At 46.8% G+C, this 59,937-nt stretch overlaps 1 protein-coding gene across 4 annotated transcripts; it reads left to right on the top strand.

Annotated features, from left to right (window-relative positions):
* The first annotated feature begins 14,025 nt into the window (after positions 1–14,025).
* On the top strand, positions 14,026–50,837 carry CELF6 (CUGBP Elav-like family member 6). Of its 4 annotated transcripts, XM_021940677.2 has the most exons (13): positions 14,026–15,733; positions 19,418–19,500; positions 30,898–30,946; positions 45,031–45,159; positions 45,268–45,347; positions 45,516–45,659; positions 45,779–45,911; positions 45,999–46,148; positions 46,360–46,422; positions 46,672–46,752; positions 46,839–46,982; positions 48,182–48,337; positions 49,222–50,837. In XM_021940677.2, the coding sequence occupies exons 1-12, from the start codon at positions 15,472–15,474 to the stop codon at positions 48,307–48,309; spliced, it is 1,446 nt and encodes a 481-aa protein (XP_021796369.1). In that variant the 5' UTR covers positions 14,026–15,471; the 3' UTR covers positions 48,310–48,337; positions 49,222–50,837. The 4 variants fall into 4 exon arrangements, with proteins under 4 accessions (XP_021796369.1, XP_003901198.1, XP_009208811.1 ...); XM_003901149.3 differs by lacking the exon at positions 46,672–46,752 and having other exon boundaries at positions 15,405–15,733; XM_009210547.2 differs by lacking the exon at positions 46,360–46,422 and having other exon boundaries at positions 15,405–15,733.
* The last annotated feature ends 9,100 nt before the right edge of the window (positions 50,838–59,937 follow it).

Below are 59,937 nucleotides of genomic sequence, written 5' to 3' on the forward strand. Positions count from 1 at the left end.
TATGAGTAAAAATACTACAGATATACATACAAGAAAAAGATAAAAATCATTTCAAAAATTAAGGCTGGCCGGGTGCAGTGGCTCACGCCTGTAAACCCAGCACTTTGGGAGGCCAAGGTGGGTGGATCACCTGAGGTCAGGAGTTTGAGACTAGCCTGGCCAACATAGTGAAACCCCAGCTCTACTAAATATACAAAAATTAGGTGGGCATGGTGATGCATGCCTATAATCCCAGCTACTCAGGAGGCTGAGGCAAGAGAATCACTTGAATTCGGGAGGCGGAGGTTGCAGTGAGCCAAGATGCACCACTGCACTCCAGCCTGGGCAACAGAGTGAGACTCTGTCTCAGAAAATAAAATAAAAAGTATAGGCCGGACACGGTGGCTCACGCCTGTAATCCCAGCACTTTGGGAGGCCAAGGCAGGCGGATCACGAGGTCAGGAGATCGAGACCATCCTGGCTAACAAGGTGAAAACCTGTCTCCACTAAAAATACAAAAATTAGCCGGGCATGGTGGCGGGCGCCAGTAGTTCCAGCTACTCGGGAAGCTGAAGCAGGAGAATGGCGTGAACCCAGGAGGTGAAGCTTGCAGTGAGCTGAGATTGCACCACTGCACTCCAGCCTGGGCAACAGAGCTAGACTCTGTCTCAAAAAAAAAAGAAAAAAAAATATACATACACACACATACATATATATATGAAGGCTACTTTCTCATAGTGGTAGACTAGATAATTTGGAACAATCTTACCACTGGAGACAATTAGAAAAGCTTGAAGGCATTGGAATGGTAAAATATTATGAAACATTACTTGGATGAGATGTAAGAAAGACTAAAACCCTGAACAGTAAACCTAGCATTTGGGGGCATGTCTCTTCTGGGTCCAACTGCCAATTCCAAATAAGGCTGATAAAATGCTCTGAAGCACTTTTGACAACCTCACAGGGTTGGGGATTAAAAGTTGTAGTCCATTCCTTGTAATTCCAGGATGTAGGAAAAAATAATTAAATAAAATGAAAAAGTTTTAATCCAGGGCCCACAAAAAGGACCCTGGAAAACTCTCCACTTTTTTGATTGAGACCTCAAAAGACCAAACTCTACAAGATAAACTGAAAACAGACCATTCATTGCAGAAACTGCTTAGATTTGAATCATCTCAATCACTAAAATTAGTTTATCTCAGATTGCTAGAGCCCCTAGATGCCTTCCAGAAACAAATGTATATCCGTTCTGTAGAAGGCAAATGTACCCCTAGACCTCCAATTATTTCTAAAAATATTTTTCAAACACAATGCCTATCATATAATCAGAAATAACCAGGCACATGAAGAGAATATTAAGGGAGTAATAACAATCAAGAATTTTACAAAATTAATGACAGGCAACAAACCACAGATCCAAGAGTCTCAGATAGCACCAAGCAGGATAAATGCCAAGTAATAATCTACATCTATACATTATTATATTCAAACTGCAGAAAATCAAAGACAAAATATTGAGAGGAGTCAGAGAAAAATAACCCCTGCCTCTAGGGGAACAAGGATAAGGATTACATTGGCCTTCTCTTCAGAAAACATGCAAGCAAGAAGAGAGTGAAGTGAAATATGTAAGAAAGAAAAAAAGGGGGGATAAACCCAGCAGCCTAGAATTCTGTATCTGGCAAAATTATCCATCTGAAGTGAAGAAGAAATAGATTTTCTCAAAGAAGACTTGAGAAAATTTATCACCAGTAAATCTGCCTTGCAAAAAAATTAAAGAAGTTATTTAAAGAGAGAGAAAATGATCTAGGGGCTATATGAAAAAACTTGGGGCTATAGGAAGAAAGGAGGAGCATTAGAGAAGGAGTAAATGAAGATAAAACATTTTATTTTTCTTAATCTGAAGTGATCTAACAAATAGCAGTTTGTTTGAAATAATAATACCAGCAATGTATTCAGTGATTACCTTACGAATAAGTGAAATACATGATAGCAATGTTATAAGGAATGAGGCTGGGCACGGTGGCTTATGCCTATAATCCCAGCACTTTGGGAGGCTGAGGTGGGCGGATCACAAGGTCAGGAATTTGAAACCAGCCTGGCCAACATGGTGAAACCCTATCTCTACTAAAAATACAAAAATTAGCTGGGCATGGGGGCATGCACCTGTAATCCCAGCTACTCGGGAGGCTGAGGCAGGAGAATCACTTGAACCCAGAAGGCAGAGGTTGCAGTGAGCTGAGATCACACCATTGCACTCCAGCCTGGGTGACCTTGTCAAAAAAAAAAAAAAAAAGAAAAAAGAAAAAAAAAAAAAAAAAGAATGGGAGAGAGGAATTCGTAATCTCAATGCTTTGGAAGAACAAGATGGGGAGGATTGCTTGAGGCCAAGAGTTCAAGACCAGCCTGGACAACATAGCAAGACCCATATTCTCTATAGAAAATAAAAATTAGCCCAGCTACTCAGGAGGCTGAGGCAGGAGGATTGTTTGAGCCTGGGATGTAAGGCTGCAGTGAGCTATGATTGCACCAGTGCACTTTAGCTTGGGTGACAGAGAAAGACCCTGTCTCAAAAGAAAGAAAGAGAGAGAGGGATGAGAGAGAGAGAGAGAAGAAAAGTAAGAAAGAAGAATGAAAGAGAGAAAGAAGAATGAAAGAGAGAAAGAAAAAAGAAAAGAGGACTTGGATTACTTATAAATGTATATTGTGAAATTTAGGGCAGCAACTAAAAATTTTTTTTAAGGAGAAGGATTGAGTGCAGTGGCTCACACCCGTAATCCCAGCACTTTGGGAAGCCAAGACAGGAGAATCACTTGAATCCAGGAGTTTGAGAGCAACCAGGGGAACATAGTGAGACCCCGTCTCTACAAAAAAAAGAAATTTAAAAATTAGCCAGGCATGGTGGTGCAGACTTGTAGTCCCAACTACTTAAGAGACAAACTGGGGAGAATCAATTGAGCCTGGGAGGTTGAGGCTATGGTGAGCCATGATTATGCCAGTGTACTCCAGCCTGAGGGACAGAGTGAGACCCTGTGCCCCCAAAAAAGTATAACTGCTATATTAAGAGAAAAGAGAAAATGGAATTATATTAAATGATCAGTTAAAACCAAAGAAGACAAAAAAAGAAAGAGAAATGAAAGAAATAGCAAGGGCAACTTTATCAATGGTCTAAACACATGAACTTTTTAAAAGGGCCAGGCACAGTGGCTTGTGCCTGTAATTCCAGCACTTTGGGAGGCTGAGGTGGGCAGACTGCTTGAGCCCAGGAGTTCAAGACCAGCCTGGGCAACATGGCAAAACCCCATCTCTATAAAAAGTACAAAAAGCCAGTGTGGTGGCACGTGCTTGTAGTCCCAGCTACTCCAGAGGCTGAGGCAGAGGCTGAGGCAGAGGCAGGAAGATCACCAGACCCCAGGAGGTCAAGGCTGCAGTGAGTTGTGATTGCGCCACTGAGCTGCAGCCTGGGCGACAGAGAGACCCTGACTCTAATAATAATAATAATAATAGTAATTTAAAAGCAAGACCCAACTTCTGTTGTCTATAAGAAATCAACTTTAAATATGGACACAGATGGGTTAAAAGTAAAGGAATGGAGAAAGACGCATCATGCTAACACTAATCAAAAGAAGGCTGCAGGCTGAGCATGGTAGCCCATCTCTTTGGGAGGTCAAGGCAGGAGGATCACTTAAGGCCAGGAGTTTGAGACTAGCCTGGGCAATATAGTGAGACCCCCATCTCTATGAAAGAAAACAGAAAGCTGTATTAGTTTCAGATGGAGTCAGCTTCAGAGCAAGGAAAATTATCAAGGATAAAGAGGGCCAGGTGCGATGGTTCATGCCTGTAACCCCTGCACTTTAGGAGGCCGAGGCAGGAGGATCACTTGAGACCAGCCTGGGCAACATGGTAAAATGCCATCTCTACAAAAAATACAAAAGTTAGCCAGGCGTGGTGGTATGTGCCTATAGTCCCAGCTACTCAGAAGGGTGAGGCGAGAGGATCACTTGAACCTGAGAGTTAAAGGCTGCAGTGAGCCATGATTGCAACAACAGTGCACTTCAGCCTTGGTGACAGAGCAAGACCCTGTCTCAAAAAAAAAAAAAAAATAGAGAGGGCTATTACACAATGATAAAGAGATCAGTTCTTCAAGAAGACATAATCCTTTATGTGTATGCCCTAGTATCAAAATACATAGGAGAGAAAAAAAACTGATAGAACGGCAAAAAGAAATACACAAATCTGCTCTTACAGTTAGAGTCTTTGACAGCCCTGTATTAGGAGTTAACAGATCCAGGAGAAAGACTGGTAGTGACATAGTTGAAGTGAACAGCAACATGAGTCAACTGGGTTTAAACATTCATTTCAGGTTCACATGGAATATTCACCAAGATAGACCACATTTTTGGGCATAAAACACTCCTTAACATATTTAAAGAGCTTGAAATCATACAGTGTATGCCCCCAAATCACAAAAAATAATTAAGCAGAATTCAATAACAGAAATATAGCTTGAAAATACCCAAATATTTGAAGATTAACCAATACACTTTTTTTTTTTTTTTTTTGTATTTTTTTAGTAGAGACAGGGTTTCACCATATTGGCCAGGCTGGTCTTGAACTCCTGACCTTGTGATCCGCCCGCCTTAGCCTCCCAAAGTGCTGGGATTACAGGCGTGAGGAGCCACTACGCCCGGGCATTTTTCTTCTTCTTTTTATTTTATTTATTTATTTTTTTTTTTGGAGATGGAGTCTCACGCTGTCGCACAGGCTGGAGTGCAGTGGTGCGATCTCGGCTCACTGCAACCTCCACCTCCCACGTTCAAGCGATTCTCCTGCCTCAGCTTCCAGAGTAGCTTATTAACCAATACACTTCTGAATAAGACATAGGCCAAAGAAAAGACTCAAAACTAGCCTGGGCAACATAGTGATACCCCATTTCTAAAAAATAAATAAATAATAATAATAAATTAGCTGGGTGTGGCACATACTTGTGGTCCCAGCTACTCGGGAAGCTGAGGTGGGAGGATCACTTGAGCCCAGGCAGTCAAGGCTGCAGTGAGCTACTGTGATGGTTAATATCGAGTGTCAACTTGATTGGATTGAAGGATGCAAAGTATTGTTCCTCTGTATGTCTGTGAGGATGTTGCCAAAGGAGATTAACAAGTCAGACTCATCCTCATTCCAGTGGTCACAATCTAATCAGCTGCCAGTGCAGCTGGAATAAAGCAGGCAGAAGAAAGTGGAAGGACAGACTGGCTGAGTCTTCTGGTCTTCGTCTTTCTTCTGTGCTGGATGCTTCCTGCCTTCAAACATCGGACTCCAAGTTCTTCAGCTTTTGGACTCTTGGACTTAAGTGGTTTGCGAGGGACTCTATGGCCATCGGCCACAGACTGAAGGCTGCACTGTCAGTTTCCCTCTTTTGAGGTTTTGGGACTCAGACTGGCTCCTTGCTCCTCAGGTTGCAGACGACCTATTGTAGGACTTCATCTTGCGATCGTGTGAGTCAATACTCCTTAATAAACTCCCTTTCATATATACATCTGTCCTATTAGTCCTGGCCCTCTAGAGAACTCTAACTAATACAGCGATGATCATGCCACTGCACTCTAGCCTGGGTGACAGAGTGAGACCCCACCTCAAAAAAGAAAAAAGAAAAGAAAAAGACTCGAGAAATTTTGAAAATATTTTAAACTAAATGAAAACGATACAACTTATTAAAATTTGTGGGATGTAGTAAAAGCAATGCTCCAAGAGAAACCTGTAGCATTGAATGTATATATTCCAAAGGGAGAAATACTCTTTATTTTCTGTTTTCAATTTCATTGATTTCTGTTCTAATTTTTAAAGTTCTGGAGATATTGGAGTGGTCTGAACTTTATAAGATCTTGGGGCTAACAAATCAACACTTCCTACCAAGACAAAGCCCAAATAGAGGAGAAACTGCTGGCAGTAGAATCCAAATAGAACTTGGCAGAGACAATAAGGGAAGAAAAAAAAGAGAAGGTCCAGATAGAAGTAGGTGGAGTAGTAGAGGATGCCTGTCTCAGGAGTCAAAGATTATATTTGTATCACCCATTTTAAGAAAGGTAAAGGAAACTCTAAAGCTTTGAAGCTAGAAAAGCTATTCTTGGCTGGGCGTGGTGGCTCATGCCTGAAATCCCAGCACATTGGGAGGCCAAAGCGGGCAGATCACTTAAGGTCAGGAGTTCGAGACCAGCCTGGTCAACATGGTCAAAAAAGAAAAATTAGCTGAGTGTGGTGGCGGGCACCTGTAATCCCAGCTACTCAACAGGCTGAGGCAGGAGAACCACTTGAACCTAGGAGATGGAGGTTTCAGTGAGCCGAGATCGCGCCACTGCACTCCAGCCTGGGTGACAGAGTGAGACTCCATCACAAAAAAAAAAAAAAAAAGAAAAGAAAAAGACTATTCTTCCTATTGCTCTTTCTAAACAGAACAACTCATTGCACTTAAAAATGACCAATTAGGTCAGGCGCGGTGGCTCACCCCTGTAATCCCAGCACTTCGGGAGGCCAAGGCAGGTGGATCACCTGAGGTCAGGAGTTCAAGACCAGCTTTTCCAACATGGCAAAATCCCATCTCCACTAAGAATACAAAATTAGCCAGGTGTATAGTAGCGTGCGCCTGTAATCCCAGCTACTTGGGGAGCTGAGGCAGGAGAATCGCTTGAACCTGGGAGGCGGAGGTTGCAGTGAGCCGAGGTCATGCCACTACACTCCAGAGCGAAACTCTATCTCAAAAAAAAAAAAAGCAATTAAAACTACTCAATTGAAGTCCATACATAAAAAAGGAAGATAGGGAATAATACCATAATGTCCCTATTGACAATGAAAACATGACAGAAAGATTTACCCTTAAAACAAAAGAAAACCATTAAGAAAAGAAAAGGGACTATGAAAAATAAATATAAGAATTAGAAAAATTTGGCCGGGCATGGTGGCTCAAGCCTGTAATCCCAGCACTTTCGGAGGCCGAGACGGGCGGATCACGAGGTCAGGAGAGCGAGACCATCTTGGCTGACACGGTGAAACCCCGTCTCTACTAAAAAATACAAAAAACTAGCCAGGCGAGGTGGCGGGCACCTGTAGTCCCAGCTACTCGGGAGGCTGAGGCAGGAGAATGGCGTGAACCCGGGAGGCGGAGCTTGCAGTGAGCTGAGATCCGGCCACTGCACTCCAGCCTGGGCGACAGAGCGAGAATCCGTCTCAAAAAAATAAATAAATAAAATAAAAAAAGAATTAGAAAAATTCAAAAATGTGATGATTGGAAAAAATAAGATGTTTAAAAGTGAGGTTATAGAACTCAGGAGGGAATTAGAATAAATGAAAAGTTATTTCAGAAATAAAGTCTATTCTAGAAGTTTCACAACTCTAGAAAAAATCCAAAAATGACAATGGATAATACCTTCAGACAAACAGAAGATTAAATGGGGGTGATCTGCCCTCTTTGGCCTCCCAAAGTGTTGGGATTACAAGTGTGAGCCACCGCACCCGGCCATGGAGGATTTAAAAAAAAAAAAATTAAAGAAGAAAGAGATAAAAAAGGATTTGGGAGAAAGTGATTTAAAAAAAACAACAACAAAACAAAACAAGATAGGCAGAAGATCTAACATATGTATGATAGGATTTCCTGAAGAGGAAAGGGAAAGCAACAGAACAGAACATATACTAAAACTATACTTTCATACTTTTTTTTTTTTTTGAGAGGGAGTCTTGCAGTCTTGTTCTGCCTCCAGGCTGGAGGGCAGTGGCGTAATCTTGGCTCACTACAACCTCTGCCTCCTGAATTCAAGCGATTCTCCTACCTCAGCCTCCCAAGTAGCTGGGATTACAGGCGCCCACCACCACGCCCTGCTAATTTTTGTATTTTTAGTGGAGACGGCGTTTCACCATATTGGCCAAGCTGGTCTTGAACTCCTGACCTCAAGTGATCCACCCACCATGGCCTCCCAAAGAGCTGGGATTACAGGCAAAAGCCACCGTGCCCGGCCTAACAGTTTTGTTTTGTTTTTTTCCTGAAATAAAAAGGCTTCAAACTACGGGTTGAATAGAAACACATGTACCTGGGGAGAACAAACCCAGAATGGCCAACACCTGAAGAGATGACAACATGTTCAGTGCCAGTGCTGGGGCCATGTTATGCAAATGAACCAAAGATGACCTCTGTATATTGGCCCTATGTTGTTTACTTCTTCAGAGCAGGCTGAGACCCATTAGCTCAAAAGCCCATTGGCACCAAACTCAAATTTTTACATATCCAACTATTTTAAATTTAGCCCAACTAGAATGGCCTTCAGCATTGTTGTGATTTAGGCTGAGATAGCTAGACCTTTATAATCCTGTATTAATCAGTCATTGAATTTGGACTGCCCTGGGAAGGAGCATGACCTTGAGGCAAACTCTGAAGGGGACAGCACTCCCCTAAACTATAACAACACATTGTTCACTGAAGGGTTGGGGGAAAGGAGGTCCTGACCATCACATCACAATGGCAGCACATCACACCACATGGGAGAGAGAAAATAACTGAGGAAACAATGCCTGACAATCCTCTAGAATTCAGGGAAAACATAAATGTGTAGATTTAGAAAGCACAAGACATTTTAAGCAATTAAACACATCCTTGTAAAAGTGAAGATTGCCAAAAGAAATCAAAAGATCTTAAGAGCAGTCAGGGAAACACTAAGTACCTGCAAATTGACTGCCAGTTGATGTCTCATAAGCAAAAATGGAAACCAAAGTATGGTGAAATAATATCTTCAAAGTAAAAGTAAGAGAAAATAATTGTAATTATATATTTACTAAGTTATTATTCAAGAAGTGACTCGAAATAAAGAATTTCCAGATAAGCAAAGCAGAGCTTATCACCAACAGTCTCTTGACTAAAGGAAGTTCTAGAGCAGTAATTCTTAAGCTTGCTTCCACACACATTGGATTCAACAAGGGAGCTTTAAAACATGCTGATGTCGGCCGGGCGCGGTGGCTCAAGCCTGTAATCCCAGCACTTTGGGAGGCCGAGACGGGTGGATCACGAGGTCGGGAGATCGAGACCATCCTGGCTAACACGGTAAAACCCCGTCTCTACTAAAAAAATACAAAAAACTAGCCAGGCGAGGTGGCGGGCGCCTGTAGTCCCAGCTACTCGGGAGGCTGAGGCAGGAGAATGGCGTGAACCCGGGAGGCGGAGCTTGCAGTGAGCTGAGATCCGGCCACTGCACTCCAGCCTGGGCGACAGAGCGAGACTCCGTCTCAAAAAAAAAAAAAAAAAAAAAAAAAAAAAAAAAAAAAACATGCTGATGCCTGAGTCCTACCCCAGCAATTCTGATTCAACTAGTCTAGGCTATGGATGTAACAAGGCCCCTTCTCCCACCTGCCATCAAGGTGTCATCAGAGAATGTCAAACGAGGAACTAGGACTTGTATACCCACCCAGCATTAACAGATACGAGCCTTATGGGTTCAGTGGAGACCACATGGGACTCTTCTCCCTTCTTGATAGAGTAACATCATAGGAGTCTCTAATTGGAAGCTTTCACTCCCGCCCAGCAGTAATGAGGCCACCTTCCCTTTCATTCGAGGTGGTTTCAGCAGAGACCTAGTAGGAAACCTTAACTTCCACCCTTATCTCACAATAACAAGGTAGTGTCCTTGTTTCCTCACTAGTTGGGGGTCAAAGAAGGCCTGCTAAACATGTTTAAATTAGATATAACATTTAAATAAGATCTAGAGTCTCATAATAAAATACCCAAAATGTTCAGGAATCAATTGAAAATCTCTCATTATACTAAGAATCGAGAAACTCTCAACTTTAATGAGAAAAGTCAATCAATAGGCATCAACACTGAGATGACACACATATTAGAATTATCTGTCAAGAATTTTTAAGCAGCCATCATGAAATGCATCATAAGCAATTGCAAACACACTTGAAACAAATGGAAAAATAGAAAGTCTTAGAAAAAAATAGAAAATGTAAATGAAGACCACATGGAAATTTGTTTTTTTCAGAGTCTCGCTCTGTTGCCCAGATGGGAGTGCAGTGGTATGATCTTGGCTCATTGCAACCTCCACCTCCTGGTTCAAGCTATTCTCCTGCCTCAGTCCCCCAAGTAGCTGGGACTACAGGCACATGCTGCCACACCCAGCTAATTTTTATATTTTTAAGAGAGACAGGGTTTCATCATGTTGACCAGGCTGGTCTCGAACTCCTGACCTCAGGTGATCTGCCTGCCTCAGCCTCCCAAAGTGCTGGGATTACAGGTGTGAGCCACCAAACCTGGTCCACAAGGAAATTTTAGAATTAAAAAATACAACCAAGGCCGGGCGCGGTGGCTCACGCCTGTAATCCCAGCACTTTGGGAGGCCGAGGCGGGCGGATCACAAGGTCAGGAGATCGAGACCACAGTGAAACCCCGTCTCTAGTAAAAATACAAAAAAATTAGCCGGGCGCGGTGGTGGGCGCCTGTAGTCCCAGCTACTCAGGAGGCTGAGGCAGGAGAATGGTGTGAACCCGGGAGGCGGAGCTTGCAGTGAGCCGAGATCGCGCCACTGCACTCCAGCCTGGGCCACAGCGCGAGACTCCGTCTCAAAAAAAATAAAAAAAAATAAAAAAATAAAAAAAAAAATAAAAAAAAAAATAAAAAATACAACCAAAATGAAAAACTCAATGGATTCAATGCCAGAGTAGAGAATGATAGAGGAAAGCATCAGTGAACTTGAAGATAGAACAATAGAACTTACCCAATCTGAACAACAGAGAGAAAATAGACTTAAAAGAAAATAGATAGAATCTCAGGGACCTATGGGATTATAACAAAAGATCTAACACTCCTGTCATGGAGAGAGAGGAGAGGGGAGATGGGCTTAAAAAGTACTTGAAGAAATAGTGGCTGAAAACTGTTCTAATTTAGTGAAAGATGTAAAGCTACAGATTAAAGAAACAAAGTGAGCCCCAAACAGGATAAAGCCAAAGAAATCCATATCAGGACACATGATAATCAAACTTCTGAAATTTAAAGACAAACATAGAATTGAGAAAGAGATGACAATATCTTATGTATAAGAGAAAAACAGGATCTCTCATCAGATACTACAAAGGCCAGAAAGAAGTGGCACATTTTTCAAGCGATGAAAGAAAAGAACTGTCAAACCAAAATTCAATATCCAGCAAAAGTATCCTTCAGAAATGGAGGGGAGATCGAGACATTCTCAGATGAAGGAACACTTAGAGAATCTGTCACCAACATAACTACTCTAAAAGAATGGCTAAAGGAAGTTCTTAAAATGTAAAGGAAATGATAAAAGAAGGAATCTTGAACTATCAGAAAGGAAGAAAAAACAACTGAAAGAAGGAAAATATGGGTAAATGCCATAGACTTTAATGCTTCTGGAGTTTTTTTATAAATGGTGATTGGATAACATTGTCTAAAGTGGTTCTGAAATATATAGAGGAAGTACTTAAGATAATTATAAATGGGGGAGGATAAAGGGACTTAACAGTAGGTAAGATTTCTACACTTCACTCAAACTGGCAAAATGTCAATACCAGTAGACTGTGATAAGCTATGTATGTATAGAATAAGAAACACTTTATCCACAAGAGCACAGGAAAAACAAAACAGAAATGAACCAGGTGTAGTGGCTCAAGCCTGTAATCATAGCTGCTTGGGAGGCTAAGTTGGAAAGATTGAGGCCAGGAGTTTGAGACCATTATGGGCAACATAGCAAGACCCCATCTCTAAAAACAAGAAGAAAGATAAAGCAAAGAGAAATGAAGAACAGAGGCAACAAAAAGAAAACAAAAAATTAAGTGACAGTCTTAGGCCCTAACATACCAATAATTACATTAAATGTAAATGTTAATTAAATGTAAATGTAAATTACAGACTCATACCTGTAATGCCAATAATTACATTAAATGTAAATGGTCTAAATATGTCAACTAAGACAAAGATTGGTAGCATGGACTTTAAAAAAATGACCCAATTATATGCTGTCTAAAATCAACTCACTTAAATACAACTATATAGGTAGCTTGAAAGTAAAAGGATAGAAAAAGGTTTATTTTGCAAAGATTAATCAAAAGAAAACATAAATGGCTATATTAATATCAAAGTAACTCTCCATGCAAAAAGTTTACCAAGAACAGAGTGACATTACATAATAATAAAAGTATCAATTCACCAAGGCATCACAGTTTTTAATGTTTATGCCCCAAATGACAGAGCTACAGAATATGTGAGGCAAAAACTAATGGAACTGAAAGGAGAAATAGACAAATCCACAATTACAATTGAAGCCTTCAACACCTTTCTCTCAACAATTGATAAAACTATTAGACAAAATCAGCAAGCATATAGGGCCGGGCACAGTGGCTCTCACTTGTAATCCCAGCACTTTGGGAGGCTGAGGTAGGCAGATCACTTGAAGTCAGGAGGTCAAGACCAGCCTGGTCAACATGGTGAAACTGCATCTCTACTAAAAATACAAGGCTGGGCTGGGCGCGGTGGCTCAAGCCTGTAATCCCAGCACTTTGGGAGGCTGAGATGGGTGGATCACGAGGTCAGGAGATCAAGACCATCCTGGCTAACACGGTGAGGCAGGAGAATGGCATAAACCTGGGAGGCGGAGCTTGCAGTGAGCTGAGATTGGGCCATTGCACTCCAGCCTGGGCAACACAGCAAGACTCCGTCTCAAAAAAAAAAAAAAAATTTACATAGGACTGAATGAAAATGAAATGTTCCAGTAACCCATTTCATGGTCAACTTATTACAAGGAGTAACTTTCTATTAAAGGAGAAAAATGATTTATTTTATTTTATTTATTCATTTAGTAAAAATGGGGTTTTGCCATGTTGGCCAGGCTGGTCTCAAACTCCTGATCTCAAGCAATCCACCCACCTCGGCCTCCCGAAGTGCTGGGATTACAGGTGTGAGCCACCACATCCTGCCAGAAAAATAATTTTTGAAAATCATAATTTGCTGCAGCATTTTTTTTTTTTTTTTTTTTTTTTTTTGAGATGGAGTCTCACTCTATCACCCAGGCTGGAGTGCAGTGACACGATCCCGGCTCATTGCAACCTCCACCTCCTGGGTTCAAGCGATTCTTCTGCCTCAGCCTCCAGAGTAGCAGGATCCGGCCACCAATCCTGGCTAATTTTTGTATTTTTAGTAGAGATGGGATATTGTCATGTTGGCCAGACTGGTCTCGAACTCCTGACCTCAAGTGATCTGCCCGCCTTGGCCTCCCAAAGTGCTGGGATTACAGGTGTCAGTCACCACGCTCAGCCAGAAAAATAAATGATTTAAAAATCATGATTTGCTTCTGAATTGAGTATTGTTTTAAGAACTTTTTGATGATTCCAGTTGCTACTGCTGGTCTCGCGCAGTTTCTTAGAATAGTCGATGGACACAAGTTACGTTAAAATCTCTATTAAGCCAGGTGCAGTGGCAGACTCTTGTAATCCCAGCACTCTGGGGCACCAAGGTGAGTGGATCACTTGAGCTCAGGAGTTCTAGACAAGCCTGGGCAGAATGGTGAAACCCCCCTGCCGGGCGCGGTGGCTCAAGCCTGTAATCCCAGCACTTTGGGAGGCCGAGGCGGGCGGATCACGAGGTCAGGAGATCGAGACCATCCTGGCTAACATGGTGAAACCCCGTCTCTACTAAAAATACAAAAAACTAGCCGGGCGTGGTGGCGGGCGCCTGTAGTCCCAGCTACTCGGAGGCTGAGGCAGGAGAATGGCCTGAACCTGGGAGGCGGAGCTTGCAGTGAGCCGAGATCGCGCCACTGCACTCCAGCCTGGGTGACACAGCGCGAGACTCCGTCTCAAAAAAAAAAAAAAAAAAAAAAAAGAATGGTGAAACCCCAGTCTCTAGCACACACACAAAAAAAGTTAGCCAGGCATGGTAGCGTGCACCTGTCATCCCAGCTATTCGGGAGGCTTAGGTGGGAGGATCACTTGAACTCAGGAGGTTGAGGTTGCAGTGATCTTAGATCGCACTACTGCACTCCAGCCTGGGTGACAGAATGAGAACCTATTAAAAAAAAAAAAAAAAAAGGAAATCTCTATTAAAAAATTAGCAATTTTACTGAAAGAGGCATGAAAAATACATTATGGAATAAATATATAATTTATGAAGTATGCATCTTTGTCCAAACATTGTTTTACTACTTTGTGCAAACATCACTGATCCATGAAGAGAATACCTAGACATGTGCAAGAGTAATAAAATTCCGTCAGCTCTGATATTTTGCCAACTTTCAGTCATATAAAAAGCGTAGCTGTATGTGTGTCTTTCATTTTCGTAATTCTGAACCTGTATTTGTGAAAATAAGAGGGGAACATATTTAACAAATTGTAATTTGATTTGTATCTTTTAAATATTTAGACACACAGTATGTCGATTTCCATTTCTTCTTTTGCGCTGGGCCCAACAAATGTTGGGGTGGGCCTGGCCCTAACCTGCTCGACCCTCAGAACCTCAGCTTCCTTTTCCGGAAAAAGAGAACACTCCTGAACTCACCGAACTGGGATGAACCCGGCACCTGGTGCATAACGGGTTTTGAGTAAATACGGCTAAGTTCCCTCACTCTCCTAAGGAGGAATCCGTGTTCAAGGAGTGTTTAAGGGGTTTTTATTTTATTCTTTCTTTCTTTTTAAGGCTGCAAGGGAGACGAACGTGTTTGAGGCTCAGGGGTAAGAAAGTGGTTAAAGACACCAAAGACAGAGATGTGTGATGGGGCGGGGTGGGATTGGCTCCGAGGGACTGGCTTGATAGTGGGAATGGAGAAGAGGAATCCCCATCCACCCCCGCAGGAAACGCTCCAGCCTTTGGAGGTGTGTGTGCTTGCGTGTGCCTGTGTATGCCAGTGTGTGCAGTGGGGGTTAGCTCCAACTCTGGCAGACACCATCACGCATGACGAAGCTGCTTCCCCTCACGCGGCCCAAGGCGCACACGCGCGATCCACGGCCACGCCCGCACACACTCGACACACACAGGGCATTCGAGGGTCCGGTTGCCATGGCAAGCAGGAGCGCGTGAGCCCAGCCGCCCCTCCCGCCCCCGGCGAGCCCAGTCAACTCCCACTCTGATTGGCCGTGCTTCCTTATTATGCAAATCATTTGCGTAGACTCGGCGGCCAGCTGTCTGACGTCACCAAGCACGGGGGCTGGGGCTCGGGGCTCGGCTCCGGGAGAGCTCGGGCGGGAGCCCAGAGAGAGCCGCACGGGGACCTCAAGCCAGACCCCAGCGTCCCGCCGCCACCTCGGCCCGGGCCCGCCCCGCCCCGGCCCCGCCCCTTTCCAGCCCGCCCCACCCCCTCTACGCCCCTCCACCCGGACCCCGCCCCCTGGGCAGCCCCCCCGCCCTCTCCGCCCGGGCCCCGCCCCCTCCCCCTGGCCCTCGCCACCGGTCCAGGGAGGGGACGGCGGGACAGGCGGGACCGGTGGGACCAGCGGGAGGGCGGACAGGGCGGGGACATGGCCGCGGCGCCGGGAGGGTCAGCGCAGCCCGCTGGCCCCGGCCCGCGCCTGGGTTTCAGCACCGCGGACAGCGGCGTCGGCATGAGCGGGCTACATCCTGGCCCCGCCGTGCCCATGAAGGACCACGACGCCATCAAGCTCTTCGTGGGGCAGATCCCGCGGGGCTTGGACGAGCAGGACCTCAAGCCGCTGTTCGAGGAGTTCGGCCGCATCTACGAGCTGACGGTGCTGAAGGACCGGCTCACCGGCCTCCACAAAGGTGCGCGGGGTCAGCCCAGCCCAGCCCAACCCCAGTCCGATTAGAGTGTGGCCCGACCCCAGCCCTGCCCCAGCCCTAGCCCTGCCGAGAGCCAGTCCAACACCAGTCCAACATCAGCCCCACCTCAGCCCAGCCCCCTTCCCAGATCACAGAATTTTCTCTCTGACATCCTCCCTCTGATTATCACTGTGGTCCCCTAACATGTTCTCCACTCTAACCTCCAAATTCCTGGCCTCCACCTCTCACATCCCAGCAGTCCCTGCCTTTCAGTTGGACCTCTCCTCCACCTCTCCCATCAGACCTAAAATTCCGGAATTTGAAAACTTACTCCACCTTCTAGATCTCGAATACCCTCAATTTCCCAAACCCTGAACCCAAACATTCCTGAATCCTCCAACTGGTGGTGCCTCACTCAGGCCTAACCACTCACATGCATATCTTGGACTTGCACCCCTCCTTCTGGCCTCCTAGTCCAGCCATCCCCCTCAAGAGCCTTCTTTTGACTCTCAGACTGCCAACCTAAAGCACTGGAGACCCAAACCCTCCCCTTCTTCAGAACCCAGACCTGTCTAACACAAAATCCAATGCTCTCAGTTCCAAATAACCCTTCATGTTCAACAACAGCCCCAATCTTTCCTGCCCTTCACCAGAATCCCAATGCTCTCCATCTCTTCTGATTCCAGGTCAGAACCCTGACCTCAGCTGGGAACTCCTGCCACCCTGTGTCCCTTTCCTCTTGGATCTCCCTCAGCTGAATCCACACTTCTTTCCTTCTCTAATCCCCCCACTCCTGTGCCTCTTCTTTGCTCCTCCCCAATCCTCTTTATGGCCTCCTTCTTTCCCTCCCTCACAGGCTGGTCACAATCCAGACCCATTCTCAGGGTGAGTCAGGCTGAAGAGACAGAAGGAGATCTTCTCCCCGCCCTTTCTAGAGAGACACAGGCACCACGGTTCGGCCACACCCCTTTCTTCCTGTAGAGAGAGGGAGGAGGCTTGTTTACATGCAGAAAAGTCTGGCCAGGCAGGGCTGGAGTAAGAGAGCCAGAGACACATGTCATACATGGGCAGGAGAAGGGGAGATGATTTGAGAAGAAACTCTCTTATATCCTCCCCCTGCACCACCACCATGCTGTGGTTTCACATTTTTGCTGGGAAAGAGTCACCAACTATCCTCCACGATCTTCCTAAGAGAGGAGTGGTGGGCCTTGGGTAACAGCTAAAGGTACATTCCTAAGGACTGAGAGCTGGAATCAGACTGCCACCTCTTCAACTGGGAGGCCTTGCGGGGTTCCTCGGCACACTAATGTAGGCACTTCGAGAAAATGCCAATAGAAGGGCTAGGACCATCCGGCTAGGAGTACAGCTTCCACCCTTTGGGGTGGGGTTGTGTTAATGGGTGTGTGAAAGAACAATACCACACCATCTAGATTCCTTCTAATGCACTCCCACTACCTGCCTGTCTGTCCATCCCTCTATAGCAACTCATTTTCTTATTTTTAGACATTGATTTCAGTATGTAAGTACAAAGCTAATCTTTGTAGGCCATCTGTACAATAAGGGAAGTGTATAGAATACCCTTAAATCTCACTCTTCTCACTATCAAGAGTCTCTGAACTGTTCCCTCATCCTCTCTCTTTTCATTTAGCTCTAATTCTGCCTGTTACTTTCATTCATCTGTCTCTCAAACCATGCTTCCCTGTCTTTTCTTCCCCTCATTCTTCCACCCTCCATCCTGGCTAGTCCACATGGGGCTTCTTTAGGCAGCAACTGGGCCCCTGAGCCTTTCAGACAGGCAACCCTGCCCGATTTGGATGTCGGGTGATATGGGTTGGTGGCAAAAGACACAGCAGGGATGTAAGTGGAATCAGGTGTTTGGTGATTTATTTCCAAACTAAATCAAAACTCTCCAAGGCAAGTGTTGCCTTCCAAGATGATTGTGGAGGGTCTCCAAGTCAACATCTTCCTCATCCTCCCCCCAGCAACAGTGACTCATTTTCCTTTTGATGGCTGGATACCGAGGCAGGCAGCCACTTGTTACCCAAGTGCTTTGAAAACAACCCCAGCTTGGGAGTTAAGACATTCCAAATCCTGCCCTGCCACTGACCCACTCTCTGGGCTTCAGTTTCCCTGTTGATATGGTAAGAGTTTTGCTCAGTTCTCTAAGTTCCCTTTACCTCAATGAATGGCCGACAATAAACCCATCTGAAGGGGGCAGCACTGTAGAAGAGGCCAGAAAAAAAATGGTTCCATTTGCCTTTCTAATCTGCTGAGGTCTAAGTGGAAATCTGCCCCAAGTTCCTAATGGCTCACCATATCCACTTTCTCCTCCTTCAGTCGTTCTCCCTCCTACACTCATAAGGCTCCTTTTGAAAACAGATCTTATCTCACAGATCTGCTTAAAACCCTTTAAAGTGGCTCTCCATTGCTCTTAGGAAAAAGTTCAAAATCTGACTGAGGCCCACAAGGCTACATATGACTTGATTCCTGCATACCTCACTAGCCACTCTGCCCCCATGCACCAGCCTCCAGTCACACTAACCTTCTATCCATTTCCCCAACACACCAAATTCTTGATTCAGCCTTCATATATTCTTTTCCCGCTGTCTGAAATAATCACTGTCCCTTTCATCACCTGATTGTTAAGGACTCAGTGTTCTTGTTCTTGAGGACTCAGTGCCTTCTTTGAGACATTACTCAACCCTTTGGACTCGTTTAGGGGCCCCTCATGATTTGTCTAATCTCCATGAGGGCAGGGAATGTGTCTGTCTTGTTGCCACTCTATCCCCAAGCTCATCAAAAGGCCCCACCATAATAAGTAAGTGTTCAATAAATATTTTCTGAATGAATGAGTGCTCTTTGGCTGTTGGAAAGGAGGAGAGTGCTGCTTCAGTGCTTCCTAGCAGGCTACAGGTCCTGAGGCTGAACAAAGAGAGGGCTGAACTTGACACTTTGGCTCAACCTAGACCTCTTCGCTGCCCCATATCTGCTGGCCCTTTTAGAGGAGCCAGATTTGGGGCACAATAACTCTTTAAGAAGCCCTACCTCAAAGCCCTAGGAGGGTTGACAGATCAAAATCCTTGAACAGGATTAGGGGGTCCCTGGAAACTACCACCTATGGGAAGCCCTTAAACCAATCCCATCTTCTAAGTCTCAAATCAATCCATTCCCCAGCTTCAAACTTAGGGAAGGGAGATATGGAAAAGAGCTGGGAGGTGCTGGGGTTGGCCCCCAATCCTTCTTTTACTCTTTTGCCTCCTCCCATCTGAAACTGAGTTGGGAAGGAATTGAGGCTGATCCTGGGAGACTCCATGAGTCTAAACCCAAAAAGGAGGGGGAAGTCTGGGTTAAAGATGATGATAAAGCTGCTTAGGGAGGTTTAACCCCAACAGGACTTATGACTGGAGTGGGGAGGGGAGATATGGGATTGTCTGCACATGTGACTGGGTGTGGGTGCATATGTTCTCTGGGCAGGATGCCAGGAGCAAATGAAAGTGAGCCTGGGACACTGGTCCCCAGGCACATGAAGCCCCTCTCTCCAGGGGTGGGAGGCAGAGAAGGCTTCTCAGAAAGCAGAGTTCTTGTTTAAAGGAGAGTGGCCTTAAGTTTGTCAACTTAGTAGGGTATTTCAAAGAAGAATAGCTGGGGGTTTCAGGAAACCCCCTGAGCCAGCCTCTTCCTCCTCAGGCTGTGCCTTCCTCACCTACTGCGCCCGGGACTCTGCTCTCAAGGCCCAGAGTGCACTGCACGAGCAGAAGACCCTGCCAGGGGTAAGTTCTCCAGGTTGGGGGGTGGGAATCACCTCAGGCTGGGGACAGTGCCCTGTGTGCATGCCAAAGCAGCGTGTGGCGGCTGGGTTGGGACCAAGAACTAGAAGCAGAATCATCTTTCTAGAAGAGGGCTTCCTATACCCTGAACAGCAACAAATTCTTTGTTACATCCAATCTTCTCACTCAAAAAAGGGGCTCAAGATCCTTGGGCCAGGCGCTCCACCTATATTTAGGAGAGGCATCAGTGTTGTGGGCTAAGCTAGAATTTATTCACCCTGGCTAAAATTATGGCTTTGGGTGTCACTTGTCACTGGTGTGAGCAGGTATTCAGATAGATGGGGTAGAGGTTCTGCTGGACTGGTATCCCTTTTTCTCTAGGGTCTTTGCTGGCACTTCTCTCTAGTCCTTTTCCTGTAATGGTTTTGTTTTGTTTTGTTTTGTTTTTTGGTGCCTTGACTCACTAGGATTGTCTTCCCTCCCTCCACACTGCAAACACTTGGCTAAAGTTAGGGGAGACCTGATTCTACAGGCAGCTAGGCTTGTAGGCACCAGTGGTACCTGGTCTGGTCTTGGCCAATGCATAATCACTCAACAAGAGGCAAGTTGGGACCTACTGACCATGTGGTAGAATGAAGGGGTGATCGTTAGTAATTAGCATGGGTTTACCAAGAGCAAGTCATGCTGTACAGCCTTGTTTTCTCTTGTCCAAGAAGTGGTGTGTCTAGAACAGAGCACTATTTAAATGCCATTAACAGGCCAAACTTGGGACTATGTCCAGTTCTGGGCCTCAGATTTAAGAGAGTCATTTGCCTACAAGAACGAGATGAGGATAAAGTTGGCCAGGCGCGGTGGCTCTTGCCTGTAATCTCAGCACTTTGGGGGTCCAAGGCGGGTGGATCACCAGATCAGGAGATGGAGACCATCCTGCCTAACACAGTGAAACCCTGTCTCTACTAAAAACATACAAAAAAATTAGCCAGGTGTGGTGGTAGGCACCTGTAGTCCCAGCTACTCGGGAGGCTGAGACAGGAGAATGGCGTGAACCCAGGAGGCGGAGCTTGCAGTGAGCCTAGATTGTGCCACTGCACTCCAGCCTGGGCGACAGAGTGAGACTCCATCTCAAAAAAAAAAAAAAAAAAAACGAGAGATGAGGATGAAGTAAAGGCACAAGATATATTTGGAATAATAGGAGGAGTTGGGATGATTTAACTGGAGAAGATAGGGCTTACAGGGACTTTAAAAAGGAGGCATCATAAGCTAATAATTAAAAATACTGGTTTTTGAGGCTGATTGTGGTGGCTCACACCTGTAATCCTAGCACTTTGGGAGGCCAAGGCGGGCAGATCACCTAAGATCAGGAGTTCGAGACCAGCCTGGCCTCCATGGCGAAACCCTGTCTCTACTAAAAATACAAAAACCAGCTGGACATGGCAGATGCCTGTAGTTCCAGCTACTTGGGAGGCTGAGGCAGGAGAATCGCTTGAACATGGGAGGCGGAGGTCGCAGTAAGCCAACATCATGCCACTGCACTCCAGCTTGGGCAACAGAGTGAGACTCAGTCTCAAAAACAAACAAACACACACACACACACACATACACACAACCCACTGGATTTGAATCCTAGCTCTGCCATTTGTCAGTTCTGTGTCTCTGGGCACGTTTCTTGGACTCCTGAGCTTCAGTTTCTTTAGATATGAGGACTGGGTTATACTAATACCTAGCTCACTTGGCTGTAGTGAGGATTACTTGAGGCTTAGCAAGTGCCTGGCACAGAGTAAGATCTCAATAAGTACTACTGTTGGGGTTGGGGTAACTACCTTCAGATTCTAGAAGAGGGGTTTAGTTTTCTATGAGTGGCCCCAGAAGGCAAGATTCAGATCAGTTAATATAAGAAACAGACACTGATTTCAGCTCAGTATAAAGAAGTCACTTCTCTGAATTGGAGCTGCCAAGCAATGGAGCAAGCTTCACCAAGAGCTAATCAAGCTGTTAATGGGGTGACAGCTCCTAGAACCAATCACAGTAACTGAAGCACCTTGAGCCTCACTTTTGGGGACTAAGTGCCAAGTAACACCAACTTGTCACCATCACTGATCCTCTGTACGCAAGCTCCTGAGTCAGAGAGACCTGCGTGTGAACCCAGGTCCCACCACTCACTAGCTTTGTGACTTTGGGCAAGTCTTTACTGCTAAGCCTAAGTTTCCTCATCTGTAAAGTTAAACTCATAGGGTTGTTGTCATGGTTAAATGAGCTAAGTCATTAAGTGAACTAAAGTACTCAATTCTGTTCTTGGCAGAAAATAAGCACTTAATACGAGTTAGCTGGTGGTAGTAGTGATAGTAACAGTAATAGTAACAGCAGCATTAGTAGGAGTAGGAGTAGAACTCATCATTCATCTAACCATGGGAGCAAATGACTTCTGCTGCTAGAACTGAGAGTCAATGAGACAAGCTGTAACATTCCATGTGGGAAACAGCATGGTAAAGGTGCAGACACAGATGGAACAGGTGGGTGTGAAATGCAGCTGGCACTGTGGGGGAGGCCCACATGAGCATGGAGGGAAGCTGGAGGGAAGATCTACAGAGGGCAGCAGTTGAAGATGAAACTTTGAATGCCGGGCTTTGCCCTGAAAGGAAATGGGAGGCCCCCCCCCCGAAAAATTAAGATAAACTTTGGGAGGGAAAACATCTCTCTTCTACAAGACACAGGGCTCTGCTAGATAAGGGGCACCTGAAGAGCTCCAGGAGGCCAAGGGTACCTGAGATAAGGGCTATGACGCCCTTAGAGTACTGCGAGGATTTCTGGAGGAGAAAAGCAAATAATAGTAATGAGCATTTGTTGATACTAGTCTTCCTACCACTTTACACAGTATAAGTCATTTAATCCTCCATAAAGAAGGTTGTTTGTTTGTATTTGAGACAGAGTCTCGTGATGTTGCCCAGGCTGGAGTGCAGTGCCGTGACCTTGACTCATTGCAACCTCCACCTCCCGGGTTTAAGCAATTCTCCTGCCTGAGCCTCCTGAGTAGCTGGGATTACAGGTGTACACCACCGTGCCCAACTAATTTTTGTAATTTTAGTAGAGATGAGGTTTCACCATGTTGGCCAGGCTAGTCTTGAACTTCTGGCCTCAAGTGATCCACCCACCTTGGCTTCCGAAAGTGCTGGGATTACAGGCATGAGCCACTGTGCCAGGCCTAAATAAGGTATTGTTATTGGCATTCCCATTTTACAGGTGAGAAAACTAAGTCATAAGAATCAAGTGACTTGCCCAAGGTCATATAGTTAATAATGGGAGTATCTGGACTTTGGGCCCAGTTAATCTGGCCCTAGAACTCATTCACTTAACCACTGTACTGTGACCTGAGACAACTAGGTAGCAGACAGAGGTCTTAGGTTCTGGAGAGAATGGTGACTGGGGACATCTTCCCCCTCTCACTGTTCCATCTGCAGGTCTCCAACATGGCCTAGCTTCCTCTGATACTGTCAGCATTGGCTTTATTCGCCCTCTCCAGCTTAACAAAGTGAAAATTAATATTTAATTATTCTCCTAAATGAAAATCAATGGCTGTGTTGGCCAGCCCCAGCAATGCCTGTGCCATCAATCTTTCCTCTGGGCCTGCCAGGGACAGCAGCAACTTTAGTCACCTGGCCTTAGGCCCACCAGCATGGAGGGAGGAGTGCCCAGCTCTCTGCTGCCACTGGGTCCTGAGCACAGCTGCCACCTGCTGGAGAAGCAGAGACAAGACTTTAATCGGAATTCCTGCTGGCATCAGACAGGACTGTCACCATGGGACCAGAAAAGGCTGGGTCAGCCCCCAGAGAGAAAAGTCTGAAACCCCAGGGGAAATTTCATAGTTTGTTTTTTTTTTTGGGGGGGGGGTTTGAGACACAGTCTCATTCTGTCGCCCAGGCTGCAGTGCAGTAGTGCCATCTCAGCTCACTGCAACCTCCTCCTCCAGGGTTCAAGTGATTCTCCTGCCTCAGCCTCCCAAGTAGCTGGGATTACAGGCACCCGCCACCACGCCTGGCTAATTTTTTTTTTTTGTATTTTTAGTACAGACAGGGTTTCACAATGTTGGTCAGGCTGGTTTTGAACTCCTGACCTCAAGTGATCTGCCCGCCTCAGCCTCTCAAAGTGTTAGGATTACGTGAGCCACCACTCCCGGCCAAGAATGTCATGGATTCTGATGGACTGACACCTTCTCTTGCTTGGCTCCTCTCCATTTGTCCCCTGACACGTTCTGTCCCTGTGAAAGCTTGCCTCACTATTTGAGAACTCCTTCAAACCTCGGTTGATCTGTCCCACCTGGCTCCCACCTCCTGCAGCCTCTTCCTGATGAAGCCAGAATTCCTTCTTTTAGCCTCACTTTATGCTCCAGAATCCACCTGAAGAGGGTAAGGCCTAGCCTCAGCCCCATTTCTGGGATGCAGAAGCTGCCTCCCTATTTGTTTATCTCCCTGTTCCTGACTTCCCTTCCTTTGGGAAGGCATCCCTTCAAACACTGTGAAGGAGGCAGATGTTACTGAGTAGGGAAGTGCATTTGGTTTTGCAAGTTGTGCCCTGCACAAAACAGCTTGGGTGCAGAGGGCAGATGGGGGCAAAAATCCAGCCATGCTCTATTGACCAAGTCATGCTCATTATTTCAAGGCTTTGTCAGCCCAGAGGAAAAAGCACATTTTTTCTCATTCATCCCAGGGCTGGGGAGTGCCTTTTTATAATTTACAGAAAGGCACTGCGTGTGCTAGCAACCACTTCATGAATGAGTCTGAGTCTTTGCCCTCAAGATGCTTCTCAAAAATGAGCCTCATTGCATCTCACTCAGGCATACATCTGGGCAAGTAAAAGAGAGACTTTTACTTGGGGAGGGAGTCCCAGAGTCAAACCATAAAGGAAAAGGCCGAGTGCGATGGTTCACACCTGTAATCCCAGCACTTTGGGAGGCCGAGGTGGGCAGATCACTTGAGGTCAAGAGTTTGAGACCAGCCTGGCCACCATGGTGAAACCCCGTCTCAACTAAAAATACAAAAATACAAAATAAAAATAAGTAAATAAGTGAAAAAAGAATAAAAAGAAATGGGAAGGGAGTAGATGCTTTGCAGAGGAGATGTTATCTGAGCTGAATCAGGATCATATTTTATCATATTAGAGGATCTAGAAACCTAAAAGACAAGAAATTCTGGGGGCAGTGTGAACACTGGCAGGGAAGGTGTCTAGCAAAGATGGCTAAGGCTCCACATGAGTAGAGAGAATCGTGCATGTTGGGCAGCAGTGGAAGCAAGACTCACAAGTTTTGACAACCAGTCTTAGAATCTTGGGCTTTAACAGGAGGCTTGCAATGGGGGAACAGAGGTGGATTTTAAGCAGAGAAGAGTAAGAGACTAGTTTCAAAAGATTACTCTGGGCCAGGCATAGTGGCTCATGCCTGTAATCTCAGCACTTTGGAGGATCGCTGAGCCCAAAAGTTTGAGACCAGCCTGGACAACATAGTGAGACCCCATCTCTACAAAAATTTTTCAAAAATTAGCCAGGTGTGGTGGTGTGCACCTGTAATCCCAGCTACTTGGGAGGCTGAGGTGGGAGGGTTGCTTGAGCCCTGGAGGTCGAGGCTGTAGTGAGCTAACTGCACTACAGCCAGAACGAGATCCTGTCTCAAAAAAAAAAAAAAAAGAAACAAAAAAAAAAGATTACTCTGGCTATGGTGTGAAGAAGGTTGGGTTGGAAAGGAAGCAACACTGGAGGCTGGATTACCCTTCAGTGCAGTGTTGCTTGAGTGCAGATGAATGGTGATGCTGGCCTAGAGCTGGAGATAAGCCAGGAAAGGAGAGGAGAGGTTAGATTTCAGAGCTGTTCAGGATATCCACATAGATTCTGGAACCCATGGGACTTGACAGTGGATTGAATTAGAGGAGGGGGTGGGGTAAAACAAAGTACTAAAAATGATGAAGTTTGACTTCCACTCTGCCCTGCACCTCCTGACACCTTTCCCAGACCTACCAGTGTTCCCTTCCTCAAGAAGGTTCTAATAACTATCTTCCCATGGAATGGGGAGTGCTGAGGTTGTGAGTGCTGAGTGAAAAGAATAGTTGGCATCAGGGCAGAAGAGTCTGAAAAGGGCGATGCTGAGCCCAAATGGAGGAATTTTAGACAAGTCAGGGCAGAGAGTTAGGTAGGGTCTTGCTCTCCCTTCTGCTCACTGGGCCAGAAGGTCCAGGGCCCTGTGCGTGTCTGTGCTGCCTCTAACCTTCCCCACTCCATTGCCTGGAATAGGTTGTTCTCTCTGACATTCTATCCCTTGAATTCCCCTCCAGGGCTGGGCTCTGAAGCAGACATGGGCCTGGACTCCATCTGGGAAATTCTTAAGGGAACAGGTGCTCAGCCAGGGCAAGAGCTCACCTGAAGTCCCAGGACAAGTTTTGGCCCAGGAGGCAATGTCCTCTTTTCCTCAAGGGGAACTCCTGATTACCTCATCTCACTGCCATGTCCCTCCTCTGTCCATGGCAGGAACAAGGTATATACAATCGGTTGCCCAGGAAGCTCATGGGGGCAGCTCTCTTTCTCCTCCAGCCACACATAACATACCTAAATCCCAGGTGTCCTCCATCACCACTGCTCTGTGGGGACTGAAGGCTCAGAGCCCTGCTCTCCTCGAGTCTGTTCTTATTCTCTTGGGTTCCTCCCCTGGGAAGGAGGAACCCAAGAGGTTCATCCTTGTACCCCCAAACTCCCAAACTCCCACCTTCCCCAACTCCCAAGCTATGAGTCTGAGAGTCAGCCAATATGACCTCTTCTTCCCAGGTCCACATATCCAGTAGAACTATAGTCCAGTTAATTCTTCCTATAAATCTGTTAAATCTGTTCATTTCTTTCTATCCAGGTCACACTCACCTCTCACCTGTGCCTCTGATCTTCTTTCCTCTAATCACTCATTTTCCAATCCTTTCTCCACATAGTGTCAGCTTATGGGATCCTTCATAAGACAAAACCGACTAGATGATTTCCCTACTTAAAACTCTTTCCTGGCTGGTCATAGCGGTTCACACCTGTAATCCCAGCACTTTGAAAGGATGAGGTCCAAGGATCGCTTGAGCCCAGGAGTTCAAGACCAGCCTGAGCAAGATAGTGAGACCCAGTCTCTACAAAAAATAAAAAAATTAGCTGGGCATAGTGGCACGTACCTGTATTCCCAGCTATTTGGGAGGCTGAAGTGGAATAATCGCTTAGCCCAAGATTTGGAGTTTGTATTGAGCTATGATGGTGCCACTGTACTCCAGCCTGGGCAGCAGAGTAAGACCACAGGTCAGGAGTTTGAGACCAGCCTGGCCAACATGGTGAAACCCTGTCTCTACTAAAAATACAAAAATTAGCTGGGTGTGGTGGCAGGTGTCTGTAATCCCAGCTATTCAGGAGGCTGAGGCAGGAGAATTGCTTGAACCTGGGAGGTGGAGATTGCAGTGAGCCGAGACGACACCACTTCACTCCAGCCTAGGTGACAGAGTGAGACTCAGTCTCCAAAATAAATAAATAAATAAATAAAAATGTTTTAAAAAAATTTTTAAATCCTTCCCTTCCCTGGATCCTCATTGCCTTTGAAATATAACAAAGTCAAAGTCAAAATTCCTTGATGCGGTTTTCACAGCCTTCCCTAATCTGGCCCTTGCCTACCTCTCATTTAACAACAATAACAACAACAACAACAACAACAACAACAACAAAAAACCCTGCCAGGTGCGGTGGCTCACGCCTGTAACCCCAGCACTTTGGGAGGCCGAGGCAGGTGGATCACCTGAGGTCGGGAGTTCAAGTCCAACCTGACCAATATGGAGAAACCCTGTCTTTACTAAAAATACAAAATTAGCCGGGCATGGTGGCGCATGCCTGTAATCCCAGCTACTCAGGAGGCTGAGGCAGGAGACTTGCTTGAATTTGGAGGCAGAGGTTTCAGTGAGGCGAGATTATGCCATTGCACTCCAGCCTGGGCAACAAGAGTGAAACTCTGTCTCAAAAAAAACAATAACTTTTTATATCTGAGGTATCTACTGAGATCTAGCAATTGTCATTGTCGTCACAACTCTGCAAGGTAAGATCATGATTCCCCCTTTACTAATGTGGATATTGAGGCTCAGAGACCTTAGAGAAGCAAGTGATAGAGCCAGGATTGAAATCCACATCTATCTGCTAGGAAGCAATTTGCTCTCCCCTGGCTACTGCCATGCCAGGTGCTCACCAGAAACTTTGCTCTTTCAGACTTGCAGCTCCCTGTCCATACCCTACCCATTCAGCATGCTCAGCTACCACTCCTACCTCTCCTATTATCTCTACATGGCCAATGACCCCAGTCCTGCAAGGCTCAGGTCAAACATTGCCTCTTCTATGCAGCTTTCCTGAGTCAAATTCTTCAGCTGGAGTCTGCCTCTTCCACAGCACTTGACCTTGCACTCCCTTGAGGCCCTGGTCCCTCTGTGCCTCACTATTTGTGTTCATGCCTTAAGAATGGAGTTGAGCAGCACTCCAATGCAAAAATCATGGGCTTCAGCCTCAGACAGACCTGGGGATAAATCCCAGCTCAACCACTTACCCACCATGTGATCTTAGACAAGTGATTTCACCTCCCTCAGCCTCAGCTTTCTCATCTATGATATGGGGACACTCGTATTCCCTTGCAGAGTGGTTGGAAGGATTTAGAGACAATGAAGAGTCCCAGGAAGGGCCTGGCACAGAGTGGGCTCTCAGGAAATGGTGACATTATCTTCCCCTCTGTGGGCCTATGACAAGAGAATCCCCATACAGATCATCACCGTCTCCCATGAAGAGATGCCCGGGGCTCGTCACAGAGTACAGGAAATGCTGGCAGCATGCCTGAGTGGTGGAAGGTCTAGGTCAGGTCCAGAGGAGAACATGTGTGTACCACCCGATGCCCACTCTCTGTTGAAGGGTGGTGAAGTGGGTGGGAGGAGAGAAGGGGGTGTCCCCCAGAGCACCATCTCCCAGGAAACCCAGCCAGGGAGGAAGCTGCCATGGAAACTGCTGCTGTCACGTGTGCTCGTCACTCTAGGTTCCAGAGAGAAATTCTCAGGATCTATTTAAGAACTAATAAAATAATGATGGTTTTGCTCACCCTCACTGGCCCCCACCCCAGGCTTCTACTCTTCTGGCCTTCTTCCCTACCAGGCTCCTCCCTGCCTCTCCTGCACCTGCTTCCTGACCCTATATCTCCTCTTTTCCTTCCCCTCTCCTCCAGTAACTCTTTTTCCTTGCCCCTTTCTAGGACTGTCTTTCTCTCACATCATTTCTGTCTGCCGGTGTTTCTTCATCTCTCCCTGTGTCTCTGCTCTCCATGGCTCTGTCTCTTGGTCTCTCCTCCACAATCACAGGTGGCCATGCCCAGGGACGGGTCCTGTCCTCCTGGTCCCTAGTCCAGGCCAGTCCAGACCTGTCAAGTTCGCCCTGATCTGCTTGGATTGATCTGTCATCCCCTCTAGACTGCAACCTGAGTCCTGTCGGTGTCTCGGCCCCCACCCACAGCCTGGTACACTGCAGGTGCTCCACCACCAGCGGGTGGGTGTGTCAGAGCCCTGGGTGGGAGGGGAGTTGCGCTGGTTCAGGCTTGGCCTGTTTTCCTGTCCTTTTTTTTTTTTTTTTTTTGTAAGCCCTCCCTGCCCCTCCCACCCCCAAATTTGATCCAAAGGAAATTGCTCAACTGTGACTGCCAGGGCGTTACCATGGTTACTGGGTAGCACTTGTGGCTATGGTAACAGGAAGCTGCCTGTTGTCTCGGCAACGAGCATATTGGTAAGGGATGGAGTGGCCCCTGATTGGTGCAGAAGCAGAACATTTCCTGAGGGGAGGGGGTCAGATCATCACCTTCTCAGGCCAGATGGGCATCAGTACCCCTTCCTCCATGAACGGGAAGGCCGCTGTTTTTTCCTCCCGGCACTCAGCTGCCTGCCCCCCAACAATAATTCCTCACCTCCCACGCACCCAGCTCTTGGCAGTTTACAAAGACCTTTTGCGTGCCCATTACCTCATGTGATCCCCACAACACCCATGAGAGGAAGGTGAGATGGGGATTCAATCATGAATTCACCCAGGGTGGTTGGGGGATGGGAATGTGGGGGGGATATACTGAAATCACCTAGGAGCATTTTCAAATTATACAATCCCCCAACTTAAGAGCCTCATCTGGTTCCTTGGTGATTTTTATCTACACCTCATCAGGAACCCCTAAATTGAAAGGTGAAGTTGGTGGGAGTGGGGAAGGGATGGAAGGAGAAGTCAAGCTGCTTTCCAGGCTTATAACTTGGGCGACTGGGAGGATCAGGTTGGGGCAAAAAAAAAATCAGCTCTTGTTTGGGTGTGTTGAGTGAAGGCGCCCGTGGGACTTTCTAGTGGGGATGTCCAGCAGGCAGCTGGTAACATGGCTCTGAAGCTCAGAAGAGAATGCAGGCTGGAGACACAGAGCTCTAAGTCAACCCTGTGTGGAGAGGAGCTGAGGCTGTGGGTGTGGACAAGACTATCCAAGAAAAGTAGGAAGAACCAGACAAAAAGGGCTGAGAATGGCACCTTGGAAAACTCCAGCATCCTCAGGGAAGGGGACCCCAGGGAGGGGATGAAGCGGGTGAGCGTGGAGACTCTGGTGATACAGCAGCTTGGGGAATGTTTTCCTCATTCGAAAAATTGAATCTGGCCGGGCGCAGTGGCTCACGCCTATAATCCCAGCACTTTGGGAGGCCGAGGTGGGCGAATCACTTGAGGTCAGGAGTTCGAGACTAACTTGGCCAACATGGAGAAACCCTGTCTCTACTAAAAATACAAAAATCAGCCGGGCCTGGTGGCACGTGCCTGTAATTTCAGCTACACAGGAGAAAAAGAAAAATTGAATCTGGGAAAGGATGGCTTACTTAGAGTCATACAACTATTAAATGACAAGTTGAGGGCAGATAGCACTGAGTCTGATTCCCAGACTATTTCATCTAAATGACACATAGCATGATAGTCTCCATTTTAGACATAAAACACAAATCTGCAGTATCAGTTCTACCCTCCTTCCCAATTCTCTCATGCAAAGCCTTTAAGTAAGTCCAGAAGCCAAAGGGACAGGCCTCACATAGCCCCTGCCCAGAGCCCCAGGCAGAAAAGTCTCTTTAGACGCTTCATTCCATCTTGTGCTTACCACTAAGTTCCTGTCACCCATCCCTACCAGTTTCAGCACCTTCTAAATTCCTGGGTTTAAGGAAGGAATCTTGGAGAAAATCTGTAATCCCAGTGTGGAAGTGATGGAGTGCAGAGTTCAAAGGGGCTAGAGCTCAGATCCTGAGGAGTCCAGGGGTCGAGAAGCTGGGGGCTCCAGGACAAGGCAGTCACGCTGAATGGGTGTGTTGGTCCGATGTCTTTCAGATGAATCGTCCGATCCAAGTGAAGCCAGCTGCCAGTGAGGGCCGAGGAGGTAACTTCCCCGACTGACCAACCTCAGGCTGCGACCCGTGTAAGGGAGGGTGGCCCCACACCTGGAGTCAGTCCTACCCATGGCTTAGTCTGAGAGCTTCCCTGGGTCAAGGGGACAGGTGGGGCTCAGAGTTGCTGAGCCCCTGAAATAGCTCAGCCTTCCCTACTCAGACTGAGCAGGGCTGGGGTTCTGAGGAGCCCAGACCCAGAAGAGGCAAGAAGGGCCTAAACAGATGCCAGTGATAGATAAAGGGAGTTCTTGCCACTTACCCTTGGAGAGAGATCATTCCTGTTTTGCCACATGGAACTTTCAGGATTTCGTTGTTGTTGTTTTTAAGAATCAGGTGGGGGTTATTCTCCTTCTCTAGATCCTTCTGATATCAGAGAACACAGTCTACTCCGGATTGAGGCCATTCCTTCATTGTAATTGCCTGGTTGTTCATGGTCAAAGATAAGGCTGGTACAACAGACCTTATGAGCCACATAGTAAGTCCTCTATGCTGAGGACCATGTAAAGCTCTGATAGCTACACTGTTTCCTGATAGAGAAAAACCAGAGCTCCTTAAGAACAGGAGGTGGGCTGGGCACGGTGGCTCACACCTGTAATCCTAGCACTTTGGGAGGCTGAGGTGGGTGGATCATTTGAGGCCAGGAGTTTGAGACCAGCCTGGGCAACATGGTGAAACCCCGTCTCTACTACGAATAGAAAAATTAGCCAAGTGTGGTAATGGATGCCTGTAATCCCAGCTACTCAGGAGGCTGAGGCAGGAGAATCGCTTGAACCTGGGAGGTGGAGGTTGTAGTGAGCCGAGATCATGCCACTGCACTCCAGCCTGGGCAACAGAGCGCAACTCTGTATCAAAACAAAAACAAAACCACATAGGACAGGTAGAGAGCCTGTGCTTTCTTCCAACCAGCTGGGTTCTGGTCAGCTTCCATGCTGTAAAGGCAATGCTGGCTTCTGGTGTCAGTTCTTGGTGTTTTTCTCACCCTTGGATCTTAGATCCTTCCGGTATATCAGCCTATAGCCCTCCCTGATGTCTGCTGACTCTTTCTCTTGGGTAAGACTCTCTTCCTGTCTTACCCAAGATCAGCCATGGCTTTGCTAGCTGAAAGAAACTGCCCAAGTTCAGGAACAGAATGGAACCCAAATGATATAAACATGTATTGAGTCCTACTAGTTCTGTACCCCTCTCAGACTTCATGCTCAGTCTGAGAACCCACACACAGTTCTGGTGACTTTGCGGTTCCATTGTAAAGTTTGTTCCTCCAAGAACAAACACAACCTAATGCTTTAGAAAGTCACAACCTAACATAACCTAATGCTTTAGAAAGTCAACTTTTTGGCCGGGCTCAGTGGTTCATGCCTGTAATCCCAGCACTTTGGGAGGCCAAGGTGGGAGGATCATGAAGTCAGGAGGTCGAGACCATCCTGGTTAACACGGTGAAACCCCGTCTCTACTAAAAACACAATAATTAGCCGGGTGTGGTGGTGGGCACCTGTAGTCTCATCTACTTGGGAGGCTGAGGCGGGAGAACACCTTGAACCCGGGAGGCAGAGCTTGCAGTAAGCCAAGATCGCATCACTGCACTCCAGCCTGGGCAACAGAGCGAGACTCCATCTCAAAACAAAACAAAACAAAACAAACAAAATCAACTTTTTAAAATGGCATTGGATTTTGCTTTTAAAATGTAACATTTGGCAACAATGTGGAACAGCCTGTCCCATTTAAGTTTTATATCTGTGACCTCAAACATTCTATAAACCTTCAGAATCAATGGTCACACCTGACCAGATATATTTACACCAGTGAGCCTGTATTTTCTAAAATTATTCCTGAAATCAAATCCCTTAGTTTACCATTGGTTAATAATGGCTTCTTTATTTGATAAGAGTACTGATGTCAATGAAAACAATCTAAGGGATATCAAGGCCAACATATTCTTCCAAAACCTTCCACTTTCTTCTGGAAGGGATTATTGCATGATTTTTCTTCCCATCAAGTAGAGATCATCAGCTCAAATACTACAGGAGCCCAGGTAGGTAACCTTAAATGGGTGAGACTCCCATGATTTAATAAAATAATTTAGAGCTGGGCATGCAAGCTGATGCCTGTAATCCCAGCACTTTAGGAGGCCAAGGTGGGAGGATGACTTGAGTTCACAAATCTGAGACTAGCCTGGGCAACATGGCAAAACCCTGTCTCTGCAAAAAATACACAAAAATAAGGTGGTGTGGTGGCATACATCTTTAGTCCCAGCTACTCGGGAGGCTGAAGCAGGAGGATTACTTGAGCCCAGGAGTTAGAGGCTGCAGTGAGCTAAGATGGCGCCACTACACTCCAGCCTAGGTGACAGAATGAAACCCTGTCTTTAAAAAAAAAAAAAAAAAGTTCATTTTAATTATATTAAATGTTGGCAACTAATTCAATTTTTAAAAATAGACCAGCACTGTGAGAGCCTACTCAACCTATAATTGCTTCTTTTTCCATCTGCCATAAAGGAGGATTGCACTGTGCACACATGAGCTTTTTTTTTTTTTTTTTTTGAGATGCAGTTTCGCTGTCGCCCAGGCTGGAGTGCAGTGGCACCCTCTCCACTCAACGCAACCTCCGCCTTCTGGGTTCAAGCAATTCTTCTGCCTCAGCCTCCTGAGTAGCTGGGATTACAGGTGCCCACTAGCACGCCTGGCTAATTTTTGTATTTTTAGTAGAGACGAAGATTCGCCATGTTAGCCAGGCTGGTCTTGAACTCCTGACCACAAGTACTCTGTCTGCTTTTGGCTCCCAAAGTGCTGGAATTACAGGTGTGAGCCACCACACCCAGCCTAGCTTTTTAACAAAAAAAGCTAGTTTATCTTCTGTCACTTGACTTTTGATGTAACAGTGTAGTAGTATAGTAGTCTTACTTTTAATCAATAAACATGAGGTTTGTGGTTGAAATAACCAACATACATATTGTATATTTTATGTTTTTATTTATTTACTGATTTGTCTGTTTATTTATTTTTTTATTTTTTTAGAGACAGTGTCTCACTCTGTTGCCCAGGCTAGAAGGCAGTGGCACCATCATAGCTCACTGCAGCCTTGAACCCCCGGGCTCAAGTGATCCCCCTGCTTCAGCCCCCCCGAGTCGCTGGGACTACAGGTGCATGCCACTACGCCCAGCGAATTTTTTGTATTTTTATTTTTTGTAGGGACAGGGTCTCACTTTGTTGCCCTGGCTGGTCTCAAACTCTTGGCTTCAAATGATCCTCCCACCTTGACCTCCCAAAACGTTGGGATTACAAGCAAGAACCACTGGGCCTGGCCCCTGTTGTATCAATTTTAATAGTTATTGGTAACACTTGTTAATTCTATGCCTACAATACAATTAATATTAGCAATACATCAGGATCTGTCTGATGGAAGATGCCAAGGTCCTTTTCTGTCATGGCCATCCCCTGCAGCCTTGGCGACACTTTTCTCAGAGTACCAGAGGTGCATCTGGGTCTTTGTGGAATATATTATGGCAGCCTTTTAATGCATTCCAGTGAGTTTGCATAAATTCTGTAGCTAAGTTCCACGCTGTTCCTATACTCCACACTCCAGGCCTATATTTTACATACTGTGGCAACTACACATTGAGCAGTACACTATTAAAGGAAAATGCATCCCACTTTCTAAAATGAAACTATCTCCTAACATACATTAAATACACAGAGTGTCAAAAACTTTTCCCTCAGGGCTGGGCGTGGTGGCTCACACGTGTAATCCTAGCATTTTGGGAGACCGAGGCGGGTGGATTGGCTGAGCTCAGGAGTTCGAGACCAGCCTGGGCAACACAGTGAAACCCTGTCTCTACTAAAATACAAAAAAATAAATAAATTTATGATACTAGAAAAAAATAAAAAATAAAAATAAAATAAAATACAAAAAAATGAGCTGGGCTTGGCGGTGTGTGCCTGTAATCCCGGCTACTTGGGAGGCTAAGGCAGGAGAATCGCTTGAATCCAGGAGGCGGAGGTTGCAGTGGGCAGAGATCGTGCTACTGCACTCCAGCCTGAACAGAGTGAGACTCCATCTCAAAAAAAAAAAAACAAAAAAACAAAAAAACAAAAACAAAAAAAAACTTTTCCCTCAGCATTTGTGTGTATTTGAACATGAACATTAAAATGTTTGTATGGGTAAAAATTCAAGGTTCATGTATTTTTGCTGTTGTTTTGTTTTGTTTTGTTTCTGAGATGGAGTCTCACTCTGTTTCCCAGGCTGGAGTGCAGTGGCATGATCTCGGCTCACTGCAAGGTACAACTTGGCTCACTGCAAGGTACAACTCCACCTCCTGGGTTCAAGAGATTCTCCTGCCTCACCCTCCTGAGTAGCTGGAACTACAGGCACCTGCCACTGCACCCGGCTAATTTTTGCATTTTTAGTAGAAATGGGGTTTCACCATGTTGCCCAGGCTGGTCTTGAACTCCTGACCTCAAGTGATTCACCGGCCTCAGCCTCCCAAAGTGCTGGGATTACAGGCATGATCCACTGCGCCCGGCCTAGGTTCATGTATTTTTAAAATGTTAACCACAAATTATATGAGGTCAGAAATAAGGATCCCCACATCCCTCAGACAATGGTAACTAAATAAGTCTGTTATATTTGCTGTTTAGCATAGGGACTGTAGCTGATTTTTCCTCACTTACATTTTCTCTAGTTTGGAAACACCAATAAGTTAAACTGTAAGTACCGATCTTATAGGAAAAGTATTTTTTAGTCCTAAAGCAAAATATCAAAAATGATTGAATTGTATATTCTTTCCTCTTTCAAATTTCATAGCATAGAATCAATACATAAATCACAGTGGTGATTGCTCTGCTTGTTCCACTTCTCAACTTGGCTGTATCCTTTGCTCAGCAAATATTTGTGTATCCAAGATGCTTAAGGTACAGAAATAGGTTAGGTAATCAATCCATGCACTCTTTTGACTTTAGTTATTTTCTTTTAACGTTCAAACTTAAAACATGCTCTGAGGATTTTAAAATATATTTTGAGGCATCTCGTTTTTTAATCCTGTAATTTGGTTCAATTCAAAAGCCAATTATCTGTTATCCAATTAACCCTCCTATCACTATCTTATAATTGCTTAAGTAATTTCTGCCTGAATTTGCAAGGATTTGGTTAGATGTCAGCCTGGATTTTGAGTATAACCATATATGCATATATGACTCTCTTACCAGCAGAGCCATTTTTCTTGGATTTCGCGGTAGAATTTTCAGAATTTCATAGTACTGGGACATATTCTCTGGCCTAAATCAGAAATAGACCTTAGCAACAACTATTCTGTCACAGTCAGTTGACAGTCATATCTGTTATTGGTCCTTAGACTAATTTAATTCTAAAAAGCATTTTCCAACTAAGATTGGATCGGTTTCACCCGTACTACTTGACACTTTCCTCACGTTAACTCTTCACTTCCTGAAATGCATTCTACCCCCAAAGGTAATGAGAGGTGCTTTCCTTAGGCTTGGCTCAGAGCAGATCACCCAAAGCTGATTGTCAGAACACTTTTAGGTGTACAGTTGCTAGAGCTAAATACATTCACATTGTGTAACCAATCCTCAGAACTTTTTCTTCTTGCAAAAACAGAAACTCTGTATCCATTAAATGATTCTATATTTCCCCCTTTCCTTCAGTCTGGCAACCATCATTCTATTTATTTCTGTGAGTTTGACTACTCTAGATACCTTATATAAGTGGAATCATACAGTATTTGTCCTTTTGTGACTGGCTTATTTCATTTAGCCTATCTTCAAGGTTCATTCATGTTATAGGATGTGTCCGAATTTCCTTCCTTTTTAAGGCAGAATAATACTTCTTTGTATGTGTATACCACATCTTGTTTATCCATTCATCTGTTGGATATTTGGGTACCTTCAACCTTTTGGCTTTTGTAACTAATGTTGTTATGAATATAGGTGTACAAAATATTTCTTCAAGATCTTGTTTTCCCAGGCACGGAAAGACAAACACTGCATTATCTCACTTACGTGTGGAACCTGAAAAAGTGGAGCTCAGAGAAGCAGAGAGTAGGATGGTGGTTGGCAGAAGTTAGGGGCATCATGGGGGGTTACAAAGGGGAGATGTTAGTCAAAGGATAGAAAGTTAAACAGCAGGATGTAGTTTAACAGAAGGATGAAATTTTAGTGATTTACTGCATAGCATGGAGACTGTAGTTAATAATAATGCAATATGCATTTCAAAATTGCTAATAGAGTTAAATCATTTTCACCATAAAGAAGTGATAAGTAGGCAAGGTGAAGAATATGTTAATTAGCTCCATTTAATCATTTCACAATGTCTACATATATCAAAGCATCACACTGTACCCCATAAATATATACAATTATTATTGGTCAATTGAAATAAAAATATAGATTAGTTTTTGAAAAGACCCTGCTTTCAGTGTTTTTGGATATATTCCCAGAAAAGGTATTGCTAGATCATATGGTAATTCTATTTTTAATTTTTTGAGGAACTGCCATACTGTTTTCCATAGCAGCAACACTATTTTACATTCCTATCAACAGTGTGCAAGAGTTCCAATTTCTCCACATCCTCGCCAACGCTGTGATTTTCTGTTTCTTTGATAGCAGTCATCCTAATCGGTGTGAGGTGGGTGATATGGCATTGTAGTTTTGATTTGCATTTCCTTAACAATTAGTCATTTTGAGCATCTTTTCTTTTGTTTGTTGCCCATTTGCATTTCTTCTTTGCAGAAACGTCTATACGAATCCTTTGCCCATTATTAAATAGAAGGTTTGGTGTTTGTTGTTGTTGTTGTTGTTGTTACTATTTAGTTGTATGAGTTCTTTTTTTTTTTTTTTTTTTTTTTTTTTTTTTTGAGGCAGAGTCTCACTCTGTTGCCCAGGCTGGAGTGCAGTGGCACGATCTCAGCTCACTGCAAGCTCCGCCTCCCGGGTTCACGCCATTCTCCTGCCTCAGCCTCCCGAGTAGCTGGGACTACAGGAGCCCGCCATTGCGCCCAGCTAATTTTTTGTATTTTTTTTTTTTTTTTAGTAGAGACAGGGTTTCACCGTGTTAGACAGGATGGTCTCGATCTCTTGACCTCATCATCCGCCCGCCTCTGCCTCCCAAAGTGCAGGGATTACCGGCGTGAGCCATTGCACCCAGCCACAAGTTCTTTATATATTGTGGATGTTAACCTCTCATCTTGATATGTTGTTTGCAAATATGTTCTCCCATTCCAGAGGTTGCTTTCTCATTCTGTGGGTTGTGTCCTTTGATGGACAGAAGTTTTTTAGTTTTTTGTTTTTGCCCTCCAATATATCCTTGTTAAAGTTTATAATTTTGATGTAGTCAGCCCAATTTATTTATTTTTACTTTTGTTGCCTGTGCTTTTAGTGTCATATCCAAGAAATCATTGCCAAATCCAGTCATGAAGTCTTTTTCCCCTCAGTTTTCTAAGACATCTATTGTTTTAGCTCTTACATTTAGGACTCATCCATTTTCATTTAATCTTGTGTTTATGGTGAAAGGTAAGAGTCTAACTTCATTATTTTGCATGTAGATACCCATTTTTCCCAGCCCCATTTGTTGAAAAGACTGTCCTTTCCTTATTGAATGATCTTGTCTCCCTTGTTAAAAATCATTTGACCATATATAAGAGGGTTTATTTCTGGGATTTGTGTTCTATTCCATATGTCTATATATTTATCTTTATGCCAGTACCATAGTGCTGATTGCTATAGCTGTGTAATACGTTTTGAAAACAGGGAGTTCTTCTTCTTCTTCAAGATTGGTGGGTATTTGGAGTCCCTTGAGATTCCATATGAATTTTAGGATGGATTTTTCTATTTCTGCAAAAAATGCCATTGGGAGTTTATAGAGATTACATTAAATCTCTAGATCACTTGGAGTAGCATTGACATCTTAGCAATAGTAAGTCTTCTAATCCATGAACACAGGTTGTCTTTTCATTTATTTGTGTCTTCTTCTTCTTTTTTTTTTTTTTTTTTTTAAGACAGAGTCTCACACTATCACCTGGGCTGGAGTGCAGTGGCGTGATCGCGGCTCACTGCAACCTCTGCCTCCTGGGTTCAAGCAATTCTGCCTCAGCCTCCTGAGTAGCTGGGATTACACGCACCCACCACCATGCTCAGCTGATTTTTTGGATTTTTAGTAGAGATGGGGTTTCGCTATGTTGGCCAGGCTGGTCTCAAACTCCCAACCTCGTGATCTGCCCGCCTCGGCCTCCCAAAGTGCTGGGATTACAGGTGTGAGCCACTGTGCCTGACCTCTTAATTTCTTTTAGCAACATTTTGTAGTTTTCAGTGTATGAGTCTTTTTTCTTTTTTTTTGAGACAGAGTCTGGCTCTGTCGCCCAGGCTGGAGTGCAGTGGCTGGATCTTGGCGCCCGTCACCTCGCCCAGCTAGTTTTTTTGTATTTTTTAGTAGAGACGGGGTTTCACCATGTTAGCCAGGATGGTCTCGATCTCCTGACCTCGTGATCCGCCCGTCTTGGCCTCCCAAAGTGCTGGGATTACAGGCTTGAGCCACTGCACCTGGCCCAGTGTATGAGTCTTTCACCTCCTGGGTTAAGTTTATTCCCAAGGATTTTATTTTATTTTATCATTTATTTATGTATTTTGAGACTGTCTTACTCTGTCACCCAGGCTGGAGTGCAGTGGCTCAATCTCGGCTCACTGCAAACCTCCACCTCCCAGGTTCAAGGGATTCTCCTGCCTCAGCCCCTTAAGTAGCTGGGATTACAGGTGCTTGCCACCTACACACGGTTAATTTTTGTATTTTTAGTAGAGACAGGATTTCGCCATGTTGGCCAAGCTGGTCTCAAACTCCTGACCTCAGGTGATCCGCCCACCTCAGCCTCCCAAAATACTGGGTTTACAGGCATGAGCCACCATGCCCAGCCTCCAAGTATTTTATTCTTTTCAATGCTATTGCAAATAGAATTGTTTGCTTTCATCTCTCTCTTTTTTTTTTTTTTTTTTTTTGAGATGGAGTTCACTGTTGTCACCCAGGCTGGAATGCAACGGCACGATCTCGGCTCACCGCAACCTCCGCCTCCCGGGTTCAAGTGCTTCTCCTGCCTCAGCCTCCCAAGTAGCTGGGATTACAGGCATGCGCCACCACACCTGGCTAATTTTGTATTTTTAGTAGAGACAAGGTTTCTCCATGTTGGTCAGGCTGGTCTCAAACTCCTGACCTCAGGTGATCTGCCCGCCTTGGCCTCCCAAAGTGCTGGGATTACAGGCGTGAGCCACCGCGCCCAGCCTTTTTTTTTTTTTTTTTTTTTTTTTTTTTTTTGAGACAGAGTCTCGCTCTGTCTCCCAGGCTGGAGTGCAGTGGCGCAATCTCAGCTCACTGCAACCTCCACCTGCCAGGTTCAAGAGATTCTCCTGCCTCAGCCTTGCAGTCACTGGGACTACAGGCACATGCCATCATGCCTGGCTCATTTTTGCATTTTTAGTAGAGACAGGGTTTCACCATGTTGGCCAGGCTGGTCTCGAACTCCTGACTTCATGTGATCCGCCCGCCTTCGTCTCCCAAAGTGCTGGAATTACAGGCGTGAGCCACTGTGACTGGCTTTTGCTTTCACTTCATTTCATTTTCAGATTTTTCATTGCTAGTGTATAGAAACGCAACTGATTTTTGTGTGTCGGTTTTATTTCTTGCAACTTTGCTGAATTGGGTTATTTGTTCTAACAGTTTTTTTTGTGTGTGGAATTTAAGTCCCTCCTGATGCCTGTCACATCTGGCCAGGAGACTGCTCATCCTGGCTACTTCCTTCCGTCACTTTCCCCGTGGCTTCTTATGCTGCAGTCGTCACTAAGAGTATCAGGAGAGAGTTGCTTTGCTATAATACAACTATTGCCACCAGCAAGACTTTCTGGGTTGGCATTTAAACCGAAAAATGGACCAGTATTTTTAGGATGTGTCTGGTAGTTGGTACCCCAAGGCTGGACCTTTCCCTACACTGTCCCTACAATCATTACATTTCACCAACATGGAGGTGATTTGGTGTGAGTGGCCTAGAAACCAGAAACTTGAACACCTCAGGAATTTCTTTGGAGCAACTTGAGGCAGAGGCTCCTTCCTTGAACAGCATCCTGGTGCCCTTTCTGAAGAAGCAGTCTGGACTGATTCTGCTATGATTACTGGGATGTCAACCCCATCATTTGCCGCATTCGAATCCCTGACCTATATGACCAGCTGCACAAGGCAGCTTCATGGAGATGGGCCTCTGGGAGCCTAAGCCACTTGTTTTGGATTCAAAAAGCTTTTGAGGCCGGGCGTGGTGGCTCATGCATGTAATCCCAGCACTTTGGGAGGCCTAGGCAGGTGGATCACCTGAGGTCAGGAGATTGAGACCAGCATGGCCAACATGGTGAAACCCTGTTTCTACTAAAAAATACAAAAATTAGCCGGGCATGGTGGCGTGTGACTATAATGCAGCTACTCAGGAGGCTGAGGCAGGAGAATCACTTGAACCCGGGAGGAGGAGGTTGCAGTGAGCTGAGATTGCGCCATTGTTCTCCAGCCTGGGTGACAGAGCAAGACTCAGTCTCAAAAAAAGAAAAACAAAAAGCATTTGACAGAAGATCAAGCAGTACTCATCAGTTGCCAACGGGAAAATGCAGTTATACCATTCAACCATATGGCTTTCCAACTATATCTCAACTCTACACTGATGCTGCTTTCTAATTCCTTCCAATCCAGGACGGTTGAGCCTCCATGTTTGATATTCCCATCTTTCTAGGATCCTACCCACCACTAATGGGATACTTTTATTCAGACATTTCTGATTTGCCTCTTGTAGCATCCACTTTTTACCAAAATGATAGAATTTGACCTAGAGGAAATTGAATTATTTGGGCTATATCCCATCATCATCTCTCTCTGGAGGCAATGATCAGCCATCAGAACCTTTAGATCTGTGGGTTTGGGGGGCTACTCTTAGGGGTCCAGCATGTACTTCTCTTTGACTGGGTCTCTTAAGAAACTTATCCCACCATTTCTGGGTCACCTGAGGCTCATGACCACTGTGACCCAGCTTATCCTCCTGTCAAACACAATCAAGGTCCCTGTAAAGTGGCAAAGACGATACCAGGATTTAAGGTGATACCTGGGAAACAGGAGCCTAGAGCCCACCCCATGGTAGGTACTCATTTCCATTCCAAACTCTGTACATCCCAGTAGTCCAGAACCATAGGGGTCAGTACCCTGAAAGAGAAAAGGAAAAAAAAATTTTTTTAGATGGAGTCTCACTCTGTCACTCAGGCTGGAGTGCAGTGGTATAATCTCGGCTCACTGCAACCTCCGCCTCCTGGGTTCAAGCCATTTTCCCACCTCAGTCTCCTGAATAACTGGGATTACAGGCATGTGCCACCATGACTGGCTATTTTTATATTTTTAGTAGAGATGGTGTTTTACCATGTTGGCCAGGCTGGTCTCAAACCCCTGACCTCAAGTGATCAGCCCACCTTGGCCTCACAAAGCGCTGGGATTACGGGCGTGAGCCACTGTGCCCCGTTGAAAATTCTTAACTTGTGAGATTCTCACTGGAAAAGACAATCAGAAATTTCATGGGTCATGACATGAGTTTGAACTGACCATCATCAGCAGAAAAAGCAACAAGAGGCAGAGCAGATGAAGGATCAGATCACCACTGTCAGTACAAACCTCTTTTCTGTCTTATGGGCTCTATCTCAGCCTGTGATGTCTCTCTTCCTACACAGGGCTACCTGGATTCTGGTCCATGTGGTATGACATCTTATCTGGGTGCCATCACCGTTTTTCAGACCCTACCCAATGACACAGCTCCACTACAAATTAGGGCATTGTGAAGCCCCCCTTGGAACTATGAAGGCCCTAGACTCTTCTCCAGCCTCTCCCAGGCCTTCTGCAACCCAAAATAACTTAGAACAATGGCATGATCTTTTGGGGTTTCATTCTCTGGCCAAATGAGCCCATTTTCCAATGTCAAGGCAAAGCCATCAGGTTGGTCAAGAGACTCATGAAAGACCTTTCCTGTCTTCTCAGGCTCCTGAACAGGATGATCTCAGATCCCCCCTCATATACCAGCTGGAACTCTGTACTCTATCTTCTAGGTCAGTAATTTCAAAGGGCTTTCCTTGGAGCCCCTCTAGGGTGTATTAGGGGAGGATCAAGCAAGACGAACTCCACCCCTCCTTTTCTGGCTTCAGTCACAGCAGTTTCTACTTTTCTCTTACATTTTGAGCTTCATCCTAATATTTATGTTAGAACAATGTATTCCACTGATTTTTCAAAAGGTTGGGAAACCAGTGGTCTGTTCCAAGGGCACTATTCTATGGTTGACACCCGCAGAAGCAAAGCACACCCACTGGGTTGTACTCTCACCACAGAAGGTCAGTGTTGAGACCTTCTTTCCTCCATCAGAATTCCAGCCACAAGTCCATTATCCATCCCCTCCCCAAGGATCATCAGGTAGTACCTCTCTGGACAGAGGGCAGAATTTTGCTAAAACACATTCTGCCTGCCTCTTATGAACTGCAGCCCCTGCCCTCCACACAGACATAGCATCGTCAGACAGACAGACAGACACCTCAGGATCCCCAGGGCAGCCTAGGCCAAACCCACCCACCTAGGCCACCCACACCACCTGGGTGACATATGGACACACACATAGTCTTGTTGGAGATTTCTCCCCTGCTAACTTCAGTCAGTTCTGAACAGTCTGTTCTTCCTTTGCTGTCACCCAGGCTTCAGTCTATGACCCCCCCACTTGCCTTGTTTCCCCTGCACTCAGAATCCAAGGATCCCCATCTGCCTAGTCAAGCTGGTCAAGGAGTAGAACCATTTAGGATGGGTTTTCCTGCACTCCAAGCTCTTGAAGATAAAGCCTGAAGCCAGTTTCCTATCCACTCCTTCTCTCCCAACTTGTATTGTCCCCTACATGATCAAGCCCCATCCCAAATTCAGAGATTTACCTTGGTGCAGAGAAAAAAGCCAGACTTTAACAGCAGGCTGAACCCCTCTACCCCAGGCTCCCAGAGAGTGTTCCTGAGGCCTAACTTGCTGGATGTGCAACAAAACCCTAGTTTCCAGCCCCAGCTCTCCAGTTTTCTTCGAGGTACACAGGCCCAGCATGCCTTTCCTGCATTTCTGCCACTCCCATAAAAAGGGTGGACACAGGGAGGAATCAGACTGGTTCTCTGATGGCAATCCAGGTCTACAGGCAGAACTTTTTCTCTAATAGCATGAACATTTTGGAAGGCATTAAGGGCAAGAGGACAGGGGAATCAGAGGGAAGGATACAGAGACGGCACTAGAAGCTTGCTGAAGGGACAGGGTGGTGGAGGTGGGAGTTAAGGAAAGGGGTCAGAGGTTCAGCAACTGTAGTAGGGAAAATGCTAATGTTGGAGGCTCAGGAAACCAAGGTCCTGCTCTCTGTAGGCCTTTGGGAGGGGCATCCAGGTTGGATGTGGTGCAGAGGTTAAGGATTCATCATGCCAGTGCTCAGTGCCTAAAGATGAGGCAGTAGGATGAGAGGACTGTTTTGTGTGCTGTTTCTAAATCCAGAACCCTCCTTGATATGAGCAGGAAGGGGCATTGAATCTAGCCAGCACTATCAGGCTGACCAGCAAGGATGTACTTCTCTTCTCTGGACCCAGTCTGAATAGAAAGGCTTTCTCCGAGCACCCTCTTCCTTAATACTACAGAAATGGTCCGAAACAGCATTTCCCAAACTCTAAGAACAGAAAGGTCAAACATGTAAAACCATGCATATAGGGCTCTACCCAGTCAAAGATATCAAGACTGCATCACTCCCCCACAAGAGCAGCCCTGAGACTCTCTGGGTTTCCCCAGGACCCAGGTTTTCCTGAGGGAAAGCTGAGCTGAGCTCCCTTCTCCAGATCCTTTCCCCAGATCCTGCCCCTTAATGAAAACCAACCCTGGAAGCCCAGGGCCTTCTCACTCTCTCTGCTTCACAGAGTGAGACTGGTGAGCTACCTTCCTAAGTTCCTCGGGCTACTCTTGGGGGATCTAGGAAGACTTGGGGTCCCCAGGTCATTCCTGGCTTTGTCCCCAGAGGACCGAAAGCTGTTTGTGGGGATGCTGGGCAAGCAGCAGGGTGAGGAGGACGTCAGACGCCTGTTCCAGCCCTTTGGCCACATCGAGGAGTGCACGGTCCTGCGGAGTCCTGACGGCACCAGTAAAGGTGACCTGAGCTGACCCCGGGATTTCCTGGTGACCCTTCCTCACTCTGGGCCACATGACTCTTTGGCCTCTGTGGCCTGAGCCACCCGCTCCCTCTGTCCTGTCCCAGGCTGTGCCTTTGTGAAGTTCGGGAGTCAAGGGGAAGCTCAGGCGGCCATCCAGGGTCTGCACGGCAGCCGGACCATGGCGGTGAGGGCGGATTCCCCGGGCTGAGGGTGAGACCAGTGGGATGGGGACGGGCTTCTCCTTCCCGAGTGTGCTCGGTGCCCCGCGAAAGGACCTGATGGGGAAGGCGCTCGGCCCCGGGCCGGGGCCAGGGTCAGAACCGGTCACCACGGTCTCCCCTGCCCTGCCCAGGGCGCCTCGTCCAGCCTCGTGGTCAAGCTGGCGGACACTGACCGGGAGCGCGCGCTGCGGCGGATGCAGCAGATGGCCGGCCAGCTGGGCGCCTTCCACCCCGCGCCACTGCCGCTAGGGGCCTGCGGCGCCTACACCACGGCGGTAGGTACCGGGCACCTGCGTGCAAGGGCGCGCAGGTGGGTGGGCCAGGCCTGGGGCTGGGAGCACGGGCAGCTGACTGCCCCTTGGCCCTCCACTCTCGCCCATCTTTCCTCCCAAAGATCCTGCAGCACCAGGCGGCCCTGCTGGCCGCGGCACAGGGCCCAGGCCTAGGCCCGGTAGCGGCAGTGGCGGCCCAGATGCAGCACGTGGCGGCCTTTAGCCTGGTGGCTGCTCCTCTGTTGCCCGCGGCAGGTAGGGTGCCCAAGGACTGGGGCGCGCCTGGGAGGGGCCGGGCGGGGCCGGGCGGCGTCCTGACTCTCCGACCTCTTCCGCCATCAGCAGCCAACTCCCCGCCCGGCAGCGGCCCTGGCACTCTCCCAGGTCTTCCAGCGCCCATCGGGGTCAATGGATTCGGCCCTCTGACCCCCCAGACCAACGGCCAGCCGGGCTCCGATACGCTCTACAATAACGGGCTCTCCCCTTACCCAGGTGGGCCCCCCGCTCCGCCCAAATCCCCCCGAAATGGAGTGGGGAGCGGGGGGGGGGGTGGGGGGTAGGGCCTGGCTTCCCTGGGAAGAGATCTCCCTCTTTCCCTGCTGCCTCTCACAGCCGCCGTCCACCTCCCACACTCCCTGAGCTTCTCACCCACTCCGCTCGCCCGCTTGCCTTCACCGTGGGCCTTGCGCCCCTCTCTCCCCAGCCCAGAGCCCCGGCGTGGCTGACCCCCTGCAGCAGGCCTACGCTGGGATGCACCACTACGCAGGTTTCACTTGGCGCTACGCGGCCTGGGGGAGGTTGAAGGGCCCCAGAAAGAAATAGGGAGAGTTGTGGGGGATTTAGGCTCTGTTCCGAGGAGTTGATCCTCCCATCCCCTCCTACCCCCAGAACGACCTCTCTTGGGGTGAGGGTTATGGTGGACTGGGCTGAATTGGTCAAAAGCGGCCAGGCACTTGGGGCCCTGCTTGGGGAAGGGCTCCTGGGGATCACTGCCCACTCCCACCTCTGTCTCCAGCAGCCTATCCGTCGGCCTATGCCCCAGTGAGCACAGCTTTTCCCCAGCAGCCTTCAGCCCTGCCCCAGCAGCAGAGAGAAGGTGAGGGACTGGGGGCTGGAGAGCAGAGCCTGGTGGGGCTGGACTCAGGGTCCCTCCCCTGAACCAGCCTGCTACTGTTCCTGCAGGCCCCGAAGGCTGTAACCTCTTCATCTATCACCTGCCTCAGGAGTTTGGTGATGCGGAACTCATACAGACATTCCTGCCCTTTGGAGCCGTTGTCTCTGCTAAAGTCTTTGTGGATCGAGCCACCAACCAGAGCAAGTGTTTTGGTGAGCTGAGAACCTACCCCTACGCCTCTCCCACCTCTGACTATAAAGGATTCCCTACAGACCCTACCATTGTCCTTCCATAATGCAGTGATTTCCTGAGATTGAATGTATGGCACAAAATGGGGTCACAAACCAGTGATGGGGCTAAGCTTAGGCTAAGAACAAGCCTTGGTCAGGCAGGGTGGCTCATGCCTGTAATCCCAGCACTTTGGGAGGCCAAGGCAGGTGAATCACTTGAGGTCAGGAGTTTGAAACTAGCCTGGCCAATATGGCAAAACCCCATCTCTACTAAAAATACAAAAATTAGCTGGGCGTGGTGATGGGTGTCTGTAATCCCAGCTACTCAGGAGGCTGAGGCAGGAGAATTTCTTGAATCCGGGAGGGAGAGTTTGCAGTGAGCTGTGATGGCACCACTGCACTACAGCCTGGGTGCCAGAGCAAGACTCCATCTCAAAAAAAAAAAAAAAAAGGCCGGGCGCGGTGGCTCAAGCCTGTAATCCCAGCACTTTGGGAGGCCGAGACGGGTGGATCACGAGGTTAGGAGATCGAGACCATCCTGGCGAACACGGTGAAACCCCGTCTCTACTAAAAAATACAAAAAACTAACCGGGCAAGGTGGCGGGCGCCTGTAGTCCCAGCTACTCGGGAGGCTGAGGCAGGAGAATGGCGTGAACCCGGGAGGCGGAGCTTGCAGTGAGCTGAGATCCGGCCACTGCACTCCAGCCTGGGTGACAGCGAGACTCCGTCTCAAAAAAAAAAAAAAAAAAGAACAAGCTTTATTTCAGGTTTACCTGGGACCACGATCAGGTGTCCACCGGGAATGTGGCCAGCTAGGTCAGAGCTTTGGAGTCTGGCCAGGGCAGGAGGAGTTTGGTTCTGAGACCAAAGATCCCCTCCGACTCCAACTATGTTCTGAGGACCAGAATGGGAGCTGTGGAGGGAGACAGCCAACCCATGCCAGGAAAAACACGGAAACATCCCGATCAACACACTGACCCTGCACACACACTCAGAGTTGCCTCCTATCCTTCCAAGAATCACACCTTTAGGAATCTCAGGCCATCTGCCTGTGACTCTATATCCATGTGTGTACGCAAATAGTGGAGGGGTATGTGTTTGATGGAACTGGCCGGAGGGGGCTGGGTCAGAGGCCCTGCCAGGCAGAGTTCCCAGCTAATCTCTTTGCCCACACCCTCCAGGGTTTGTTAGTTTTGACAATCCAACTAGTGCCCAGACTGCTATTCAGGCAATGAATGGCTTTCAAATTGGCATGAAGAGGCTCAAGGTCCAGCTAAAGCGGCCCAAGGATGCCAACCGGCCTTACTGACCTGCTCTCACCGACCAGCCACAGAAAGGTGAGTCCCTGATGGACCCCAGGTAGATGAGGCCTGAGTGATGAGGCCCTCCCAGCTTTGATGGTCCTCCTTTTGGGACCTTGGAGGCACCCACCTCTGAGAAAGTCTGGGATAGAGAAAAGAGCTGGGAGCTAGGAGGACTCCTCAGATGGTGACTTTGCTTTTCCTTCAATCCAAGGAGATCAATTAGACAACATTCCTGCCCCGTAGTCTAGGAGACATAATCAGAATCTTTTCCGCCTGGGGAAGCAGTTCTACTCCAGAGATAGCCAATGAGAGTATGTAGGGAGGGTCCGGGAGGCTGGAAAATGAGACTAGAAAAGTCGCTCTGGGCCAGTTTTCAAGAGTCTTCAGGCCATGAGTTTCGACTTTATCCTGAAGATGAGAAAGAACTGTTAAGGAGCTTAAGCAGAGAAAGGACTAGAAGTAAGGGCTGAGATAATGGCAGTGAACATGGAGATGGAGGAAGAGAAGCAAACATGCTTCAGAGGTTGGAATCTGCGGGGCCTGGTGGGTGATGGAGAGAGAGATGGGCCAAGTTCTTCTACATTTTTGGCAAGGTCATGGGTCCATGGGATGCTGCCTGCAACTTTTAGAGATTTTCTGTCTCAGAAGGCCCACATGGCCCTGCCTCACTTTGAGCTACCCCAGGAGCCTTCTGGAGGGGATGTGGGGTGGGGGTCTTTTGCTCAGGACTCAAGTCTGGCTTCAGTGGACTGGGCTGCTGCCTGGGTCCTGCTGCAGCCCTGCTCCTCAGGAAGAGAGGGCCAGCACTCACCCGAGATGTCACTGATGGGGGCAAGCTGCTCTTCTGGTCTTGCCCTCCAAGGTGATTTTTGCCTTTTTTCTTCTCTCTCTCTTTATCAATTAATACACAACAACAGAAACGGAAGAGTGAGAAGAAAGGAGAGGAAAAGCACAGAAACGCTTGAGCAGCCCTTCCCAAAGGAGCAGCTGCGGACAGACGGAGGTGGATCGGACCCAAGGCTGGTGCCTGGGGCTAAGGCCACTCTAAGGATTGTTTTTATCAAGTGGGTTGTTCTGTGCCTGCAGCATAGAGCGCAGGCTGGCAGAGCAACTAGGGCTGGTGAAGAGTGACTGTCCAGGGGAACCAGCAGAGGGCGTTGGGGGTGCCAAGGGCTTCTCCACAAGGGAAGCCCAGATTCACTTCTTACAAAATCATATCATTCCTTAGAGTTTAGGGACCAAAGGACTATTGCTTTTTTAAGAATATATATATCTATATAAATTAAAACAAAGAAACAAACAAACAAAAAGACAAACAACAACAAAAAAAGACAGTGTAGAGTCTCATAAAAGCTGCCTTTAAATATCCCTAGGAGACAGGGTGAAGGAGACCCTTGACAGCCCCAGCCTAGGCAGAGGGAGGCTGTGGAAAGATTGTTCTGTGTCTCATTCCCTCTGAAGCCACTCCCCGACCCTTCCCTTTTAAAAATAATTAAGGATTTGAGGTCTAGGCTCATATGCAGGTAATGAGAAAGTTATAGAAGCAGTGAACCCACAATCCACAATCCTCAAACTCAGAGTGCATCCCGGAAGAGGCCCCAGGCGGAGCTCAGGTCCGCCCTGGCCTTTGCCATCCCAGGAGGCCCCCTAGCCAGCAAGAGTGGGACTGCCTTTCCTGTGGAACCACTGCTTCCCCAGGCAGGAAGAAAGAGGGAGTTCTGGCCACCTGAGCCTTTCCCTTGCCAATCCAGGTAGACAGAGGCCCTGCCTTTGGCTGAGCTGAGACACCTCTTGTTTCCCTTCCCCTTGAACCAGTCCCAATGTCCCCTTGCTCCAGGCTACCTTCTGTCTCTTAGTCTAAGTTTGCCCACCTGTAAAGTAGATTCAGGATATCTGTAGAGGGCTGTGACAACAGACTTGGAAGGTTTGCTACTGTATATACTGCCATTGAGAAGGGGAAATTTTTCAACATGTAGAAGCTTCAGAATTAGAGGTCCCTCTTTACCCCGGACCTGAGAGGGAAGTAGATGTTTTGCCAAAATACTTCTTCATTCCTTTAAAAAGTACATCTTTCCTATGCAAGAGTGTCTCACATGTGCTTAACCGAGGTGCTTCTAGTTGGTGAGCAGTGTTGAGCTTAGAAGTGGTGTGTGCTCTGTCTGTCTGTCTTTGTCTGTCTGTTGTATACAGTGGGTGCCATATAAAGCTGATCAATGGTGGTGCTTCCTGCCTGCTTCTGTGAGATGGGCAAAAGATTCAGCTTAGAACACCATGACTCACCTTGCCTTGGTCAGCCTTTCCTGGGCCTGTAGGGCCTTGCACATATTTTTCCCAGGAGGATTTCCCCTCCACCCCACAGACATGGATCAGCTTAGTCTGAGGCCCCAGCTGTGTGGGGTCACTCTAATCCCCAGATGTTGCTGAGGCTGAAGGCCTCTGATCTGATAACATGTCAGATAGTAAAAGATGTGGGGGTGGGGTTGGAGGACTCCTCCTTCATAACAGTTTCTAAGAAAACTTGTTCCCACTTGTTCTTCTGTCTTCGACTCATTTTTGGAGGGAATGGGAATGAAACATAGATCTGGCAGTAATATTACCAGGTAAGGTGCGATGGACATCCACAAATATTTTCCAACTGAGAGAAGAACCAGAGGGTATATGTACACCAGCACAATGCTGACACCTAGAGTGACCATCCTGGACACAAACAGAGACACACAGTACCTGCACCCTCAAACTGATATTCACATGGAGGCACAGAGTCCTCTCAGGCTCGGTGCTAAGCACTATGCTACATGTTGGGGCTCAGGCATGTTCCAAGTACTCAGAGTTAAGGGGAAAGAGAGACAAATAATCCAGTTACAATGGAGGGCCATAGAAGGTCTGTGCTAACAAGAAGGAGAGTACCTAATTCAGACTTTATTGGTAGGGGAGGTCTGTGAAATACTTTCTGAAGGAGATTAAGAAGGGGAAAAGTCTTCAAGGATGAACTGAGACATTTGGACAAAGCCATTTAGACAGCTCCATCATTTTGAAAAATTATCTTTATTACCAAGAAATAATAGTAATTACCATTTATTCAGTACCTGTTGCGTGGCAGATAATGGGCACAAGATAAGACCCTTTTCCCATTCCTAACGCTACCCTGAACCTTACCATTACTGAGTCATGTCAAGACGCTTGAACCAAAATGATATTTAAAATATCTTGCTTCATACTCTACAGTATGGGCTAGGGACTGGCAGACTGTGTGGTTCCAAAGCTTCAGGGTTGACATGGTCTAGATTAGGGGTTGGCAAACGATGGCTTGTGGGCCAAATCTGGTCTGTGGCCTATTTTTATATGAACTACCAAACTAAGAAATTTCTTTTACATTTTTGAAGGGTCGTCAAAACGAAACAAGAAAGCGAAACAGAGACCATATATGGCCCACACAGCCTAAAATATCTATCTTGTTCTTTAGACAAAAAGTTTGCTGACCCCAGTAAGATCATGGAAGACTTATATAATGTCTGATGAGTTTGAACAATATGGTGTTTGTGTCTCTCTGTGTGCATGTATTAGTCTGGACCTTTTCAGTTGCAAGTGTCAAAAACCCAACTCAAACATGTTTAGGCCAACTGGAATTAATTGGTTTACATAACTGATAAATCAAAGGATGTATCTGCCTTGAATCATGGCTGGATCTAGGGGTTCAAAAGATGATGCCTCCATCTCTTGGCTCCGCTTCCTTCCATATGTTGGCCTCATTAGCTCTAGTTCTAAAATCTCAGGGAGGACTTTGACCAGCTTTGGACACATGCCCACCACTAGGATGGAAGAGTAGGCCACCATAATTGACAACTTCATCAGGACTGTGTGGAGGGGGAGAAATGGGTCCTGAAGGAAGAGATGATGAGCAGATAAATAATATGCATCCACTATATCCCACCCTTTATTGCATCCACCTATACTTTTCTTGACAGACATACAATTTCAAAAAAGTGCCTGCCTGACAATGCAATAATCATAGACCCAACAAAAACCACATTCACCTATTTCCCAGTGGGAGATAAAACAGAATCACATCCAGTTGCTTTATTGAGTCCTCAGTCCAGGGTCCCTTGGTGATGGGCAATTCTTGCTCAGGTCTGGATATGACTTCTTAAGATTTTGCCATCTATGGGTAAAAGATAAACTTAGCTACCCCATACTTGTCCTATAACCAAGGTAAAATAATGGAGAGAAAGAGGATAACAATTTGTTTTAAAGAGATGGAGTCTTGCTAATGTTGTCCAGGCTGGACCTGAACTGCTGGGCCCAAGCAATTCTCCTGCTTCAGCCTCCTGAGAAGCTGAGACTACAGATACACATGACTGAATAATTTTTAATTCTTTTTTTAAATTAAGATGGGGACTTGCTATGTTGCCCAGGCTAGATTTGAACTCCTAGGCTCAAGTGATCCTCTCACCTTGGCCTTCTGACTAGCTGGGACTATAGGTGCATGTCACTGCACCTCGCTATAATAGTTATTTTAAAACCTTCCATTTGGAATAGGGGAGAGGAGAATACAATGGTCGCTAATCTACAGCATATAACACATCCTTCTGGACAGTGGAGTGAATTTCTTGATCAACAAAACCTATTGTTTTTGGTCCTTTCCACTGGGAAATGTCTCCTTTGTCCATTGTTCTTTATGCACGTCCCTGAGAGGATGGACCTTTGGAACTGAAGCATCCCACTTCCCTTTTGACATGGTTTTGAGTTATTTATTGAGACAGTCTTCCTCTGTCGCCCAGGCTGGAGTGCAGTGGCGTGATCTCAGCTCACTACAACCTCTACTTCCTGGGTTCAAGTGATTCTCATGCCTCAGCCTCCTAAGTAGCTGGGATTACAGGTGCCCACCACCACACCTGGCTAATTTTTATATTTTTAGTAGAGATGGGGTTTTGCTATGTTGTTCAGGCTGGTCTTGAACTCCTGGCCTTAAGTGATAACACCTCCCTTGACCTCTCAAAGTGCTGGGATTACAGATGTGAGCCACTATGCCTAGCCAGTTTTGGGTTTAAAGGTTGCCGTAGAGATTAAGCATTCCCAGATCCTTGTTTGTCAGTTGTGAGGATTCTGTGATTCGTGGGGTTTTTTTTTGAGCTGGTAACCATCATGAGGGATCCTTGATAATGTCCTGCTCCGTGAGTCTCAATCTAGCTCATGTGGTTTCTGCGTCTTAGCACCAGGTCACACTTTGGCCATTCCCCTACCCCTCAGCTTCATGGTTTCCATAATGGCCTGTCCAAGGTGGTAAGTCAACCTTAATCTGCTTACTACCCCCAAAGAGAGATTACCCATTCAACACTTGGCCAACTCACGCTCCAGTGAGCTTGGTCTTGGCCAGATAGTCAAAATCCCTGAGCAGTACCGGCTTCTAGGCCTCAAGCCCCAAGGAGATGCATAGGACAGGATGGAAGCAACCAGTCAAGTACTCTTGGGCCAGCAACCTGCAGCTTGCTCTACTCCTCCAACTCTGGCCGTGGCCCATTATTACCCTGAGGCCACATTGTTGAAAGACTACTCAGGGGAGTCTATCAGCTGACACTGAATTTTGGGGGCCCTCTGAGAACCTCTAGAACTTGGGGGCTCTGGGCAGAGTCTTCAGCCTCCAGCAGAGCCCCTATAATGAATTTCTTTTGCTGGATGCAACTTGGGTGTCTTGGATGTAGGGAGAAAAGTCCTCTGGTCTGAGATAGGACTGGTGACCTCTGACCTTGAAGCAGCTCTGGTTCTGCTATGTCCTCTGACCAGAACTGGGGGCTCACCCTGGCCTCAGTGGAGCAGAACATGCATATAATACCTTCCAAAGGAGGGTGCTGTGATGTGGAGATCACAGAATCTCACTTGATCCTTTCCAGCTTGGGCTGTAATCTTTGAGCAACCACTGTCCTGATTGCACTTGCCTCCATCATGACATAGCCAAACCCAGCAGGGACTCACAGGCTGTTTCTGGCCTCTGGGCCTCATTCATGGCTAGTATATTTGCACAATTATGTTACACAGCCCTGTATTATTTGGAAGAAACCGCATGAGTTCAGGGAGCTAAGAACCAACGTGGGCCATTCTGCTGCCCTTCCAGCCTGCAGCCTGAGCCAGCTGGGATCTGCAAAGAGGTGGCCAAGTCTGTGCCAAGTGCAAACTAAGAAGGGGCAGAGGGCCACACTTTTTCTCCCTAGCCCTAACTCCAGACACAGCTATTATGGCAACCTCTGCCCTCTAGAAGCCTGGGCTGACCAAAGCCTTTAGCTGACCATCTGTAGAGGGGACTTTGAACTTCCAGACTCTGGCCTCCTGCCCTCTAGTTGCCTACAAGAATAGAAACTCAGAAGACAGAACAGGCCACAAGCTTTTGGCCTGGCTTTTCCCAAGGGATATCTTAGGTGCTCAGCAGAAAATGCAAGAGAATAAAAAGAAAGCCTGTGGAATGAGCCTCAGCCTCCTGGGGAGTAGTCCCAAGATGGCCTGACCCAGTGACCTGACACTGGATTCCCGAGAGGAAGCCAGCAGTCTGGGCTGGATTCCCTGCATTTGAGTAGGAAAACTCAGCTGCGTCCTCAGGTCCTTTATGTTACCCCACTGTTGGGACTTCGTGTAGCGATGGGGGCTTTGATTTTGTCTCCGTATCTTAACCCAAGTACTCTAGAAAGCAGACTCTGAGGCAAGTGCTGACATTTTGCAGGGAGGTGGAAGTCCAGGATGGTGAAAGGGAGAAGAGACGAAGGCAATGCAAGATGATGCAGTACTGTGCTGGCCGCCACTTCATATGAGCCATTAGGAGAGAGCAGGTCCCTTGTCGGGCTTGTTTGCCAAGCACATGGTGTTTGCAAGGAGAAATGGCACCTTGGGGCAGTTCACCAAGGGGAGATTTGAGAAGGAATTAATGCTCCTGTTCCCCTCTTTTCTCCTGTTTTCTGTTGGCCAAGATTGTACCCCACAAGGAGCTAACTCCCCTGCACTTCTCAGTTGCATCATTTGCTCCCTGGGTGGCTGTTGGGAAGTCAGCTCCCATGGTCTGCTGTGTGGCATTTCTACTATAGACGTGGAAGTAGAAGGGCTACTTAGCATAGGCAGGGTGCCAACCAAGAGAGAGAAAGAAGGAGGTGGCTTAGGGAATCCAAGAAGGTGCATGAAGTGCGTGCCCAATACATCCCATTCTCTCCCACAGGATTCACAGCCAGAGTCCCCAGGCACCAGAACCCCCAACACTGTCTGAATTCCAAGCCAAATACATCTTATTTAATTTGGGGGTGTGGAAAGGGAAGGGTTCAGGTATAGCTTGGAGGATCAGAATTCTCCCTTTTTTTTCTGGAACTTCCCAGACCCTAAACTCACTCCAATATCTCCTACTGGATTTTCCACCTCTAGGCCTTTGTTCTTACTCACTTTAGTTTGGGGCAAAGGATTTGGCCTTTATAGTCTATAAGATGCATAATTATATGACCTTTAGCACCCTGGATTGCTGGTCAAAAGCAGAAAAGGCAGCGGGGCGCGTGGCTCATGCCTGTAATCCCATCACTTTGGGAGGCCAAGGTGGGCGGATCACCTGAGGTCAGGAGTTTGAGACCAGTCTGACCAACATGGTGAAACCCTGTCTCTACTAAAAATACAAAAATTAGCCAGGCGTGGTGGCGCGTGCCTATAATCCCAGCTACTCATGAGGCTGAGGCAAGAGAATCACTTAATCCCAGGAGGCAGAGGTTGCAGTGAGTCAAGATCACGCCATTGCACTCCAGCCTGGGTGACAGAGAGAGACTCTGTCTCAGAAAAAAAAAAAAAAAAAAGGCAGAAAAGTCAACTCTAAACAAAGCTGTATACTGTTCTGATTCTGCCAGCATGGAGGAAAGTCAAACTGGAGGACCTTATTGAAAATCTCAAGAAGAGGTCAACATACTCCAACATCCAAGCTTTTTTTTTTTTCCAGTGCATGCTGGAAATCTCCACTTTGATGGATACATGACTTGAATCTCAAGATAAAATAGACGATCATTTAACCAACTGGTTTGATACCAAATAGCAGGGATTTCCAGTTCCCCAGCCAAGTGGGGATCTCCACTGCTTCAACTTCACTTCAGTGCCATCAATTCCATACATTCCATTTCTGTATTAGGTCTGATTTAATAGCAAGTTATAGGAACCAAGGCAAACCAAGACAAACTTAAGCAAGATGAGAATTGAGAAATGTGGTGGTATTACTGACCTCAGGCAAGGCTGATCTCAGGGGCTCAAACAATGTCATCAGGTCTCTCTCATTCCACTTCTCAGAGCTCTGCTTCTCTTTATGCCTTGGCCCCATTCTCTGTCCTATGGCAGGGAGAGCTGGGTGTCGGCAGCTTCAATCTCATATCCTCTTAGTACATTAACCTCAAAAGCAAGAGAGCTTTGAGCAGAAGATTATGGTTGGCTTTGCTTAGGTCACAAACCCACACCTGAACTAATCACTTTGGTCAGGATGATGGAGTCCTTTGCCTGACCTGATGGGTCATGCATCCATTTGTGTGGAGTAGAAGGGGCAGGAGGTAGCATTGTGATTGTCAGCCCCACTAAGTACCAATACTTACAAAGTATAAAAGTATGCGTCCGGGCGTGGTAGCTCACACCTGTAATCGCAGCACTTTGGGATTGCTGAGGCGGACGGATCACCTGAGGTCAGGGGTTCGAGACCAGCCTGACCAACATGGAGAAACCCTGTCTCCAATAAAAATACAAAATTAGCCGGGCGTGGTGGCTCATGCCTGTAATCCCAGCTACTTGAGAGGCTGAGGCAAGAGAATCATTTGAACCCAGGAGGTAGAGGTTGCAGTGAGCCGAGATCACACCATTGCACTCCAGCCTGGGCAACAAGAGCAAAACTCCATCGCAAAAAAACAAACAAACAAAAAAACAAAGCAAAACCAAAACCAAAAACAAAAAAGTATGTCCTGCATGGCCTATAAGAATGTATAATCTGGCCAGGCTGGAGTGTAGGATGCATGTGAGGGGGTGGTAAGAGTCCAATAGGGTCATATCTATAGAAAGGGTGTATTTATCCTGAGAGTAGTAGAGAGACATTGAAGGGTTTTATTTTTATTTTATTTTATTTTTTGAGACGGAGTCTCGCTCTTTCGCCCAGGCTGAAGTGCAATGGCGCGATCTCGGCTCACTGCAACCTCCGCTTTCCAGGTCCAAGTGGTTCTCCTGCCTTAGCCTCTGGAGTAGCTGGGATTACAGGCGTTTGCCACCACGCCCAGCTAATTTTTGTATTTTTAGTAGAGACGGGGTTTCCTGATGTTGGCCAGGCTGGTCTCGAACTCCAGACCTCAAGTGATCCACCCGCCTTGGCCTCCCAAAGTGCTGGGATTACAGGCATAAGCCACCAAGCCCGGCCCATTGAAGGGTTTAGTAGAGGAGTGACGTGGTCAGATTTGAGTTCTAGAAAGATCCCCTAAGCAGCTAAGTGGAGAATAGATTGGAGGAATAGATACTGGATAAGGAGTCTATTAGGAGGCAAATGCAATAGTTCTGGTAGGGAGGAATAGGAATATAAAGGAGGGATTGATTTAAGATGTATTAATTTGCCGGGCGTGGTGGCTCAGGCCTGTAATCCCAGCACTTTGGGAGGCCGAGACAGGCGGATCACAAGGTCAGGAGATTGAGACCATCCTGGCTAACACGGTGAAACCCCGTCTCTACTAAAAAATACAAAAAACTAGCCGGGCGAGGTGGCGGGCGCCTGTAGTCCCAGCTACTAGGGAGGCTGAGGCAGGAGAATGGCAGGAACCCGGGAAGCGGAGCTTGCAGTGAGCTGAGATCTGGCCACTGCACTCCAGCCTGGGCGACAGAGCGAGACTCCATCTCAAAAAAAAAAAAAAAAAAAAAAAAAAAAAGATGTATTAATTTGCTCACACTTGTAATCCTAGCACTTTGGGGGGTCGAGGTGGGAGGATAACTTTAGGCCAGGAGTTTGAGACCAGCCTGGGCCACATAGTGAGACTCTGTCTACTACTCCCCAGGAGGCTGAGGCCCATTCCACAGACTTTCTTTTTAGTCTCTTGCATTTTCTGCTGAGCACCTAAGATATCCCTTGGGAAAAGCTAGACCCAGGCTTGTGACCTGTTCTGCCTTCGGAGTCTCTGTGCTTTTAGGCAGCTAGAGGGCAGGAGGTCAGAGTTTGGAAAAAAAGAAAAAGAAGAAGAAGATGTATTAAGATGTAAAATTTAGAATGTTTATGAGGTAAAATTGGTTCCATTTAAATGAGGCTGGGAGAAGTCTAAGATGCTTTCTTCTCAGGGTTCAGTCTGAATAAGTCATAGGTGAGATTTACTAAGTTAGGAACATGAAAGAAATACAATGAGAAGATGTTTGCCTATGTGACATCCAAGTGGAGTTGTCCAAAAGACAACTTGACCAAAGTCAACTTGAAACTCAAGAAGTACAGGATGGAGGCCGGGCATGGTGGCTCATGCCTGTAATCTCAACACTTTGGGAGGCCGAGGCGGGTGGATCACAAGGTCAAGAGATTGAGACCATTCTAGCCAACATGGTGAAATCCCGTCTCTACTAAAAATACAAAAATTAGCCAGGTGTGGTGGCGTGCTTCTATAGTCCCAGCTACTCAGGAGGCTGAGGCAGGAGAATTGCTTTAACCTGGGAGGCAGAGGTTGCAGTGAGCAGAGATCACACCACCGCACTCCAGCCTGGCAACAGAGTGAGACTCCGTCAAAAAAAAAAAGAAGAAGAATAGGAGGAGGAGGAGGAGGAGGAGAAGAGGAAGAAGAAGAAGGAGGAGGAGGAGGAGGAGAAGAGAGAAGAAGAGAAGCAGCAGCAGCAGAAGCAGTAGTACAGGATGGAAATATACACTTGGGAGTTCCAGTCTATAACTGTGTGTCACTCAGGTGGATTTAAACGAGCCATTTGTTGAAAGGGCACTAGGTGGGTCACGGGATTGCCAGGCAAAAGACCCAAGCTTGAAAAATAGGCAGGAACAATGAGAGGCCAGTCCACCAGAGCACAGGCCAAATTCAGAAACCAGAACCAGTCCCACAAGACCACTGCTGCTGTCATCATTATTGGACATGGGATGTCACCACTACCAGTACCCACACCACGAGAGTCCCTGGGCATGGGGTAAAGCTGACCCTGCTCTCCTGTCACCATTGCCACTGGCATGAATTCTCTATGATTCTATTTCTCTGAATCACTCCAGAATCTACATTTCTGGAAAATGCTTGGCCAGGCTGAGGCCACATGCCTCTGTCTTAGCTAGAGAGCTGGGAAAGCAAAGATCCAACCTCTATACTGTCTGTCATGAAAGATGGGCTCTGCTTACTTCTAAGACTTGTAACATAAGAAGGAGATTCTGTTTCTGGGCAACTCCGAATTATCAAGATCTCATTCAAGTGGCCACGGAGGCCACCAGGAAGAGTAACAGGAGAAATGGGCATAGGCTGAGCTGCTTTTATACTTAAGTAGGGAATGAAGGAAAGGGAGTATAATAAGGATACTACGAAGGAGTCATGTGGGGTGTAGCAAGAAACTGGAAGAGTGTAGCCCATAAGAGCCAACAGAGGAAAGGGTTGCAGGGGCAGGATGATCAACGATGCCAAATGACACCATGTGGTCGACTG

This window comes from Papio anubis, chromosome 7 (assembly GCF_008728515.1).
Source record: "Papio anubis isolate 15944 chromosome 7, Panubis1.0, whole genome shotgun sequence".
NCBI lineage: Eukaryota > Metazoa > Chordata > Mammalia > Primates > Cercopithecidae > Papio > Papio anubis.

Bases quoted from the DNA above. Each gene is read 5' to 3' on its own strand.
- CELF6 (XM_021940677.2), top strand. From the start codon at position 15,472: ATGGCCGCGGCGCCGGGAGGGTCAGCGCAGCCCGCTGGCCCCGGCCCG. The intron at 46,753-46,838 runs GTGAGGGACTGG...CTGTTCCTGCAG, and splicing joins GCCCCAGCAGCAGAGAGAAG to GCCCCGAAGGCTGTAACCTC. The intron at 46,983-48,181 runs GTGAGCTGAGAA...CACACCCTCCAG, and splicing joins CAACCAGAGCAAGTGTTTTG to GGTTTGTTAGTTTTGACAAT.